We start from the raw sequence: 56,050 nt of genomic DNA, 5'->3' as shown, positions 1-56,050 counted from the left end.
GGATAAATGACAACAACAACGTTTCTAGAATTTCATACCTGCCAACTTTTACGCATTTGGCGTAAAATTTTATTTCTATATTTAAAGTGGTAGTAAAATGTATGCTTTTTAAATATCCCTTGCTTTTATAGACTTAATTTGTTATCGTTTTGACCACCGCTATTTTTTAAATAATTAAGCATGTATATTAATATGTAATATTGACGCTGTAGTTCGCATAAGCTTTCTCAAAATACAGCATTTATTTCTGCCTAAAATTGTAATACAAATTCAATTTTACTACCACTGGGGAAAATCATGCTCGAAAAGATTAAAAGTTGGCAGGTATGGAATTTCCACTTGATTACAGCACACCGCAAAAAAGCATTTGATTACCTATTTAGAAATTGGGTGCTTTTCATCAGAGACGATCTTAAAACTCACTCTCCTTAACAATTTGCAAATGCACTGAGAAAAAAAGTAGTGTCAAAACTACCAGAATATGGTAAGATTTACTGTGTTTCTGGCTTTATGGGAACACCCAAAATCTCGGTAATTTTTACCGAAGCTCTTTGATGATAAAATTAACTATAAAATATAGTTTTATAATATATGATTAAACTTGGTAAATGTGGCAATATTTAGTAATTTTTATCATGATACCTTAGAGACTGGAATTAAAACCATTCAGTCGGTAAAATTTACTTCTCAGTTTTGTATTTTCTACTAAATGTGTGGTAATAAGAACTATAATTTTGAAAACCGTAATTTCGGGAAAACCTTTACCATATGAATAGAAAAAGTTAAAAATAAAATGCCGTATATTTCGGTCTCATTAACCAAAATTATGAGGATTTTTTTTTTTTACCAGAACTAACATCACATTGCAATGCGGTAATTTTGCCAGAATTTTTTTCTCCGTATAGGATTAACCATTTTATTGTCTCAATTCTTTCAGTTAAAGTAACGTTGATTACAGCACAAATCTGTTATGCGTACCATAATTAAAACAATTAATTCCTCAAAAAACTGATCTAAATCAATACTCAGATTTATTTAAAATTTAAAGGGACTGTAGATCTTAAAAACGAAATTTTTTTGTATACCCAATATATGTAAAAAAGCACTTTCATTTGCCTTCTTGTATCTTATGTATCTAGTTTTAAAATAAATACAGATTATAAATGAGGATATTAGTTAAAACTATTTTTAAAAACACGTAGTTAAAATTTACCCTATGATTATTTCTTTAAAAATTTCAATTTTTTGAATCTTGATTATATTTTGAATTTTAGAGCATAATTTGTATGAAATATATATTTTTAAAAATATACATTTTCCAACGAAAAAAATCTTGACAATGTCAATACAACTCTAAATGTAAATATTTTTTTTGCACATAGCTTAATTACAGCAGGAAAAATTCAAAATATCCAACAACTGGGAAATATTAATAAAAATTTGTGTAGGGTAAACTAACCAGTGAAGGAACACTTAAGCTTCGCTTGCCTTTTAAAAAATCATATCAATTTCAAAATTCGTAATTTTAGTTAAATGACAGTGTCAACATATTTGTTACTAATTGCAAATTATATAAAAAAATTGTAGAGAATTTTGGAGATTCAAATAACAAGTAGTAAGAAGACCCAGTGAAGGAACAGCTCTTACCAGTGAATGAACACCCAGTGAAGGAACACTTAATTTTGTTTATTTTTAATGCTCTTTATGAGTTTATAAGCCATACAAATATTTAAAAACAAGCCTATTCTTGAAATTATAACATATAAATACTTGGAAAATGTTAACTTTTTTTTTGTAAGCATGAATTGAAAATTAAAGTGTCAACATATTAATACATACTGTTCATTCATTGGGAAATCTATGTCCAATAAAGGAAAATGCCTGTTCCCTCGCTGGTAAGTAGTTGTTTTTCGTATTTTTAACATACTTTTGATGCGGAACACCACTAAGGGTACAAGAAAATTAAAGTTTATCTTTTATTTTCATTAACTTAGGAAAAAAAACAGTAAAGGAACACTTGTTCCTTAACTGGTTTTTCATCGTTTGGTGATCCAGTGAATAAACACCCCCTTATCTCAGTACTTTATTACGCTATGATGCTTTAAAAAAAATAAAACGTAACTTCAATAACTATATTTTGAATTCTCCTTTTCACAGTGAGACAAATAAAACTATTACATGCAATTAATTCCACTTCAAACATATACATACAAACACTCACCTTATAATTTTTTCGAAGAAACAAGGTGTTGCAGAGATAATAACAAATTCAAAATTTTTTCCAGAGAAGTCTATTTGACCAGGTAATCCAAAACATTGCTATATGACTTCTTATTGTTTAGCAGTAAGCTGTTGTTACCAATCAATCTAAAGAAAAACTTTCAAATTCTTATTTTTAATCAATATATATGAAATGTTCCTTCACTGGGTAGTGTTCCTTCACTGGTTGGTTTACCCTATTTAAGATTAAATATTTCTTTTTTTATATTCCAAGAGAAGTTTTTAAAAAAAATTAGTTTTTAATGTAACTTTTTAAGTAGCAAATAATTTTTAAACGTTAGTTTTAAATTATTTCTCAGAAAAAAACATAAATTTGTCAAACAATTTATATAAGTCTTATATTGTTTCCATTTGTTTCATTCCGCAACGCATTTTTTTACTTGTTAAAAAAATATGAAAATTTAAATTTTAATGAAGCGATTTATTAAAATACAAATATTAATTATACTTTTGGCAAGAAGAAATTTATTTTCAATAGATTCACACATTTTCCTTCATAAATCACATTCATTTAGCGAGAAATCGACTAGAGACATTATAGATGTAGAAATAATTATAGGCTAATACTGTTCCAGAAAATTTCGATTTTATGATTAAGACAAAGGAGAAAAGGACATACTATTGATTTTTATTTGAAATTGATTATTCTTAATAATTAGCACACAAATCAATGAAGTCTGTTAAAAATCTTCAAGCAGAAAAGTTAGAAATATGATAACATTCAGCATTATTTTAATTCATTAAAAACGTTTTATTTCAATAGATTCATCAGCTTTATTTTATTAATTAAAGACGCTAAATTTATGAATTAAAGGCGTTTTATTAATAAACAAGCTCTTATTGACACCCGTTCATTCAACTGAATCAGTTCCAAATAAATACCGTAATGCGAACATTTATAAAAAAATGCGCAAATCGCTCAAAAAAAATGCGCAACTGACGCTCAAATAAAGAGATCATTTTATATGAATCAACTAGTGTTAAAATTATTCTTTTTAAATATAAGGCTTTTTCCATGTATCAAATAAATAAAAGAGGGTTGGTTAGAAAATTTAAAAACTGATGACCTTTATTTTAAAATCCAAAAAAAAATTTTATTTTGAAATTTTTAAAGGTTTTCATAGTACAAAATGCGATGAGGGAAAAAATTCCCGTATTGCTACCCGCTCACACCAACCACATTGCTAAAGAAAAATATCCCCCTTGGAAGATCGTGGCTAACCGTAAGAATTTTCATAGTTTTTTTTAGTTTTTTTATGCAACACCAATTCTGTTTAGAGTTTAGGTTAATTCAGGAAGTCCTGCACGAAGGCGAGTTTGTCCAAACATTTGTTCTAGGAGTTACCCTGTGTTCTCAGAATTATGAGGCTCAGGAATTGAGCACTGAGAGAGCCACAAATAAGATATGGTTCAGCTGTTTAACGATAGTGATTAAAAAGGATGATTAGCTACAGTTTTAAAAAAAAATATTGAAAATGTTTTCAAAAATCAGAATTTTTCTTTTAAAAAAATTAAAATCTTAAAATTTTTAGAGGTGTTTTCAAATATAGAAAATTAAAATTTTTAAAAAATTCGCAAATTTGCATAAATGTTGCAAGCTTACATTAATGTCGCAATTTAAAATAAATGTTACAAGAAAAAGTTGGCTTTAATAAAAGCTTCAATAAGTTTTATAAGAACCTCTAACTAAATATTTGGAAAATGTCCATAAAATTATTAATTTTAAAAGAAATCAAATTTCGGAAGATAGGCCGGGATAGCCTGGTTGGTAGGGTACTGGGCCCATGTCCAAGAGTTCGTGGGTTCGATCCTCACCGGACGAAGACTCCCTGTGTAGTAAATGGGGTGATGCACGTTAAAGAAAAATGTTATGACGAGCACCAAATACGAACCATGAAGAATTTAATGGCGACATATTTTGAACTGGTCAAGAATCAATTACGTAAGAAAAGCTTATTAAACGGCTCGATAAAGAGAGTGTACTTCAAAATGTTAAAAATAAAGTGTTCGTGCAAATTAAATGAAAATATGTAAAACAAATTTTAAAATTCAATTGCAATCTCTCGTACAAGTCTGCTTTTTTTTACATGCAACCTTAGCCGGTTTTTGCAAATGGTGATAAAAACAAACTAGTCTGAAAAAAGGATAGTACGAAGAAATCATGAAGGATAACGACAATGCAACGAAATCTTGTCACCGGCGTACGAAAAAACAATAATTGCGTTTAAAGAAATGTCAAATTAGTAACTGATGAAAAATAATAATTGTGAACTGAATTTGTTGCATGAATTTATTTTGAATCAGTAAACTTAACTATCTGAAGATAATTCTGTTATTCGCTTATTGTTTGTTTCTTGTTCTTCTTCTACATATTATGAGAATTTGCGCTGCTTCTCCATTTTCTCTTTGACAGAAAAATTTTGATGAGTTTAATTTTTCTAATAAACCATTTCAAAAATTCGAATTAAATTAAATTAAATTAAATTAAATTAAATTAAATTAAATTAAATTAAATTAAATTAAATTAAATTAAATTAAATTAAATTAAATTAAATTAAATTAAATTAAATTAAATTAAATTAATAAATAAATAAAACTAAACTGTAGATGTTGGCACAGAAAAGAACTTGCAAAAAACAATTCTTTTTTGAACTTAATCTGTTGCATATGATTTCTCCTTGACTACATTTGCAAATAGCTGGTAGATGGAAATATTTACATGTTTAAATCTAGATTCAAACCTAGGACCATTCTCACCCCAAAAACACATTACTCCCTCTGATATTATTTTCTCTCTCCAAATCTTCTGATTTAAACTCACAAAACAACCTATTAAATACATTTTTTTTCAAAAATTGCCGGCATTTGTTCAATATGTAACGTTCCATTTTAATCTCTAGACCTGCTTTTAATTTTTCTATTATCAACTAGTTGTAGGGTATGTAGAGAAAGCTATAGGTTATAAGTTACCCAATTTAGGCAATATAGGTTAATATTTAAGTCTAATTCAGGCTTAAATATGCAAATAAATTTCAACTTAACTGAAATGATGAAAGAACACATTTTTTAAGAAATATCTTTAAGAAAAATCTATTTGTTTATAATATATATATTTGCAGTACATTGCTGTAAGAGAATGATGCATCATCGACGAAACAAATTTTAAAATAGTGCTGTTGTAATATTTTTTGTTATAAAAATTGAATTTATAAATTGATTTTCTGAATTTTTTATTTTGATGTTCTAAAATATAAAAAAAAATGTTTAAGTTTACTGTTTATTTTCTGAAAAACAGTTTTTTTTAATTTTAATTCAATAGCGGGGAAAAATGAGAGAATGACATGTGGTATATTTTAATTTCATAAAATAAATAAAAATTGAAAAATAATTATTTTTTATTATTTTGCTGAAATGAATTAAAATAATAATCTTTTATTATTCTGCTAAAATGAATTCACATTCAATCTCAAAATGCGCATAAATCATAAAACAAGCTCTAAGTACACTAGGAAAATTAAAATCCCCATTTTTGTGAGATTAACTTATATATTTACATATTTCATACTATATTGAGACCGTGAAAGAGATTATTTTTCTAAGAGTGAGGAGATAAAAAATAATATTTTTTGAAATCAAGATTTTTATAACATTTTAAACATTTTAAAAAACAAAATTTTTTTGGATGGTTGATATAAGAAACATTGATGTAAAATTATATAAATTCGATATAAAAAAAACAGTGCAATCTAATAAACTTTTCTTGATTACGTAATAATACCGTTAACGTTGGGAGCGTTGCAGAACATGTCGCCTTTAAAACCAGTTCAAAATATGTCACCATTAAATACTTCATGGTTCGTATCTGGGGCGAGTCATAACATTTTTTTTTCATTATTGGAAATATTCTGTAGCACGTTATACTAGCCCTTCGAGATACTTTTTTTGCACCAGGCTTAGCTTATAGTTCTATCCATTCAGCGTGTAAAATATAAAGAAAAGAATTCATAAGTGAGAAATAAATGATTTTGCATTGAATATGAAAAATCTGAAGAAACTGAAGCGGAAAGATATACTTATTGCTAAGAAAATTTTATTTGTTTTGAAAACTATTAAGAAGCTAATAAGTCAACACGCTTCGAGTGTTCAAAAATAGGCACTCATTCGCAAGACCTGCCAGACGTGAATCAGGAAAACAAAAGAGATTTGGAACAGTAAAAGAAAAATTACGTATGAAAAAGTGGCAAAGAAGGTTGGAAAACAAAACTAGAAAAACCACGATGACCGAGAGTCAAGCATAAGAATAAATATAGAGGAAAAAATAAAACTAGAAAAACAGCTTTAGCAGAGAGAGAAATATCAGGGCAAAATGTATTTCCACGTGCTATAAAGAGTAAGCGAAGAGCTCATGTCGTTAATTGGGAAATCGACATTCATATGAATGAAACAAGATTCCAGGGCAATAAGATAAGCTGGTGTGATAAGGGTGAAAAAAAATTTTTCATTATCGGAATTGAAATTATGCCCAAGATTCCAACAGTGCGCGGCAATGTAGTCTGAGGTAGGGAAGAAGACATTAGCAAGGTATTTGGTAAATGCCCAAGAGATTTTCAATACTGATAAAATCTATAAGTAACTTAAATTTAATTTTAAGAATTTAATTTTGTGATGGCTGGTTCACAAGAATTCCGCACGTAGCTCGCACCGATGACAGTGCTGGCGTAAAATATCCTCAGTAGTGGAGGGATCACAGATTAGAGTCCTCTTCCCGTCGGTCTAACCGTGGGAGGTGTTCTCGGTTTTCCTCTCCATGCAACGCAAATGCGGGTTAGTTCCACCAATTTTAAAAGTAGATTTTGAGACAGGTTGTTATTCTTACTTTATCAAAAAAAGAGACAAGATGCAGAGATGGTGGGAATTTGGCGATAAGAAAGGTTTGAGTTCGGGAGTGCCAATTCATTTCTTTTTATTTTTCAATTTGTCACTAGGCAAACAATTACATTATTATATTATGCAAAATTGATTCATTTTATTTTTATGTTTTTATTCATGTGGTATTCTTTATTTGCACAATACTTGACATAGAGCCGCGATGGCTCGGGATAGAGTGTTAGCCTTCCAATGAGGTGAACCGTGTTCAAATCCCAGCGATGGCTGGTCGATACGAATTCCGCATACGGCTTGCACCGATCACAGTGCTGACGTGAAATATTCTCAGTGGTAGATGCATCTTGGGTTAGAGTTCCTTTTCCATCAAGCTAACCGTGGGAGGTTCTCGTGGTCTTCCCCTCAATGTAACGTAAATGCGGGTTAGTTCAATCAAAAAAGTCCTCCACGAAGGAGAATTTCTTTCGATACTTAATCCATGAGTTCTCTTGTCATTTGGATTGGATTCAAAATTAAAATTCATAATCATAGTAAATGGTGGCTGGTGCACGTTAAATCTGTCGGTTCACAAAGTCCTCCATGTTCCTATAACAAATTATACCTCGGAGGGTACGGGATTTCAGATTGATCGTCTCTGATTCAGGTCAAAACTACAGTTTGTGGATGAATGAATGGATGTATGAATGGGCCCGCCCTATAAACGGGTTGTGACCAATTTTTGACCATAGATTGCACTACTGTAAAAAAACAAGAAGAAGCGCATCCCCTTTGCCTTAATGGCATACGACAACAATAACAATAAATGCCTAGAAATATTAATAAAAATAATTAAGAAAAGCCTTAAACTGTTCAAAATCAGATAAAAATGGTGAATCTAAAATCACCAGTAAAAATATTATGTATTGAAACAGGGGGGAAATAAAATTGAGCCCTGTTCTGTCTTTTTGCATTTCCTAAGGTTCGTTTAATTTAGTTCGTTAATGTTCGGTGGACACTTTATGCGTTACGAGAATCGTTTGAAAGTTGTATCATAATAAAAATAATAGGGAGACGCATTCATCGGGAATGACCGTATGTGTCAAAAAATATGTGTATATATATATATATATATATATTTTTTTTAAATTTTTATTTTTCCAAAATGAGAAAATTAAACTTAAGATGGAAAATATAAAGAGGTGGAATAATTCTGAGATTGATTTTTTGATGAATTATAATTTTAAATTTATGTTTCTTATAATCATAATTTTTATAATTCTTAGCTCAGCAAGATTCATTTAAAACTGATCTTATAAGAGATAATGTGTGTCATATTTTCCAAATATCTCCCATATGTCAAGAAATATTCATATAATACATTCAATAACAATTGACTCCGTGAAAAACACTTAAACTCGAAAATGTTTCGGAAGATATCTAATGGCAAACATATTTTATTTATTTTGTCTATTTTATTTATTTTATTTACTTTATTTTATTTATTTTATTTTATTTTATTTTATTTATGTTATTTTATTTTATTTTATTTATTTTATTTATTTTATTTATTTTATTTTATTTATTTTATTTATTTTATTTATTTTATTTATTTTATTTATTTTATTTATTTTATTTTATTTATTGTTTTTGCACAATTTGCAAATTTGAAACTGATTAAATATCAAAGAATAGATGTCATATGCTTCAAAATGCCTTTATGTATTAAGAAATTTTAATTGAACATTTTTTAGAGAATTTAATTTTGTGCAAAACACCCAAAATTTAAAAACGTAGAATGTGTAGCCAATTATAAAATTATATGATGTTGAGATGGTAATATGCCTTATTATTTTAGAAATGTCCCAGATACGAATCTTGGGTTTTTCATGGAATTTTTTAAACTTCTAATTAATTCGGAAAAATTCTTTTATATGCCTTCATAACAAGTTTTCATATCATTTTGTAAACGACAATATTATTATAAACTATAACAAAATTCTTTTGAAATTTCGAGGCTTCTTAAATTTTGCTTGTTTTTTAAACAAATTTTTTTTTAAGTTAAAGGATCCGTCAATTGCACGGTTATCCTCCAAACCGGTTAAAATTTAAATTTTAACAACTAACTGGAGCTAACCATAAATTTTTACACATGCGCACCTCTAACTCTTCATTAGTTTATTAGCGGTAACCTAAATCCAACAAAAAAATCAAGTGCACCGCAACGAGTAACGTTGAAACATAATTGATTAAAATATGTTAGTTATTATTTTTTTAAATCAAACTGTCTTTGCTCAACACTACTAAAAACTTAAGTCTACCCCAGAAACAACTTAGATTATTTTAAAATAAAATTAAAAAGTAAAAAAATAAGAAAAATTTAGCAACAAAATTACTCTTTATGAGTTTTTCTTATTTTCTTGTTACTCAATACATTCAGATTACGCGGAATTTTTAAAATGGGCTTGTTAAAAGTCAAAATAAAACTGAAAAAATACATAAAAAATACCACTCGGGGTACATATCTATATTCAGTTTGTTGGGTTAAGAAAAAGTTTAGAGAAAAAATATAAATCTCATTTAAAATTAAATAAAAATATAAAAATCAACAACTTTAAAAAATTGCTGTGAGCAATATTTCAGAAAAACACAACTTCAAAACTCGCATTTCTGATATTGTGTCCGCTTTGTTAAGCATTTTTGTAACGAAAAAAATAAAAGAAATTTCTGAAAAAGTAACAACACATTGCAGATATTTAGAATTTGAAATACAGATTTTAGTAATTAATACTTCAGTTACTAGTTAACAAGCAAAAAATATCTTATGGGGAGAGGCAATATAATATTTTCAATATAATATGCAATATAAGATGCAATATAATATTAAAAAATAAAAAGACGCTATTAACTCGCTCCTAAGACGTCCGTCAGGTTTTTTAAATTTCCAGACAATTTTCTCTTACTTTGACTAAACCTATTATTTAGAATAAAATGCGAAATATTACGCGTCAAGGAGAAAAATATCCTATGATGAATGGTGTCTGAATTTTTTATAATTTGTGAAGCATAATATTCGTACCGTCATTCGGGGCTACTTTGTGCAGGATTTCGCAGTTTTTGAACTTTGACATGTGAAAAAACTATGTTAATTCAAACTTTAGTAAAATTTATCTATATTATATTCATAACTGGACTCAGACGAGTGAATTTGATCAATATTGGCATTATTTGTATGTAATATTTACGAATAATAAGTCAAAACATACCTTGCACAAAGTAGCCCCCAAATGGGGCTACTTTGTGCGGCGATAGGAATTCAGTTTAATATTCATGTTTTTAGTAAAATATTGATATAAAATTGTTAAAAAAGTTAATTGTTGACATTTTTAAAGACAAAAACATCAAGATATGTAAAGATATTAGTTTGAAAATAATTTTCAGCGTTTAAAAACCATTTTTTTGAAGAATTTTTTTCTTAAAAGGAATGTTTATTTCAAAACATTTGAGTTCAAACAAAAGAAAACCATATACATTTTTAAACATTGAAATGGATGAAATTTTAAAAATAATAATTATTACATATTCATTAACATTTATAATATTGTTAAATTTGAACATAACATCCTTGAATGAACATGACAGAACTTGCTCTTCAGTTTCTGTCAAAATTACCCGATGTCCTATAAAATATATTTTTATGTGTTAAATCGTTTGATTAAGTCATTAGAAAAATCTTTGTAGAAGAAAAATAATAGTTTACCAGGAAGTTTCACGTGTTTCTTGTGAATTTTATTAGAGATAGTATTTCTGTGGATTTTGTACTTTCGAGAAGCTTCTGCAATCGACATACCACCAACAACTGCTTGCAAACATTGTTGCAGCTTTTCTAAAGTGTAATCACGGTAGTTTCTCGTTCCAGGTATTTTTTTATAGCGTCTGACCATTTTTCTGTCGAAAAAAAAATGAATGAAACTTTGCACAACGTAGCCCCAAAATGCATTTTTTTTCATTTTCCATTTATTTGTTATTAATTTTCAAATTTTTTTAACGCTAACATGATATAATTGTTTATTAATATATAAATAAAAAAATTTGCACTTACGACAATTGTTTTATCAACGTCTTTGCATTTCACAGCTAAAGTTTCCACGCACACTTTTCGACATCCGACGTCCTCGGAAAGTTGTTGGCATTGGATGAACGAAACACACTCTGAGATTGTTTTAAAATTCGAAAAAATGTTTGTAGTAATGGAAGAGACTTCTATCTTCAAATTCCACACATTTTTAACGCGAAATAAACATAATACTGAATAGCAGCACTTGAAAAATGCCAAATTCGAATTTGCACAAAGTAGCCCCCGCTGCACAAAGTAGCCCCGAATGACGGTACTCTATTTAAATAGAACAATGATCGTCATCTTTCCCAAATATTTCCTTATATTCAAAAGTATTTAAGGATTAATTTTTAAATAATTTATGTTTGTCAAAGCAGATATTAATCAGAAAATGCCACATGTCGGAGGACTCTGTATGAATTTTTTAAACAACTTTTTGAACCACGTTATTTATTGGAAATTAAATATGGCGTTATATTTGCCAAAAATATGTATATGTACCAAAAAATTGTTCATAGAGTATTTTTTTAAAAAAATCTACTTTGTCCGATACATGATATTTAAGACACTAATTTAAAGTGTCGTATAAAACTGGCTTTGAAATTGAGAGCATATCGAATAATGGCTTTCTCTTTTTCTGTTAAAATACCTTTATAAGTTTAATACTGTTTTGATAATATATTTTTTACTAATTCATTATTGAGTATAATATGCTATCCATAATAGACAGATGGTGGAAAATTACATTGGACAAACATATTTAGAATTTGAAATGGAGTTTTTATTAAAAAATCATATAGTTTCTATCTAAATAGTAAAAATTTCTCCTGAAGTGATCCAATATAATGTTTCAAAATAAAAAATAAAAAAAACTTAAAAATAACGACTGTTTATTCGAACCTGTGAGCGTTCTGTATTCATTCAGATTTCATAGCACCCTTATTTCTTCCTCAGATAAGTGAAATAAGCGTATTAGTCTAAAAACATAAAAAATCGAGTATAATGAAAAAATGTCATTATACATAATAAAATTAATTAGTTAATTATATTATTAGTAATTAATTTTATTAGTAATTTATTTTTTACACCTCGAAATTCATTTCAACTGGTTTAATGTAATACAATAAGTGACATATTTTGTAAAAAGAGTTATAACCAAAAACTATTTGAAAAATATTTTTAAATAGTTTCATCTTTGTTCAAAACAAACTGTATAAAGCCCTAGGGGAAAATGACATATGACGGGCATTTTATGGAATTTGTTTACTATTTTTTGAACTACAAGATTCATACAAAACTGGTCTCATATGAGACAATGGCTGTCATATTTTCTAAAAATTACTTATAAGGGACAAATTATCTATAATTATCATAATAAATTATAATTTTTTTATGATTATTTAATATTAAATAATTTATATAATCATTTTTTTTTAATAAAAATAATATTTTTATCCAAAACATGCAAAGAAAGCATCAGGTGGAAAATGTTGTATGGATGACACTGCATAATTTTCTTTTTAATTTTCTGCAATGGGCATTTATTTAAATCTGGTTTAATATTAAAGAACAGAAATCCTATTTTCATTATTTTTTTTTTTTTTTTTTTTTTTTTTTATTTTTCCAAAGCACGCAAATTTAAAACCATAGTTTGCTCTAAAATCGCAAATTTTAAAAGTAGATTCTGATAAAAGTTGTTATTCTTGCTTCATCCAAAAAAAAAGGAGACAAGATGCAGAGTTGGTGAGAATTTTGCGACTGGAAAGTTTCGAGTAACCAATACGTTTTTTCTAATTTTTAATTTGGCACTTGGCAAACAATTACGTTATCACATGCAAAATTGATTCATTTTATGTTTATGTTTTTATTCATGTGGTATTCTTTATTTGTACAATACTTGACACAGAGCCGCAATGACTCAGGTGATAGAGCATTCGCCTCCCAATGAGGTGAACCGAGTTCGAATCCCAGCGATGGCTAGTCGATACGAATTCCACATCCGGCTTGTTACATTGTACATTAACATTATGCTTGAACATTGGTAGTCGTATACCCAAAATAGGGAAGAATGAAATAAAATGCTTGACATGAAAAGTCGAAATATAAGTACCTAGCAAAATTTCGAGCAGGTCAAAATAATATAATACCTGGTTCCAGCAAAAAATAGCATTTTCCAGCAGGGGGTAACGTTTGATTTTTTTAATAATTAAAATTAGCCTTTTATTTTAAATGTAAGATCAACATAGAGCAAGCTCCGTTATAAACTAAGTTTGAGGAGCGAGAAAAAAACGAAAATTTTATTTTTATACCAAATCGACAAAAATCTGAAGATAAAGATTTAAAAATAAACTACAAAATAACTTTTTCTTTAAAGGCAAGCTTTTTTCAGCTGCTGAAGAGTTAAGTTTAGTCAGTACTTGGACGAAGTCAGATGCAAAATAATTAAAGATAAATAATTAAAATAAATAATTAAAAATAAAAAAAGAGGAAAACGAAAGAAAATGTCCTTATGGGGTCATGTGACCCTTGCATCCCTACTTTGTTAGAGGCCAACACAGTCCAAAAGAGAAAATATAGACTTCCGTAAAAAAATTAACTAAAATTATTAAATAAAAAGCTTATTTTTAGGAAATATTTTTAGAAAAATGATTTTCATTTAAAAGTAATATGTAATCTTCTACTACTCAATGGAACACATTCTCTTTTTTTTTTTTTTTTTTTTTTTTTTTTTTTGCTATTAATGTAATCTTTACAGTAACATTTATAGTGAAGAAAGTAAGAAAATAAACGTCTAGAAGAAAACATGTGGAGGAAAAATATATCACGTGGTGTTCTAAAATAATTTTTTCCACAATACTAAAAATTAAATATTTAATTTTATAAAAATTGCTTTTAATGAAAAAAACGCAAGGTTAGAACGGCTCTTTGTCATGCATTCTAAAGTTTGCACTGAAAAGTTATTTTGAGAAAAGAGAAGAATAATTTTTACACCTCTGCATTACTCTTTAAATAGCCCAGTAATTGGATGTCAAAACTCTATTAATTAACTATGATTAAAGTAAGCAAAAAGTTACATCCTGTATTTCATCAAATTTTAATTCTAGATCATTAGATTGAGGTCAATTTACTTGATTTTTACTCTGCACGATCTGAACGAAAAACAATTTTCGTTAAAGTTCATTTCATAACAAACCTATCCGACATTGTGTGATATAAAATCGAGGCCCAATAAAAAAAAAAGTCTAGGCCCTAGGCGGAATACAAAATTTGCCCTCACCACTTTTCTTTGAATTGAAAATCCGTTTCTAAGAAAAATATAAACCAAAGAAATATATAAATAATATATTAAAGATGAGAAATTGTCTGTTGTTGGACTATTTAATGAATTATTAAGAATTAATAGCAATTATTTAGTAAAATGCGTGTTGTTTTAATTTTGATAAAAGTTATCTACGTCATATTTGCGAAAATTTTAATATTAGTAAAGATCTTAAATTATTTGTTTAGATAAAAAAATATACGAAATTTTTTTGTTAGAAAATTTAGTGGATTGTTAAGAATTAATAGCAATTACTATTTAGTAAAATTTTTACTGCTTTAATTTTGATAAAAGTTATCTACGTCATATTTGTGAAAATTTTAATATTAGTAAAGATCTTAAATTATTTGTTTGTTGTTAGACAATTTAATGGATGGTTAGTAATTAATCGAATTAAATTAGTGAAACTTAAATTATTTTCCTTTTGATGAAAGTTATTGACGTCATATTAGTTCAGGTCTTAACATTAGTAAAATTCTTAATACCCAGGCTTGTGTGCTCATTACAAAGCTTGGCTTATATGCCCTTTTAAAGAGATAGCACGAAATAGCAAAAGACATCACAAACATTTATCCTGGGACATGGCGGGATTTGAAACTGCTACCTCCTCGTTACAATAGATGCATCTTGTAATGGCTTCATTTCTATGTGTTCTTCATTTTGACAAGGGTTTATAATAAATTGTACTTTGTAATGAGCACACAAGCCTGTAAATGCATGAGTAACAATAAATAAATACTTTTAATAATAATATTTTTTATTGTTTTTTACATCAGTCTCTTCTTTTCGCCAAACGGTATATAAAATAGAAGTAGCAGATTTTATTTAAAGCGTAACCATAGATGTGTAACAGTAAATAAATAAATTTGGTTTTGATATGTATACAAAATCATGTGCTCAATGGCTCGTCTAATGGCTCGTCTCAGAATGGCTCGTCTCATGTCAAATTACGGAACAAGTAGCGCAAAAATAATAAAAACAACACAAAGATATTGAATCCGCAACCTCCACGCTTCTGAGCAATTGGCCGATTGGCACTAAGTGTATATTCTTGCTATCTTTCGCAAAATTGTGCCATCCGTTTTACAAGCTAAAAAGTTTTAAGCCGTCATTTGTACTTACAAAAAAAACACATATGTAAGTAAATAAATAAAGCCCATTGCCCTCATAAAAGATCGAGTCATCTAACTCCTATCAACCACTTAAATAAGCCGCCTTTTTAAATAAACCATTAGAAAGGAATTATTACCAATCTATTTGGTAAGAGGCAGAAAAACAAAAACAACTACCAAATAAACGGTAAAATCAGTCAGTTCTGATGAACATTTTGGAAATTTATCGTAATGCTTTAAAGCATGGCAAAAAAAAAGCATTTTTTTGGTTAAATTTAATTTTCAGATTTGCTTTTTTACTAAATGTGTAGTAATGAGAACTATAATTTTGAAAACCAAAATTTCCGGTAAATTGTTACAGCAAACGGTAAAATTACTGAATGAATAGTTTAAATGCCTTGCATTTTGGTTTAGTTAAAAACGCCTCCAAAGTTTTAAAATAATTTTTTTTAATATTTAAGAAATTTGAATAAATGCCAAAAAACTGAAATTGTCTTTTCCATTGTTGTAAGATAGTATTTACAATGGTAATTTTGCGAGAAGCAGGAATTTCTTTTTTATATTTATTTGTTTGAACGAAAAGTATATTTATAAGATGAATATGAAATGTGTTCTTTAAATCTCAATATTGTAGCATGATTTAGGTTATTTTTTTCTATTTAGGTCCAACTCTCTATGCACTTTTCCTACAAAACCTGATGTATTTTCTATGTTTATACTTCTGGAAAAAAAACATAAAACCCTTAAGAAACTGCAAAAAATCTTAATATCATAAGAAATAGCCAGAGTGCCTTTTATTTCCGATACACAAATCTCTTCTTCCCAATTGTATACAATGTAGAAAATGCAGACTAAAAACGAAACGATCGTTAATCATTTCGCAACGACCTAAAATTTATTAACCTTATTGCACAAAATTATAACCTTTGTGGAAATAGGAAGTGAAAAAAAAGTATAAACCATATAGTGTTTGTAACCTTGAAATATAATCTATCTCATCTTAAAATAACTGAAACAAAAAATCAAAATGAGTTGAACAAAATAATACCGAACCGGTTCCTTCATACTTGTTAGTCGAAGTTCCAAGCAACAATTTCGATACAGAACAACTTTAAACATCGTCTAAGACGTCTACCATAAAGGTAAGTCATAATTAATAATTTATAGCATGTTTTCATAAAATATTTTTTACAAAATTAAATAAGATTGCTAACTTGAAATAATAAAGCTATTCGTTTTAGTTGTGTAACTATTAAATGTCTCCTGCCTATAGTTTAACATTTCACTTACAATTTAAGTTAAATGCTTGCTATAAAAGCCTGCATGTAAACAACTTAACCATTAAGTTCTTTGAACTCTCAATATTATATTGGTATAAAGCAATAATGAAGAAAAACACGAATTATTTTATGTAAAGTCTATTTAATGCTATATTTTCAGGTTACCTTTTCACTTGTTAGTGAATTACTATTATTATTTAAAATTTCTTCTTACAAAACCAGCTTATTAATAAAATGTCCCGAATTTTGTAAATATTTTATAAATATTTTGCGTAATGAAGTTTCTTAAAAATACACAAAATTAAGTTAACTTATCAATAAAATTGTTCACATTGATATTTTATACCAAATCTAGATTGTGATCAAATTAAAAGTAAAAATCTTTAAAATTAAAAATAAAAACCTTTAAAATTAAAAAAAAATTATTAAATTAAACTATCAAAAATTAATAAATAAAACTATAAAAGTTAAATAAAACTAGTATTTTTTTCTTAAATATTTTCCCTTACATTTTCGTGTTTCTCTCTCTATTTACATTAAAATTAATCGTGCAATACAATGCAAAAAAAATCTACGAATTTATTGTTATAAGCTAAGAAACATTCGATAGGTAAGATAAGATTCATTAGATCGATAGCACGAAACATACAGTTCTCAACAAAACTATAACCTCATCCGAAGTTTCTTTAATTAGTACAGTACTTATATTGATGTTTTCTTCTTAAGAATCTGATATTATACAGTTCTGAAGAATATTTCTTTTTCAAGGCAGAATAATTTATGACAAAACTAATGAAAATATAAAAAACGTCAAAAAATTGCAATCTTGAAATTATAACCTAACAGTCGATAAATTTATTTTAATTTTAAAAAAAAACTTTATAAGGAAAATCGTATCACTCTGGTTCTTACTCGAGAAACCAAAACATCCAAAACAATTTTTATTGGGACCATCTTTCCATTTTCCCAAATTGTGGCAACCCTCTACAATTTAGGGGGCAGAAATCCGAATCCGTAGAAAGAAAAAGTATGTTCATTCAGTAATATCGTCTGCACTAATTATTTAGCATATTTAAGGTCAACCCCTTGAACCATTAAAATTTAATCCTAGAACGTGATGATCCAACTAGATAAAAATTATTCAGAATGGACCATTTTCTCCCGCATTGTACATCCTCTTTAGTCTTAATCTCTTCTTGTAATTTAAGCTAATATGGGTCATAACAGCCATAATAATTAAAATGCCACTTCTTTCCATCACTGCAAATACAATAAATAATGCAGAGTGATTTTTAAAAAAATATCACTACAATAATAAAAAATTATTGTTGTGGAGGGCAAATATCGAATTTTCAGGCATATTTTTTACTATCTCGATTAAAATAATATTCAATAAAATTTGCATCCAGACGCTAATTCTTTCTCAATATCATCTCACTCTTCCCAATACTTATTCGTAGTGTAAGCCACGACACATCTGCTTACATGATTTCAATAACTTGCTGCCCCTATAATCAACTAAGCATTGAACGCTATTAAAAAAGCTTTAGTTTACATTCTAAATTTTAAATTTCTTTTATTCTTCATGACTTCTTAAATTACAATTAAGCTATCGTTTATAATAATTTTATCAAATTGTTCATAACAATTTTGATCCAGCAATAAGTTTTTTCTCAGTATTGTGCTGCCTATCTAGTGGAAGAAATAAAAACTTAAACAGTACTAAGAAGCAATATGATGTTTAAAAAAACAATAAAAAACAATATCACGGAACTGTGGAAACGATATCAACAGTGAGGAAACAATACCAAGGAACAGTTTGATCGAAAAAAATTTCTCATTCGAAAAAAATATGGTTGATTATTATATTGTCTCGAGCACTTCGGTTCTAAACTGTATGGGACGCAACGAACACAGAACGATCTTTTTTTCAATATAATTTAAGAAGAAAAAACTCAAATGAGTTTTTACTTTCAGCCAACTATTATTCTTGAAATAACAGTATATTTAAATAACATAATACAATAAATTTCTTCAACTTCGCTTGTTGGCAAAAACAATTTTAATTTCTTCTGAAAACTTATTTGCATCAGTTTGCATAAACAGAACTTTCAATTTGGTTATATATATGTATGTTTGGAGTTGCGTTAAAGAGTAATAAAATTATCAGAAGAAGGCAGAATCTCTAATAAAATTTCACCTTTATTATCATTTCAAAAGTCGAGTATAAATGACCTAGTTACTAATAATCGAAATGGATGTGATTAAAAATATATGCCTAAAAGTGGTTTACCTAGAAAAACAACGGAGATAGGAGACTGTATAATAAATTACAAATTAACGTAGAACATCAGGAAAACTGCAACTCAAATCAACACCTCCTACAAGAGATAAAACCTCTTCACAGATCAATTTAGTAGGTCAATGCAACGAACATAACCTGCGCAGTAGGGTTAATTACGAAAAATGTCGCACATTAATTACTATCTTTTCGTGTTCAAAAGTATCCATCCAAATTATTATTTTAATAAAATTCAAATAATTTTTAGCAAATATAACTTGAAAATTAATAATTCTATAAGAAACAATCAGTTTGCAACAAAACGAGACCAACGAGAAGAAATAATGTTTTAATATACAAAGTGTGTTTCGTCATTAAAAAATATGTAAATAAAAAAGCATCAAATTCCTACTGACATACATGATAGAGGCAATGTTATGGTTTGGGGTGCCTTTCAAATAGAGGACCCAAGCTATCAGTATTTTTGATGACATTGAGAATCGCTTTGTGATTGTGTATTAATCTTCTAGCGTATGCAACCCTAAGGCCATAAACTGGGTATTTCAGCAAGTGTTTCAACGATCCAAGACACTTCAAAGCTTGTAGGTAACAATATTGACGATTTACAGAGGTCAATCTCCAGACCTGAATACCATATTTCATTTGTGGAAATATCTAAACGACTTTTAAGAAGACATCAATATTTAAATAAAACCTATTATTCCAAGGTTTACAACCAGAATGAGATCAAATACAAGCTGCATATATCGATAACATTATTCATATTGATTACTGCGACTTTGTGCTGTTGTGATTGCTGCAAAAAACAAGCATTGGAAGCTGTATTACAACATTATTCAGCTTACTCATAAGAAGCAAATGGTTCAAATGTGAAACTTATGTCTTAATATAAAATCATGTTAGCTAACATTACTGTCTATTAGGCTAATTACCCCTAATTTCACCAATAATTACAAATATCGAAATTTAACCTTTTTAGTTTTTCTTTTTATCACAAAAACATGTGCATAATTTTAGCTTTCTAACTTCAGAAGAAGAGAAAAAATTTGTGATAAGTGAGTGAATGAATGAGAGTTTTGCCTTTCATATAAAGTAAAACTTCGTTTATTTCACTTTAAAGCTGAATATTTGTTTGTGTGAAACTATTTTAACCTTTCATTAATTTATTTTATGAAAAAGTTTATTATTATTATTATTATTATTATTATTATTATTATTATTATTATTATTATTATTATTACTATTATTATTATTATTATTATAAGGAATTTTCGGGCTGTTTTTGGCGAAATAATGAACTTAAAAAAAATTTCATCATTCTTATAAGAATAGATATATCAAAAAACCCTGAAGTTACTTCTGAAGTTATTCACATGTGTAGTTGAAAGGTATTTAATTTCTCACCCTTGCTTAAAAATAGCAAGTTATTACAAGTTACCTCATACTCTTTAAATAAAAGATTCCTCGAAGAAAAGTTACACAGCCATCAATTTGTTTTGGATCGCTTTTAAAAAAATTAATCTCCACAAATCACAAAATGTATAAAGGAGATTTTTCTGAAATTTGATTCATTTATTTGTAGAGCTAAAAATTTTTTTAAATAAGCTTTTCTTTTATTGCCGCTAGAGTTTACACCCCTTAGAAAAGACGAACTCCGAACAGGTTACCATAAGCGAGAAATCCTACTCCTCAGAAGTCCGAAAGTAGTGACATCTTTCATTAAACACCCTCACTGCAGTTTAGTAACCCGAATTTAGTGGCACATTTCGTATTCTCACCCCACTGCGCTGTTTATGTTCGTTACATCGGACTACTACATTGATACGTGCAGATGCCTTCTCTCTTCAAGGAGGATATTTCCAGAGTGCTCTAACCCATTAATAGATAGTTTCTCCTTTTCGCTATAGCTTATTAAATTTTAAAATTTCATGACAAGATCTAACCTAGTTTGGCAATGTATTTTTAATGTATGCATTATTTTATCACATTTTCTATTAATATTTAATAGCACATAAAAATATTGTAAAAGCCCCTAACATTCAGTTGTTACTTTATTCAATTTTGTTATCAGTAGCTTATAAAATTCCACCCCGCACACCTCATTTAGTAAAAATAATAATTTAAAATAACTTTTAGTTTATAAACAAGCTACAATACACGCTATAAAACCGATTTAAATAGAAACTTACTTAATTTTACATATGAATAACAGACTTCTTTCGGGAACACTTTTTTAAAACAATTTTTTCTGGTGCTTCTAAAAAGGAAAAAAAAACAATAATTTTTCTTCATTTATATTTTTTTTTATTAATTTTCTTAACTTTTCTATTAACTTATTTATTTTATTACGTGTCAATTATTTACATTATTCTTACGAATGAGTCAGAAAATTAAAAGCTGATGCTAATTTTGTCAAAACAAATGATAAATTTTCTAATTTCGAAACCTGAAACTTTGTTTATTAAATATAATGCCCATAATGAGATGAATCGGTAGTGGTGAATATCGTAAAACATGTTCGTACTTTGAATCAACTGAATTCGAAAACAGATTTCCATAACAAAGACCAAGTGACGTCAAATGACTTCTTAAAGCATTGAAGCCACAAGAAAACCTTGATTTTGAAACTGTTTCATATGGTTTTTCCATCTAAAATAATTATTTTATAAACATATTTCTCGTATATTTTCCTCTTATTTCATCGCCTTCAGCTATATTTCAAGCAGATATTTTTTTTCTATATTTATTCGCTAATTCTAAATAATGATGTTTACACTTAACGAATATTAAATTGTTCCCATTTCAATGATTTTAACCAAATTTTAATGTTTTTATTAAAACCCTTGTTGTTTTGTATCGATATGTACAGTTGTGACGACAAGGTTTCCTCGTACTCCTTTCGACGATGAAATTAATTTAAATTTACATATCTTTTTTTTCCTATTTTTTAGCGAATAATATACAAAAAGGAAACACATAAACCTGCTAGTTTTTCTCGGTGGAAGGGATTTCGTTCCCTGACATTTTAATTATCGTTTCACAACATTAAAATTGATCAGAAACTCGAAGTTAATAAAGACTTTATTATTCTCAGAAGTTTAGGAATAATCTGCTTTCCGGAAACATTGTTATCTGGAAAATTGTGAGATAGAAAAAAATGAGATTTTCGGAACGAGTTACGTTTCAGTCAGACTTAATTGTTTTATAAAATTAATTTGTAGGTGACAATTTAAGGTGAAAACAGTTTCTTGGCTGAAAATCGGACAACGCCCTTATAAAATTCAAAAACTGCTATTGATAATCAAATTTTGAAGAGCTTGGAGCAATATAGTGATATGCTAATTTTATTCCAAAGATAAAATTTTACATCGGTTAGCATAGTTTTCAAACATAGTTACTTTTTTACGTAAATAATCGTTCATGTAATTCGTAACACCTGTTGAAATGAAATTTCACTCAGACAGAATGAAAATTGTTCATGAAACAATGAAAATTGTTACAAATAAAGAAATAAACAGTCGAAGATTCTAGTTGCGTAGGGAAACAATAAAATAGTTTTGGGAAAAAAAAAAAAAAACACTATGCAAAGGTTGCTTTATAAAGAAATATGAGGTTTACAGCATAAGAAGCAGATTTACATCGCTATGCACTATGCACGCCCTTTGACGCAGAAGGGACACCGGTGTCCTTTATATGTAAATATATATTTTTGCTGTCGCACTAATTACAAGCAAAAATATATTTTGGTATTTTTTAATTATAAAAAACAGACTAATAGTTACTAAAAAAGTCTGTTAGATTATCGAAATTATATTTGTGCTAAAATTTAAAATAAAATAAATAAAAATAATTTTACATTTATATTTGAAAGTATATCAATAATTGATTTTGTACATTAAAGAAATTTCAATAATGAAAGCTGTTTCTCCTAAATCTAAATAACTGCAAATGAGCAGAAATTCGAAAAATTGCTGTCTGGAAAAAAAACTGTGTTTAGAAGATTTTACCTTATTCCGATTAACGGGTAGATAGATTAACCGGTATTTCATAACCATAAATTAGCAAAATACAAAATATAATAATTTACACTTATTTTAAACTAAATTAATACAAAATAACGAAAAAAGTACGAAAAATATGTTCAATAAATATTCTGCGTCAAAGGGTTAAGCTACAAAATCAAACACAAAATCATGATTTCTTTGAATTAAACACACCTACACTCTCAAATCAACGGGAACCTCAATCGCAAAAACCACGGTAATCATTTGTAACACATTGGACAAACAATAAGATTTATCTGCAGATCCTATTATATAATTGTATATTTACTATTTTTCTTTCGTTTTTTTTTATTTATTATTGTTATTATTAATATGCATAAAACTGAGGTGTCCGCTGCCTTGCCACACTAATTCTGCTTACCAGCCCTGGAACCATATAACCGAGTAAATTTGCTGCAACCTGATAATTTGTTAAATGGAACTATGGTTCTGTTCAAATTAAACAATAGTATTGCGTAATGAAGTTTAGGAAGTGCGACCAAAAGGTTGCAACAAATTTAAATCATGGGAAAACCGGGTTCCTAAGCTTTTTTTCTTTCTTTTTTTTTTTTAACGAGAATAAAATTGCTTGCATTTTTAACTGAACGGTTTAAACGCCCTTTCCAAAAATAAAAATCATTTGTGGTAAAAAGAAAAAAACTATATTTCATATAAACATTTTGCTAGTATACTAAAACCCAGTTTTGGTTTGTTTTAACATAGTTCCTGGTTGCATAACACCGGGTATTCATAGGAATGATGAAAAGCGCTCTTTTCCAACTGAAATATTTATTAACGACTTTGATAATAAGAAAATATGATTCGATTCTACGTGTTACAGTATGCATAGTCTATCTTTGTATTTTAATAAAGAATTTGTTAATACATACCGAGTTGTTTTCATATTTTTCATAAACTAAAAATTTTGCTATAGAAGGGTTTGTTTTTCAAGCACTACCTTGATAAATTAGTGAAAATTATAAAACGATTTTTTAAAGCGTTATTTACAGAATCGCTTGTTATTAAAAATGTTTGGTTTTTCTTTCCCTTACTTTAAATAATTCTTTTCATTCATTTTTTCCTTTCTCTGAATAATTATTTTTATTTATTTTTTAGATTATCGGATATTTTTTGTTTTTATCTGAACTTAAGCTTTTAAATTTTTTCAATATTTCGCTCAGGCCTATAAAAGTGTTAATCACGTTATTTCGGTATAGTTTTTTGGACTAAGAAATTTTTAAAATACTTAAGATGCCCAGAAAGTAATGTTTTATTAAAAGCTGTTTAATGGTGTGCCTTACGTTATTATTTTTTGTTCGCTTTTCATGACATCCGACGCAATTTTTGTAACGTCTAAATGATCTACCTTTGTTTTCATTCTCAGTAAACTATCGTGAGATCAATTAAAAAATATGTGCAGCATGGTGTAACTTGTGCCTAATTTTTTAACCATATACTCGCCTCTGCGAGGAATTTTTTTTTTTTTTTTTTAGGTATTGCGATTTTGTGTCCTAAGATTTTGGTGATCTGCCTTTATTGGAATTAGACATTTTGAGATATCCAGAAACTAATAACGATCAAATCAATTGTGTACAAATAGTGTCACTTGTATCCAAATTTATAAAGTTCTTTTTTTTTTCAGTACTTTTGTGCATTTCGTCCCATTTTTCATTACGTGAATAGCAACCAAGCAATTCTTAAAACAAACACAAAAGTTCGAGTGCTTCATGAATTCATATATTACAATGCTGGCCCTTTATCAACATTTTTAATTTACACAACAGGTTTTCAACAAGTCTGAAAGAAACTTTTCAAGTCGAAAAAACCAGTTACCCGATTATGAACGACTAAAATCTATAAATGTGGTAAATAATTTATAATCTTAATGGAACGGTTGTTGTTGTAGTTCATTTACGTCGCACTAGAGCTACACAATGGGCTATTGGCGACGGTCTGGGAAACATCCCTGAGGATGATCCGAAGACATGCCATCACAATTTTGATCCACTGCAGAGGGGATGGCACCCCCGCTTCGGTAGCCCAACGACCTGCGCGCGAAGTCGAGCACTTTACGGTAGCACAGTTTAACGAGGACCAATACCGCACACCCTCGGTCCCTACGCAGACTGATCCAAGTGGGTCACCCACCCGCACACTGACCGCAGCCAGTGATGCTTGACTTCGATGATCTGCTGGAAACCGTGTCTTAATGATCAGTCCACTGCGGGACCTTAATAGAACGGAAAGCCTAGTTTTTGAAGGCAATAATTTAAAAGTTGCGAAATCAGATGAAAAAAATGTATTTTATCTAGATAAACATACCTTGTTTCCCAACCAATAGCGTAATCAGACAGGTCAAAAAAGTCTTGTCCACTACCGAAATAAAAAAAATTAAACAAATAGTAGTAGTACATTATTTACTTTGCACTAGTTCTGCACAAAAGGCAAGACCTGCCATCACAATATTGATTCTTTGCAGAGAGGATGGCTGCGTTTTCGTAGCCCAACGACCTACGCGAGAAGTCTAGCCCTTTACAGAAGAGCAGTTTAACGAGGACTAATACCGCGCACCCGAAGTGCCTTTGCGGACTGATTAAAGAGGTCACCCACCCGCTCACTGACTGCTGCTTGACTTCAGTGTTCTACTGGGAACAATGTCTGCTGTGAGATGAAAAAAGAAATAAATTGCATCAAAAAAGACATTTTTAAAGTTTTTATTAGTAAAAGTCAACTCAAAAATAGACATTCAATTTCATATAAAAAAATTTTAACTTTTTTTAAAAAAATTGCTGTGACTTGTTAAATTGATATAATACCACACGAAAGCAATTTTAAAATATTAGGAACTTTTAACGAATTAAAAAATGTCAATTGTAGTGTTACTAATGTGCTAAGTATGAATAAATAAAAGGCCACATTTTAAAAAATAAAATTTATTTTGAAAATTTTAAACATTTAGGGTCTTTAGACACTTTGCTTAGAGCAAATTTCAACTGGAACAGCCTGCATCCCTGCCTGAGACCATTCTTACTTACTTTTTAATGATTTCCATAACATCCTTCGGTTTCCTCACAGCAACTATAAAAAAAAATACATTAACATATTCAGTTAAAAATAATCACAAATGTTTTCATAGCAATCTCGAACAATTTAAAATTTATACATTTTAATGAGTCAAAATAATGTTTCAATATTAAAATGTTTAATAATACGGGCATTCATTGAAACCAGTGATGGATAGGAAAAAAAGAACAAAAATGACATTGTCTTTTTTTTTTTTTAACAGAATTAGCAATATGGTTACTTTTTGGCACCAATTGCCATAAAACCATTTCTGCCAATGATGTTTAAATGTTACAATGAGCTTTTGGTTTGCAAGCTTTGCTTCCACAGCATATCAATGAAAAACCATCCCTTCTTAATGGAAGTATTTAGTTTACCAGTCTTCCAGTTGAGTTTTCAGGTGTGCTAGAAAGTTATTTTTATATTGTACTAAGCTACATCTTTCAGACCATCAAGCTGAACCCATTCATGCTTAACATCCTTCCATTCTTTTTTACAAAAAAAAATTAAAAATGGTAGGATGTGTTTTATTATTACGATTTATTTTGCTGAAATTAGATAATTCTATCTACGATAGTATAATTATAATATGAATAAATATATTTAGATCTGACAACATATTCCTAGCTTTTCAAAAAATAAAGTGATATCCAACAAAAAGAAATGTCCTCTTAGAAGAAAAAGAAAGTAGTGCCACTGTTTACATCTTGGTGTTTTTCATATATATATATATATATATATATATATATATATATATATATATATATATATATATATATATATATATATATATATATATATATATATATATATATATATATATACATGTATATATATATATATATATATATATATATATATATATATATATATATATATATATATATATATATATATTTGTGTGGCTGGGCATTACCGAGTTCAAACCTTCTTTGAAAATGGATTGGCGGTAGTGGAAGAAATCTAAAAAAAATAATAAGTTCCAATAGAAATAATTTTAATATGTAACAGATCAATGCATTGTTGACAATATAGACATAAAAATAGAAAACTCTCAGGTAGAAGAAATACGATTTTTCTTTTTTTCAATTTCAAATTGGAAAATTTAAAAAATAAATGTAATTTAAAATAAAACTATTTGAACAATTAGAATGGAAGTAAGGCTAAAATTTTCCAATTATCAGTAATATTTAATCATAACCAGCAAAACTTACTAGGAAACTGTTAAATACATAATTTTGGCTCCAATTAAGAAGACTTTGCATCCCCAGCACAAGTTCTGAATTATCAGATTATCTCGCATCAATTTGTGTGTGCTATTACACATTTTTCACTAACTGCAACCCTAAAACTGTATCACTGAACAATATTCTTCAAGTATAATCTTATTAATTAGTTTATTAACTCATATTTTTAATTATCAAATAAATAGGAATATTTAAGAAAGACAAGGTTTAGTAAAAAGAGCAATTATCTTGATATTTTTCTTCTTTATTTTATGTGTAAAATTTTAATACGAATAAAATTCTATAAAATTATGAAAAACAGCATTGTAGTGTTACTGTTAATCTAAACATTCAGTAACTTTATATCTACATATCAAATACTTAGGCGCACCTTGCTTTGTCAATAATACTTCAAAAGACAGTCCTTTGATATTTGTTTTTCTCCTTCATCTTGTTCAATACGATACAGTCCACTAATATCATATTAACGTTTACAAAAACTAATTATAAAATTGTTTGTGGTTAAATATCACTAATGACCGGAGTATCAAAATGGAACACATTTTATATTAGAGAACGTTTTCTTCTAAAAAAAATAAAAAATCGGAAAAAATAAAACCAGAAATAAAGAATTCGTGAAAAAATAAGTGCATTGGAACATTGCTTCTAAAATTCTTTGTTCAGTACAAATTTGCAAAGCAGGACTCATAGGCAATAATTGATTTCCAATCTAATTTTCACCTATTTAGGAAAATAATACTTTTCTCTAAAAAACTTTAAAAGATCCTAATTCTTAATGAAACCTAAAGACAATTACACCAGATCAATAGAAGAAACCATTACTACATTTTCGAACCCACCTTTTCTATTCCCTCCATCCTAATTGATTCTAGAAATGAATGAATTTGTCAGGGGTTAAAACAATATTTTCCTGGCAACCTAAATTAGATCTTGACCTTCACACCATTCAAGATATTTAACCTATAAAAAAAATACAAATTTAAAAGTGAAATTATATTAAATTATAAATAAAAAAAAAACAATATTCAGGTAATATTTCCATCATTATATACAGTGAAACCTCACCTTACGGATATTATTATTAAAAAGATGCCTCTCATTTTAGACAAATTTTTAATTCCCTATTAATCATTTAAGAATAAACTATTATGTACCATCTCCACAAAGCAGACACTCCCATAAACGGATGCGGACAGTCATTTATGCTCCAAAAATTATATTTTCTATCTCTTCAAACCGGACACTAATTTTTCATAATTTGAAGGGGAAAAAATTTTTTTGCTCTGATTTCCAACAAAAAAAAAATATACAAGTCTCCACAATTTTTAAAGAATGTAAATTTTTTTGCCCTATCTAAAAATATTAATCTGTTTGACTACTAAAGATTAAATCTTTCTCCTTTCATCTTTCTTTATCTTTCAAAGAAAGAGAACATGATACTATGCACCTGAAATATTTTGGTTAATGGTATCAGGACAACACAAGTTTTAAGAGATTCCACAAGCTGAAATGATGCATTAAATGCTTTAAATTCCCCCTCCTCACTGAAAATCCCTTTCTCTCAAATCCACTCCTGCATTTAAATCCACTCCTGGGTTTTAAAAATAAAAATCTACTCATTATGTTCATATAAATCATAGTATTATAGTATTTCATAGTATTATTGGTTAAAAAAGAAACATTTTGAAGAACTTTTAGAATTGTCATCTGAGGTAATTAATAAATTATGATTCGGCTTATGAAGTAGGAATTACAATGATTTGTAAGAACAATAAAGAAATTTCATTGAATTACATTTACACAAACAGAACAAAAGTGTAAATTCAGGTACAGCCATGGAACTTAAATGTTTTGATTAAAAGTTATAATTATAGCTGCAGATTTCAAAGATAAACTGAAATATTTGCGAGAGTCATATAAAACTAAAACAGAATGCATATCATACATTTTCTAGACAATCATCCAGATTTAGCTATATGTGAGTCTATAAATAAATGAAATTGCAATAGATGGAAAAATTTAAAAATGTATTTTAAAACCATATTTATGCTTGTGATGCTGAATTTGTGTTAGAGAGACAATCAACTTGGAAGCTGATTAAACTATTCAACTAATGAAGAACTAGTGAAAAAGCTTTTTTATTTCATAGAAACATTTGATGTCATTAGTTTAGTATGTATCAATAGCCAATTTAATGTGAAGAAATATTGTGAATTAATTATATTCAACTATGATTGTAATAGTATTCTCAATTTTGGTGGAGAAAGGACACCAAGGGAATTCAATTATTAAAAATAAAAAATATAATACTAAAGATAAACATTGGAAATAAGACAAACAATCGGCAAGTGTGTAACAAGCAAGCATGTACTTCGAGAAAAGAATGAAAGAAAATTATCTAACTTGAAATTTAAAGACATACTTTTGTAGAATATTAAATATTTTATTTACTTTAAAAAAGCTGTATGGAAGCTTCAAGTTTTGATTGTTGTATCATACAATAAGAGACATGTTGAATTTATTAATGGATTTTGCTCTGGAGAAATGATGAAAATTTCACTGGATGTTTATCATTAAGATGAGGGATTCTGCAATAAAGAATATACCAATAATTATTTGATAAGAATGAAATTCATCATATCAAATTTATAGACTATGACCAAAATCTATAAAACAAATGCCATTGCGGGGAAGGGGTACATTTTCAACTTTTTTTTAAAATAACCTCATAGAACAAAACACTTTTTTTCAATTGTTTATCCAGCAAAGGTGTTTTAACAAAGTATAAAAAGAAATATTTTAAAACATCCCAAATCACATAACATAAATCCAATTTTTTGCCTATTTAGGTGAATTCCAGTAAAAGTATTATATTTACAGAAAAACTTTAGTTGGCTTTCTTAAAGAATAGATTTTAAGGATGAAAACAGCTTAAAGTTTATAACTTTAGTATTATTAGTGATAAAGATATGAAGGATAAAAAATGGCTGTCACAATGGGTGTTTAAAAGGGGTGGGGAGGAAGCATATGGGAAAGGAGCAGAGACTTACTGTACTTATAAGTTCAAGCAACTGATAAAAATTGAGCTTGCCCCTAATTTGTTTCAACATATGTTCATTTTTTGCTTCTGTTTTTTTTTACTTACCCAAATAATATTCAGCAAGTTTCTTACAGCTCAAAAAAAAAGAAACCAAACATAATTATGTGGAAAAATTTATAACTAAAGATACAATGACATTTCATCTACCTCTCAACATAAAAACCACCGGAATTGTAACATTTGTATAGTATGGGATAAGTTTTTGCTGTCTAGTTTTAAAGAAGTCTGCTTCCTAGGAATAGAGCCAGGGTGTTACAACTTTCTTCACATTGATGAGAAATGGGTATCTCACTTCAGGCCTAGAATCCTAGCAACAGTCAATGTAATGGAATAACAGACTAAATTTAGGTAGACTCTATCCCCATGGAATTTAACAAGCATGGTCTTTTGGAAAAGGAAAGAAATTCTGCTCATTAACTTCTTGCAGCACTAATTGTTACTACATCACAATAGAGAACTTGTGATAAACCAATTAGAATACGAAAAATGGAATGCTCAGTGCTGGTATTATGTTGTTCCATAGGCGACTTGCAAAAGGAAAATTTCACAAAAAATCTGTAGTGGAAAAGTCAGTGGAAAGTGTTTGACCCTGCACTTCAGAATCTTGATCTTGCTCTACCTGATTTTTTGCCAGAAGAAATTCCTTTCTTGGCATCAAGCCTCCACAGACAAAAACATTCAGCACACTGACTTCCTATCAAGCGTGCAGACTTCTATAATAATAGACCAACAATATGACCAAGGTTAGAATTTTGATGGTTTTTATGTTAAGAAAAAGCTAATATATCTTTTGCAATAAATTCTTTTTGATAATTTTTTCTTTTCCTTTTTATCGGTTATAGAAAATTAACTTTCCTGTTACACTTTGTATATTTTTTATTGTAGACAATGTAGACTGTGTCTATCTACAAAGTTAATTTTTTTCCCTCATATAAAATCTATACATTGCATTATAATCAACTCATTTCAATATCATGACATTGGAACTAGTTCAGGACGTGGGAAAATAATTCCATAGCTCTCTGGAAATAGAGTTCTCAGTGTTCTCTTATTAACTAAGATTGACTTTATATGTACCTTCATTGTTTGATAAAATTAAAAATTTGCAATGAGTAAAATTACACGTTTTCAGCCCTTTCACTTCGAATAAAATAAAAAATAGTTAAGCCTTCTTAGTTTTAAAGTTATACTTAAAACAAATTCGAATTAAGTAAAGAAAAAAACGAAATTAAAACACATAATACATGTTTTTTAAACAGTTTATTGCTATCTAACAAAGTTCACAGGCTTCCAAGTTGAATCATATTATCACTGGGCTACCCAGACTGATAAACCGCAGTGTGTGAGTGTAATTCATTTAACTTATATGAAACGCGCCAAAAAACATTTGAAATAGTTAAAAATTATAGCCTATTTAACAAAGTTATAATCAGAATTGATCACAGGATTAAATAAACAAAAATTGCTTGCCACTTACATATTTAGTATAAAAATTTAACTGTTTTTTCCTTTAAATTTGGAGAAATCCTTTTGAAGTTGATACCCACTTAAAAAATTGTTTTAGGATTAATAGGAATCTTATTATAAAAACAAAGGCTATGGCGAGAACTAAGGTGCTACAAGAAACAAAGCTACTGCAGTCACAACTTTTTTTTAGTTTATAGATTAATGCTCTACTTTTTTAAAGTTTAGTTTGTGGCGATTCCCTTATTTTAGAAACAAAACAAGATTTAATATCAACTAATTTTTCAAATCTGGTATAGCTTTTTTGTGAGTCTATCAGTAGATGTAATGAGAATTACCCTGATGAACTTCACTTAGTTTTTTTCAGTTAAGTTTTAAAGCACTTAACAAAGTCACAAATATTTAATTTCATAGCATGTCTTCAAATTTAATATTCTCTATCAAGAAAGCTATAAGAAGTTGGGGGAAAAATTGTAAAAAATAAATTTTTTATTCTAAACAAAGTTTTTAATTCAATAACCAACTTTTTTTAATTTTAAACATGATTACAAATTACATCCTCCAACAAAATTCATGTCTTAAATGTAGTTAAGTAGTTACTACATTTTGCAGTTTTTAATCATTGCATTTAATAAAAATGACTGTAATTAACTACTTTTGTAAAGTAGTTGCAGGTAATGACAAAAAAATAAAGTTTTTTAATCTAAAACTCTATTTTTATTTAAAGTTGCATTATGAATCCTTATAATTAATAGTTTACCTTATATTAAAGAAAAGAAAAAAAAGCAATACTGCAGATTAATATTGTGGCTTTTTTTTTAGACAAAGATAAAAATGTCAAATTCAACAATTATAAATATTTTAATTGAAAATATCTAATGTTTCTTGGGGGAAAAACAGTTCAAGTTATCTTTTTTTTTAAATTGTTGGTTTTTTTTAGTGAAAGTATTTCTCAGAATTTTTCCAAATTATCATAAAAAATTTAAAAACTTTCACATTTCTCTAAAAATTAAACAAAAAAATATCGTAAAATATTAATTGGTTACTTAAATAAGAAAATTTTGTTAAAATAATTCTCTGTCGGTTAGAAGAAAGTAGAATTTCTCTTCTGTCTGACGAAGATCTTTAAAACTCATCTTCTGTTTTGTTTTTTTTCAATCAAATAACTTTACTACTATATTTCTTTTATTAAAAAAAACAGAAAAGTTATTGACTATCGGTCGCTACCTGATAATAAAAAAAACATAATTATACTTACAAAAAAATATATTTTTTTAATCATATCAATTTATAATAAAATACATTTATTTTTGTAAATATTCTACTGTAAAATTAATAAAGTTCATTTATCTTTCCTTTCAGGTTTCCAAAATGAAAAGTTTCGTAATATATGTAGCATTGAGTTTAGCAATAGCAACTGCTAATGGAAGAGTAAAATATTCTAGAGAGGAAGATGATTTACAAGAGATTGTACAAGCTGGAAATGAACTTGGTTTTAAAATTATCAAAACTTTATCTCAAGAACAAGGAAATACATTTTTTTCACCTATTAGTATATCTATGTTAATGGGATTAGTTTATTCTGGCTCAAAAAATGCTACAGCTACTGAAATTCAGAGAGCCCTAAACTATCCACCTGAAGTGGCAGAACGCTTCAAAATCTTATTGGATATAATTCAAATTTCAAAAGAAAAACCAGTAAAAACATTTCAACCTTATCAACTGGAAATGGCAAACGCCATGCTTGTAGATAAATCATTCAATATTTTATCTTCATACAAAGAACAAAGTAGAACATATTTTGATGCTGCTGTTGAAAGTGTAAGTTTTTCATTACATCCTGAAGCAGCAGTTGAATCTGTAAATGGTTGGGTCGCTTGGAAAACCAGGAATAAGATTCCAAAATTATTGGACAAACCCCTGGAACCTTTAACTAAATTATTTCTTATGAATGTTGTGTATTTTAAAGGAACATGGAAATTAAAATTCGATCAGAGATTAACAACCCCAGATACATTTTACAATGATGGCCGTATTCCAAAAACTGTTGCTATGATGAGGCAAAAAAGAAAGTTACGTTATGGATTCAATAGCAAAATACAAGGAGAAGCTTTGGAGTTGCCTTATTCTGGAGATCGTATATATATGCTCCTACTTTTGCCAGAGAAAAGAGATGGCTTAGCAGATATGGAAAAATTACTTTCAGAAGAAGTTATAACAAATATTTCTTCTAATCTTCGAAGCTTACCAATTCAAGTGACTCTTCCTAGGTTTAGTTACACAGCAGAATATAATCTTATACCGATTCTAAAAAATCTTGGTATTCAAACACTTTTTAATGCTTCATCTGTTGACCTTGGAGGCATAAGCTCAACAGAATCTCTTTATGTTTCCAAAGTACTTCATAAATGTGCAATTCAAGTGGATGAAGAAGGTGGTGAAGCAACTGTGGTTACCGGTGTATCAGCAGGAGTTCGAACTGGAGGCCCACTAGTGCCTCTTTTTACAGCAGATCATCCATTTTTATTTTTTATACGAGATCGCTTCCTAAATTTGACACTTTTTATAGGTAGAGTAACACATTTATAGAACTATAATTCATATAAACGCTCCATTAGTCTACATATCATTTCATTAAACTGATAATATAAAATACCTGGAAAGCATATTAAATGGGCCTTTAAAGTAAAGGAGTAAATAAAAAATGAGTATCTCAGAACTGTTTAAAGTTTATGATGAAATGTAAAGTCTAAATATCCAGCACTTCAATTTCTAAATGTTGAATCTTAGGTAATTTAGAAAATATAAATAAGCAAAGAAAAATAAACAATTGAAATCTTGTGATATAAAAAAAATGAGACATCAGAATGGAATTTATTGCAGAACGAATTTAGAGTAGCTTGATTGATGTAGTATTGATTAAAAAAAAACATCATTAATTATTAAAATATAACAAAATTATAGACAATTTTGACTGAAAATCAGGGTTATCAACTTTCATAGTGGAAAAAACACAGAAAAAACAGCTCTGGAAGAAATAGGTTTCTTCCAACCTAAATTATATATGTGGAAAAAAACTGCAATAATAAATAAAATTTTAAACAGTTTTTAAATGCAATCCAGTTTAAATAATATTATTTCAAGGCATTTAATTAATTATTTTTAAGTAAGTGAAAATAATAAAGCAAAAATTGAAAAGAAAATAAATTTAATTAATTTATTAAGAAATTAAAACAACTGTAATTTCCTCCATTGTTTTACATAAAAGTATAATATTTAAAAATTACATAAAGAACTTTTAAAATGTTGTCATCAAATTATGTATTATTGTATTAGACTATAAATCGCACACTGTATTCATAATTATTAACAGCATACTAAGTATAATAACTAAATGCTGGTAAGTATGAATATGTAAAATAATTGTTACATAGTATGCTAAAGGAAAGGTATTTATAATTAAATATTTTTAATAAAATTGTATTTTTTATGCCTCGTCATAAAATTATAAATCAATCATGATATATAACAGAAACTTAAGAATTTGTAACTTAATTTTTGTTCACAAATTTCTGAATTTTTCTAGTCAAATCAAGAATTTTTAAACTTTAAGAAATTTGATTAAGAGGTAAGCAACTTTATATTTTTTGTATTATTTGAGCTAAAATGATGTCCACAAATTTGCTTTAAAGATAATAATTTATCTAAAAATTATTTATTTCAAACAGTAAAAACTTGCAAGTTTTAAAACATAAATGTTGTAGCTAAGGTTTTTTTCACATTTTAATAGCTTTAAAGTATTTTCTTCAGATTTACTAAGATTACTAATTTAGGAAGAAAACTAGTTTGCATTTTACTTTTAAATAAATTAGGGTTTTTTTTAAAGAAAATTTATTGGAAACAAAATTAATATTTAAAATTAATTAAAAAAATACATATACCTTAAAAATTTGCAATAAAAACTTAACAAATTAAATAAACTTTAACAAAGTAATAATTTTTTAATGAATATTTTACAAAATAATATTTTTTCTTAAATACTTCCGATCTTTAAATAAAATATTCAATAAACTGAAAATTATATAAGTACTCATTATTAATCTAGATACAAGTGTATATATTTATTTAGATATACGTGAATACATTTATTTAGGAAAATATAGGAATTATTTAGGAACATATTTATTTAGATAATATAAATCAAAATTCACAATAAATTAATGTAACAAGTTATATAAATTTTAAAATTAAATAAAAAATTTTAAAAAAAGCATGAAAATAGTTATTTTTTTAAAAAAATTAAATTTATTTTTTTTGTACAATATTAAATTTAATTTTTCTTAAATTTGTACAGTTTTTTTTAATAGCAATCATTACAGAATTGTATTGGTCAATTTTAGTTTATGCCATTTCCTCTAGTTTCTTCCATTTCTACAAATTTCTTCACTCTCTTCCACTGCTCTGGAAGAAATAGATTTCTTCGAGAAAAAATGTCAACCCCGCTGAAAATATTGAAATATGCAGCGAAATGTTAAAACCTTTTATGATAAAATTTTAGGCTTCTTTTCTTCCTTAAAACAGTGTGAATCGTCTATTAAATATGACAATCAGCTCTATTTTTTAGTCATATGAAAGGCAGAAGTTTATGCTATAGAGATTTTGCGAGAAAGAAGATATTTACATTAAAACATAGTCATTGTCATGCTGAGAGCTTTAGTAAAAATAAATATTACTTTTTGCCATACATACATAATTTTTTTAATAAAATTTTAGTGATAACTTGCAACTACGCAGAGAAATATTTAAGAAATTTGGTTGTACATATAACCTAACTTATCACTTAACATTTTTATGGTATTAGTTGAGAATAGCTCTGCAAATATAAGAAACAAATACCATGTGAGTCACTCTGATATTTTGGACTGATTAATTTAAAACACAAAGAGTAATCAACAAAAAAAAACATTTCCTCTCTCTTATTCCCTATTTTTAGCTTATATGTAAACAAATATATGAAAATAATAGAAGAAAATCTTTAATGTAGATAAAATAATAATAAGAAAAAAAGATATCTGAGGCTAAAATTTACAATGTTTTTGTAATTCCCTACAGTATAAATTTTACATTTCAAAACAAAGTTTGAAGTTAAAAAATATTTTTACAAATCAGTTAGCAACAAACAATGCAAAGTATATTAAGTATATATTTTGTCTAAGACTAACATGCATAGCTTTTATTACATGTCAGAAAATCATATGAAAATTCTGAAAGCTGTAAAAAATTCTTTAAACTTTCATTGCAAACTTTTCTCTTCCCTAACAAACTTTTCTTAATATTAAAAAAAAAAGAAATTTGAATTTTTGAAGTTATTGAGTATTTTTTCCCTTAACAATTACATTTTGTGGAATGGCAATATCGTTATTACAGAGTTAAGTTTAAGTATTTTACATAGATATCAGTGCTAACAATTTAACATCTCTTAATTATACTCTTGCTTCTAAATTCCTTCAAATGATCAATTATCTTATATGATTAGATTATTTTCATGCAGAAAATATGATGTTATGTTGCCATGACTGCAATTGAAGAGAATAAATTAAGACTTCATTAACTTAACGATCTGTTTAAAATAAGCATAACAATTTTTATAAAAATTCATACCTCATCACTATTAAATGTCCAATCTAGTTCTGAAATATAGGATTGAATTTTAACTGAGTTTCCCTCAAAAATATATGCAAGTAAAAATTGTATAAATAATAATTTATATATCTCTGTAAATAAATCAGTTTTATTAATAAAAATATTTATTTAATCACCTAGCACTTTAAATGAAAGAAAGTTGAGGTAAACATTTTATTTCTTCTAATAAAAGTAAATAAGTAGAAAAAACATACAGTGAAACAATTTTTAAAAATAAATTGTATCGCATTAATATTTAACATAATCCGTAAAGGAGTAAAAAATTATCTCCCCAGCGACACCCAATTGGAAGTATGGAGTCTGCGCTGTATGTTTTTAAGAAGGAATAAAACTGCTCTTTGAACAACATGAGACATTTATAATCGTTCATCAAATTTCAGATAGATATTACCATTTTATATCTCTATCTTTAGACATTTCACATAGATTTCATTAACCAAATATCAACACTAAACACATAATAAATAAATGTAGATCTCACAACCACATTTTCAAAAACCATCGACCAATTCCTCTTCTTTACCACTTCTAATGAATTCTTCCAAGCATTGACCCAGTGGCAAACCATCTTTAAACACTTTCCTTACATTGAAACCAATGGTGAGAAATCAGGGACTTCATACTCCCAGAAAACGTATCCAAAGATACAGGATCAAAAAATGTCTATCACCAACCCTTAATAGCGACACTCTAATTGCTAACAGAAAATTCCCAGACTAAAAAACAGAAAATTCTCAGAAAATTCCCCACCTAAAATAATGACTAAGTTTAAAAAAATTAAAATTGACAGTGACCATATCACTACGATACCATTAGGCTCATTTATCAGACTCATATCTATCAGAATCACATATAGACTCATCCAAAAGTTCCATTTTCTCAAAACTCCACAACTTGAAGCAATTTGTGCTTAAGACGATTATTTTTTTATGCCATATATTTATAATCCAATCTTCACAAATTTAAGATTTTTTGCCTTATCTCTGTTGACTTACTTTTCAATAAAAACTTATAAGAACTTTAGAAAATAAAAAAAAACTATAAAAACTTTATAAATTTAGAAATTGTAATGGATGTTTCTGTTGCATTTTTACTTACAGTAGGGTGTATTAACTTTTTGAGTGAAGGACCACATGCACAGCAGATTGATCAATAAAAGGGCACATGCCCGAATATTTAGACAGATATGTTGACAAGGGCGCCGGCAGGGGGGTGCACTTACACCCCCTGGCATTTTTTTAAACAATTTAAAAGATACAGAAAAACAATTTCGTTACAAAAAATTTTTATTAAAAATATTTTTATTCAAAAACAAATAATTAAGTAATTATTGATACATAACAATTAAAAAATAGTTTAATCAAACAAGAATTGTAATCTTCTTGCTTGCTGTCCTAATCTGTTTATAACTTTTTTAATTAATTCTGAGTCATCTTTGACTCTTTTCTTATGCACACTAAGCATGCATAAACTACTTAATCTCATGTGAGACATTGTAGACCGATTCCATGCTTTGATGTGTCGCATTGTACTAAAAGTGCGTTCAACAGTGCACATAGTAGCTGGAAGAGTTAGGTCAATTTTGATTGCCTCCGCTACAGCTGGATAAAATGGTGTGGCCTCAATAACTAAATCGACGTATTTGAGGGATTCATAAGAATTTTCTCTATTCCACCACATTTCGTACCACGCTGTAGCTTCAGTGATGAAATTCGGTAAGAGCAGATCTTTATACATAGCATATATATATCTTCTAAAACTCAACAAATATCAACGCAACAAATATCAATCTTAAGCTTGCACAAACACGTTAGTATACGAAATTACTGTTTGTAGTTATTTGTGTTTCAAAGTCAGTAGCTATGCCAGCGCCATCAATACAGTTTCGTGTGGCAAAATTTGCAAGTACAGTAGGGAACCGATTATCCGGAACGATCGGGACCATCGCTATTCCGGATAACTGATTTTTCCGGTTTTCTGAATCACTACAAAAAGCAGTTTTTTTTATTGTTAAACACAACTAAAAAAAAAAAAAATTATGGAAATAATCTTAAAAAGAGGAAAAAACGATGAAGTAATACACTAATGATTATTTCCAAAGTGATGGTAAGGTAAACATCCTTCAAAAAAGAAAGAAAAATCCTAAAATCTTATGAGGAAAAAAAATATCTTTCAAAAAAAATGGCGGGAAAATTTCTCGAATTTCGTTCCGGTTTTTTGGTTTTCCGGTTTTCTGATTTCCGGATAACGGGTTCTGTACTGTACAAGAAATTCTTACTTTTTTTTAAATATCTTGTTAACAATGAAGAAATGCATATTGAAAAAAAATTAACAGATGAAAGTATATGTAGTAGCAAAACAAAATATAATAACAGAATATTTGTAATTTCTTTTTTTGGGAGGGGAGTAGTTTATTAGAGGGTTGCACCCACTTTTACATTATTCTGTCGGTGCCCTTGTATGTTGACAGCAATTATAGGTAGTAATTGTTATATGAATATCATTACTAAATTCTTTTTATCAGTTAACTTAGTAATATGTTTACATAAAATTAAATACTTTTAAATGTTTAACATTAACGACTGCAAAACTGATTGCTTTGAAAAAAAAATTTTACATTTTTGAAAAAAACATTCCTTTATCACAACACAAAATTCAGATAAATTGAAACAAATAAAAACATTGGGAAAGTAATGGGTTTTTTATCACATTACAGAATACAAAAATCAATTTTAACATGAATTCTAACATAAAAAAATTTTATATTCATAGAATCAAATTTTAAAATAAATAAATATTCTAGAGAGTAAAATAAATGCAAGTTAAATAATTTAATTTAAAGAAAGTCTATAGGGTTTAGAATAATTGAAATTGAAACAAAACCCTTACAGTGCAAATTGAGATTTCAACATTTAGTCGGAAATATACTTCAACTAAAACATTTATTTTAAATAAATTATAAGAGGTTTTACAAAGCTTAAATATTTTTTTTAAAAATATTTTTTAAGCTACAATTTTTTTTTTTTTTTAACAGAATCAAATTTTGTGAGTTGTAATATTGTGTTAAAATATCAGAATATTCAAAATCACAAGGAAAAAAGTAGCAATAGCTGTCGAAAAATGGATCAAAAGTAAGTTACGCAAATAAAGCATATCAAAATGAGTTTATTTAAATGAACATACTAAAAAAAATTGCAATTTTAGAAACTATGCGGAAATGCGTTGCAATCACTTTTTAAAAAAAACAATCAAAAAGTCATTGACTTTATAATTAAATTGACAAACATGAAGTGTGTCAAAAGTGGGAATTGAAATTTTAAATTCACGTATCATAATAATATTGCATTAAAAAGATTGGGATTTTTAAAACTATGTGTACATTTGTAATATTAACCATAAAAAAAATTATTGAAAAACTACATTGGTATAGAGTGGATGTGTCAACTTAAATGCGCAATTTCAAATTTCCGAATTTTTCAAAAAAGAAAAATTATTATTTTTTATTTTGTTCGGATGCTACAGGGGGCCGCACATCTAAAGTAAGAGAACCACAGGTTTATCACCCCAACTTACAGGATTTTATTTCATTAGTATGTAAAAAGCTTTTTACCACTCGCTATAATTGTACAGTTTAGAAAATAATGTATTTTGCACTGAGCACTTTAAATGTATTTAAAGTGCTGAGCACTTTATTTGCTATTGTAGTATTGCAATTTTCATCCAAAACACTACTAGACTGAAAATCGAATATGAGTATTTATTGACAATTATTTAAATAGAATTATTCTTCCTTGTAGTTAGAAAGGTAAAATACAACCAAAATAAAATAGACTAAGCCTTCTCCAACAAAATTGCCATTCAAATAGGTCATCCAAATGTTAATATACTTATAATCAATCTTATTAAAAACAATCTAGTTTATTTACTTATATACATAAACAACAAAGATAAGTATAAACTGCATAAAATAAATCTTGCTTACTTCTTAGTCAGAGTTGCAGTTTGTTTACCCCCGTATTGCTAGAATAAAAGTACATTAGTTTTATCAACTATAAAATGCCTTTATTAAAAAATTTTAAGAAAGCATTCTATACTCATAAAAAGAGTAAACAAATAATTATAAATAACAGAAAGAAAAACCCTTTTTAACAAAGGAGAAATAACTAATACAGTGCCTGCCGTTTATTAAAATCGCTTTCGTTTTATGCTCTTTTGATTTTATTAAGCAGCTGATTTTATTAAGAGGCGATTCAACATTTGAAGAAAAAAAATCAAATATTTACGATATATTCTAAATGCACACACTTTAAAAGCTGAAATAATGACAACATTAATGCTTTATTTTAACTAATTTAATCATTTTAATAAAGTAAAATCCTACATAAGATTAAATTTACAAAATTTTTGCAAAAAACCAATCAATGGTCGCTTGAGTTGCAGTATTTAAAATTAACTTTTCAACATCATTTGAGAGTTTATAGAAGTTTTTATAGTTTTCGATATTTCCTCCTCTTTATTCTAAAGCTTGCTGCAATACATTAAGTACTTTTCTGACTTCCATTGAAGATGGCACTGATGAGTTTATTTCATCTTCTGAGTCTGATTCCTCCATTTCTTGATTGGAAATAACTTTGCAATTTTTGATGTCTGAATGTTTGTCTGATGTTTGAATTTTTGAACAATTTCAGAATCAGATTTTTCTCCTGCAGGTTATCGTTAATAGCTACGTAACGTGAAAAATTCTTGTCCATTTCATTTTCTTCATTGCTGAGCATTTCTTCAAAACAGTTATCAGCACTATCGCCAGTGCTTAATCCACACTTTTTAAAGCAATTTGATATTGTTTGGGTTGAAACAATGTCCCATGAGTTACAAATCAAATGCATTGATTCCAAAATAGTAAGGGATTTCGATAGTTTGTTTGCAGTTAAGAGTTCCGAAGAGCTGTCACAGTCTATGTCACTAATGATTTTTTGAACAACCATTTTTCTGTAATGAAACTTGAATGATCTTACGATTCCCTGATCAAGGGGTTGAATAATAGCTGTAGTGTTGGGTGGCAAAAACACTAATTTAATGTTTTTCAAACGCAAGACCTCATCAGCAGAATGCGCAGAACAATTATCTAAAAGTAAGACGACCTTTTCATTTTTTGGCTCCTTGTCCCATTTGAGAAGAAATTTTTTTAAAGATGCTGGATGTCATCCATGTGTTATAGCTGTTGGCATAACTGGTGGGCAGGTGTTTTACTCCTTTAAAACATCGAGGTTTTAAACTCTTTCCTATCACTAAAGGTTTTTTTTCACAGTTCCTGTCATGTTGCATGTAAGCAGCACGGTTAGTCTTTCCTTTATTTTTTTACATCCACCAGTCGATTCATTTTTAAACAGCAGTGGGTGTTCAGGAAGTGCTCGGAAAAATAATCCTGTTTCATCTCTGTTGACAATTTGCTCTGGTTTATATTCTTTGATGAGTGTTGGCCACAAGTCATTTACCCAATCGGCGGCAGGGCTAAAATCAACAGCTTGCTTTTCACCATGCAATTTACAATAGACAATGTTGTTGCGGTCTTTCCATCGGGTTAGTCACCCATCTGTAGCTTTAAAATCAGAATAACCAAATAAGTTAGCAAAGTTCAGCGCTTTGTGAAATAAAATTCCACGGGAAATTGGAATTCTTCGTTCGCGTGCATTTTTGAACCATTCTAACAGAGCCATTTCAATTTCCTCCGACTTTCCCTCACGTTTACGCTTTCTTGACAGATTTCCATTCTTTTTAATTTCCTCGGAAATATTTATCCTTTGTTTCAGAATGAAAAAAGCAGTTTGGGAAATCCCTAATTTAATTGAAGCTTCATGTTGACTACATTTAGGAAGCTTATCATAGTTTTGCAACACTTCGAATTCATCTTTAACACTCAAATCCTTCCTTTTCGGCATGCTGATAAAATTTAATATCAAACAAACTTAATGATATGGGCTCTAACTATAATTTACTCAAACGGCTTAAATAATATGGAACATGAGCACAGACAGTTTTCGGAAATCTATTCATGTTCTCTGTTAAGATGGATAACAAAAGAAACTTCTCTCCCTTCTATGGTTCATTCAAAAAAAGTAAGATAAGAATTCGACCCCTTGTTGAGTGAGATAGGTTTCTCCAAACTTCATTCAAGTCAAGAAATAGACATCGATAAATTGATTTCTATGAACTCGCTGCTTACCACCCACATTTTCCCTTAACTCTGACACTATGTATATCGCAGGAAAGTACTAACCACACCTGTTTCACAGGTTTGTGAGTAACTGTTGCTTCTTCTAAAAAAATCTTTAAGCTTCGAAAAAATAAAATTTTATAAATAAGAACAAAAAAAGCTGAAATATTACACTTTTGATTTATTATGTAGTCAAAATTTTTATTTTAAAAAGCGGCGGCATTTATTAAAAGATGTTTCTAACTTGTATTAATATTATAACGATTCGGTTCTTGACAATTTTATAAAGCGGCTGATTTTATTATCCGGTGATTTTATTAGCGGCGGGCACTGTACCCTTAATACTTTTTTACAAAACATCTGCATGTTAGGTAAAATTATTGTCTTTAATCATTTTGTTTCAGCACAGATTATAAATAAAAATATTTGACCACAGTGTATTGAAAATTAAAATGCAAAAGTTACCTACCAATAATATTTTAAATGCATGTGTTTTAAACTCAATAAATGCGTGTAGAATGCTTGAACTCTGAGAATAATTTTGAAACAAATGAAAAAAGAACAGTTGAACAATTTTGAAATTAAATGATACTTCAAACAAATATTTTACAAATAATTATCTCAAATTGAATAATAATTGAAAAGGGTGTAGAAATAAGTAACTATCATTGATCTATATGATATATTAGTCTTAGAACTACATTTAATCAGGAAGCAAACAAACAAAGAAAAAGTTATATTTAATAAAAACACTAATTACAGTTAGTAAATTAAAATGACAGTGAATATTAGTTTCAAAATTCAATACATTACAAAACAAAGAATTAAATATTAACATATTGTAAGAAGTTATTTCAAAAAAAAAGGGGGGGGAAGAGAAGGAAAAAAGATATTTAATAAATAAAATTTCAAAACAATTTTATAAAAAGAAATCAGTTAACTATAAAATATATACAATGATGAGAATAAGAGCAATCAATAATTGAATTTTTTAAGTTTTATCAAATTAGAAGTGATACATTTTAACACAAAAAAGGAAAGATGAATCAAAAAAGGAAAAGATGAAATGAGCAAGATAAATGTAGAATTTGTAGTGAAATTTTTAAGAAGAGCTGAATTAGAAGGATTATTATTTAGAAGGATTTTTAGAATTAGAAATTACAGGGAAATTATTCATGTAGAGCTGATGTTTTTTAGGGGGATTCTTAGTATTGTATAAGATAGTAGTGAATTACTTAAACAAGGTTCCCACTGCTTGGAAAATTTTCTAAATTACAGTGGAAAGTCACGTATCCGGAATTGGCGGAACTTCCCGAAGTCCGTATATTTGATTTTTCCGTATAATTGACCTCCAAGGTAAACAAAGCTTAAAATGATCTGAATCTAAGAAGCAGAAAATAAATAAACATTATTTTTCGGGCAATAATGTTTTAGCATTAGAATGATATCTAATCAATCATAAACAAAATATTAGAAAAAAAAATAATTATTGCTATTTTAAAAATAAATATAGAAAACGAAAAAATTCACAGTTATGAAAATATTAATTGCACTACTTTTTCAATTATTGCTATACTTTGGCCAAATACTATTTGAGGCCAAATAGCAGCATTTTTTAGCAACATAGCAACACTGAAACCAAAATAATTAAAATTTATCTTAATTCTTGAAAGAAAATTTTAAAGCTGAACATCTCAGTTTTCTAATTACCATATATTCAAGAAAAAGTTAAGGAATAAGAATTAACTCGAACAGAAATTATCTTAAAAATTGATGCAGAATAATAAAAACGTCTATAAAAAGAGATTTTTTTTAAAAAAATCAAACGAAAAAGCTAGATAGAAACAAAAACAAGAAACGTTTTTTATTTTTTTAAATGAAAATCTAATGCTGAAAATCTCAATTTAACTTTTTCACATTGACATATTTTTAAAAGAAAAAAAATTGCTATAAAATAAAGTTTGCTAGAAATATTAATTAAAAAAATGCTTCATCATTATTAAAATGCCTATAAAAACAAAAGTTAATTAAGAAAAACAAAAGAAAAACGAACAAAAAATTATTCTTAGTTCCTAAAACAAAACTTGACACTGAAAATCACAGTTTACCATGTTACCGGTTATCTATATTACCGTACAGGGAAAAAGTGACAATAAATTAATAGTATGAGATGTTCCATTAAAATGCTGCTTTATAAAAGAAACAGCAAAAATGAAAATAAAATACTTCTCAGTTCTTAGAGCTAAAAGTACGGAAAAAATGACGAAATTGACTTGTCTGAATACACATGTTTTTTTAAAAAAAAGTAGAAATACAAAAACTTGTGGTTCAGTATAAAGTAATCTAGTTTCAATTCTTCAAAGTTCGTTTTTCCATTTGTCTTCCAGAATGTAAATTTGCCAGTCAAGTTCCAAAACATGGATTTTAAAATTTGACAAATTTGTGGATTAACTATTCCTTATAATAAACAATACTATAATATAGTTAAAAATACGACTCATAAATAGTTAAAAATACAACTCATAGTTAAACATACGACTCATAAAAATACGAAAATAATAAATTACTAAATAAAAAAATCTAATAATCAATAAAAAGAAATAATAAAATACAATACCAAATAAATATTGAATTTCACTTTGAACTAAAACAGTTTCGTTCTTATTTTAGGCTTTTGTTTAAACCTTATAAATTTTCTTCAAGTAAAATATTCAATTTGAATTTATATTAGTTAATATGTATTAAATTTCTTCCTACGTTTATTGTGTGAGCATTGTAGTTTTTTTTCATTAGAATTTATTTTAAAATGAACTTTTGTACTACGTAATATAAAAATAAAAAAAATTTCTCCAACATTTATTTATTTATTTATTTTGATGAATCTATTTTTAATGTGATAAAAGTGGAATTATTTTTTAAAAAAATTATTAGTTTTCTCATTTTTTAATGAATTCTAATATTTAAACGGCTTTAATTTTTTACAAATGTATTGCTAAGTTTATTGACAAAAAGAACACTATGTTTAAATAAATATGATAAAAGAACACTAATGTTTAAATAAATATTACTATATTTGCCATCAACATGTCTAAACACATATGTGGTCCTTTGTTAGTCAACCTGCTGTGCAAGTGGCCCTTTACTCCAAAAGGTTATGCATCCCTATTTCAAGCTATCACAATAAATATTTAATTTAAAAGAAATATATATGGATGCAAAAGATAACTCTGGAATAATTTCATTATTAACAAGTGAAAGATAAATTTAAAAATTTTTCAGTAGTCTTGAATAATCACAACTACCACTCATTTACTTTTTTTTTTTTTGAGATCATGGGAACCCTGTTAAACGTGGGGGAAAGATTAATTTATAGGGAAAAATGATAAATAAAAGAAATTGCTATGGGTAAAGATTTTTGTTCAAGTGGTAAAATGAATAAGGGAAACTTAAGGAATATGAGATAAAAAATGGAAGAATTACCTATTAAAGGAAAGTGATAAAAGCTTGTTATTTTAGATAGATTATTTATTTATAATGTTATTGAGAATTTAATATACACATTGATGACAATATTTTTTTAAGATAAGAAACATGCGGTTTAATGTATTTATTAAGAAAATTCAATGTAATGTTTAATTAGTGCTTATTTGAAATTTTTTAAGCTTACAAACAGCATATGTTTCAAAAACAAGTCTATTTATACACAAGGTCTCCTGTAATTACCATTCTTCATATGAATTTTTTGAATACTTGACAAAAATCTTAATTTATTATTCAAGTGAGGAAAAAGAAACACTTCATTAACATTTATCAAATAATTGAAGGAAAAAGATAATTTAATTACCAAGGAAAATTAAGAAAAGTCTTTATTAATAACACCTTCAAGTTTCGTCAAACAATCAAATAAATTTAGAAGTTTTTAATCTCTGCATCTTCAATGATTCATCAGATTACAATAGTGTTTAGTTTTCTTTTACTTTTACATAAGTTTGCAACTTATGTTTGTTGCTATTAATTATTTACAAGGGTTCTATGAATAAATAGTAAGCACATTAATAACAGAACAATCTGTATAGCTACAAATGCCTCTGTACAACAAATAAATTCTTAAGACATTGTAAAGTAGGGTTTTTTTTTTAAATATCACTATAATTTAATCTACTTAATTTACATTTTTGAGAAAAAATTATTTTTTTAAAAAAACTTAAGACCTTTTTGCATTCTTAATATTTTAAGTATGAAACACAATCAAGAAGTGCTAGTTTGTAATTTCTCTAATGATTCTGAAAATGATGAAACATGATTCCTCCTCCTCCACGTCAATTAGCAGCTATTTTTAAACCAGCAATTTTTCTACAGAATGTCATGCAAGAATAATAAATGATATATCCTTTGTAATATAGGGTGGAAATATTTTAACGGAATACTAAAAAAACACTTACTTAAAGGACTGATCAGTCTCCTTCAATACACATTTGAAGACTTCAAATAATATGCCTCAAATTTTGCAACTCAAAATCTACTATTTCTTCAAAATCATAGAATTCTGCTAGCTCTAATTGTCCATAAGCCTTAGAACACAAAACATGGAAAGAAGGCATTAAGTATCCAAATATTAAAATCCTGAAAATTCAAAAGATTTCAAATTCCATTAAGGTACAGTATTATTTGCTAACAAACATCTCTTAACTAATAATGAAAATTAATACTTAATAAATGTTGTAATGATCCCATAAATTACTCAATTAGAATACGCTTGTCCAACATGGGAAAAACTGTATACAGCTTTAGAATTGCATTTTATTCCGGAAACAATATAGTATGTGTTTAGTGGCCTAGTGCCTTCAACGAAGAAAAAAGGTGAACAAGGAAGAACTTTGTTGAACTTTTACTGCTCAAGTCACTATACTTTTTTTCAGAGAATAAAACCAATTCTTTCAGACTCGCACAGATTAAAAAATAGTAATTATACCCCTCAATGAAAAGGAAATCTGCCGGTTCAAACTCAAAAAGCATATTTTGAAGGTAAGTGCAAAATTTGCGGTTGTAAAAAATGCACATAAATGCTTATAAAAGGAGACATTTTTAGGGAATCAGAAGAAATATAAAATGCTAGACCAGTTAAATAGCATTAACATCATTGGTGAGGCATATGTCTCCTTAATAATTTAAAAATCATTTAAAGTACCAAACACACCCTCCAAATTATTGAAAACATTCAAAATTTACATAAGTTATCACCAATTTAAATTCAACTAAATTAAAAGAAGAAATTTAGTAGAAAATAGTAGTTGAAAAGTAGAATTCCCTACATTAAATAAAATTATCATTTGCAAATATTTAGCATTTGAAACATTTTTTTTTTTTTTAACATAAGAAGTTTGGAAAGCTATTGCATCTGTGTCCATTAATTTCGCCCCACCTCCCAAGAAAATAAACATCTGCAACATTACAAACAATGACACTTAACAGAACATCAGAAATTAAAACTTCTCAGTGATCAAATGGTTCAACTTTCAGATCCAAGTCTCCAGAAGGAAACAACTCAAATAGTTCCTATCTCAACCATATTTTCCTCAAAATGTTGTGTTTATAATTTAAACAGTACTTAATTATAGGAGAATGGTACAAATTAAATTCTTAAGGAAAATATTGAAAAGAAGTTGAACAAAACCATATAAAATCTATAACTTATACTTCAAATATTTGATAGCTCTTTGTAGAATATTATAATTACCATGCATCATCAAGGGAATCATAGCCAAAGCTATTTCCCGTATAACATTTCAATCAAATCAAACTAGTAGTTTCTAAAAACTAAAAGTTATTTTAAATTAATGCTTCAACAAAAACACTGTGCAGAATAATTTTTAAATGCTAATAACAATAATTTCAAAAATATAATATTTGAGAAATAGTTTTTGTAAAAGTCAAATCTATGGTGCAAACCATCAAATTGCCAATTCTAAACTATTTATGAAATCATACTATTTCATAATTCAGGATTAGCAACCAGACAACTGGACTAGACTATTATTGCTAATATTAAAAATGAAAAAAAAAATGCTTATTAATAGGTAATAAACATTTCTTCATAATTTATAATTAAAATTTTCGTTTAACTCATCTCTAATTTATATAAACTAATTTTGGAAAACAGATTTAATAATTAATAAGTTTTATTGGGATCAAAAGCAATATTTACAATATCAATAAAAAAATTGCATCTTTACCATCAACCTGTGTTAGCTTTACCTGTGTTGGCCATAAGAAATAAAACAATTACTTTAGATTTTTAGAAATCAGTCTATAAAAAATCCAACAAAATAAATATATATGTTAACTTTTGTCTAGCATAAACAATGTTCGTATAGAAAGAAGTCAGTAAAAAAAGAAAATATAGCTTAAAATAACACTAGTAATGTTAGAGGACAATTGTAAATTAATATAAAGAAACAACAGTAATGAAAAAAACTTCATTTGTGAAAAAAAAAAATTCAACTCAAGAACAAAATTCTATTCTTGATATTATAAATTATTAATATGAGAAACCTCCAATTTAAAACTCATCTGCGTCACTGATGAAAATAATTTTTCAAACTTTGCAATATGTTAACGAAAAGGTTCTATTTATTCTAAATAAATCTCTGATATCCAGTTTAGAAAAAAATTGTATTAAGAAACATGAAATCTTAAAAGTTATCAATTTTTTGATAAAATACTTTTGACTAAAATATAAAGAAAATTTTTATATGCCATTTAATATTGACATTTTTATGAGTAAAATAGTTTTTAAAGATATTATAATTCTTTTATTGGTAATTTTATGTCAACTAGCTCAAGATATTTTATCAAATATTTTTTTTTCACTCCTATGTCTCAAAATTTCATTAATGATAATGAAAGTTTGATATAAATTTTCAGAAATTACCTAAAAGACTGCTAAAAATTGTCAGAGCCCTTTTAATCTTCTCTTTCTGCGGGGTCCCAAGTTCACCAATATATTTTTATCCACATTATTAAAATAAAAACTATGCATTGCCAATTATCAAAAAAAATTTCTTAATATAACTGGTGCGGGGCCCTTTAGAGGCCTGGTAATTCATGGGTTCAGACGGCTTTGGGGATTAGTCAAAATTTTGTGAAAAAATTGTTACAAAAGTAATTTGTGTTTTCGAACACTAATAAAATTAAGCAAAGACTGATTATTGTGCCAATTTATAGTTCTTTTATGTAGATAAAATGGGAAGATTTTATGTTGTTGCTTGAGACGTAAGGAATAAAGTTTGTACTTCTGCATCGTTACATATTTTTAAACAACTTTGTAAGATATATCTAGAATTTCTTTAAAATGTCATAAACTTCAAAATAAAGCCTAACAATCGATTAAAATTACACAAAAAAGTCATCTTAGTTCAGAAATATTCTAAAATTTTAACTTAAGAGTTCCAAGCTTTCAACCAGAAATTATATATATTTTTTTTAAATAAGAAAATTTAAAAATTTTACTGACAGTTTATTTGTTTATGTGGATGAAAGTACAGATAAAGTTTCAGATAAAATAATAATAGTTTTTTGTTACCTATTTCTGTTCAGTACTGGTTGCAGTTTTTTCATTTTTTTTTTTTCCTTTTCCTTTTTTTTTTTTTTAGATTGTGAAAAAATTACAAGCACCGGATTGGTGAAAAATATTTATCCGCGAAGAACTCCCCAGTCAAGTTCCAGTTTGTTTGCGATTTTTTTCACAAGCGGCGAAAGTCCATTTAGTGTGAACGGCACTTTTACTTGCAGTCTTGAAGCTCCTTTTAGGGCCGTTCTCGCTGTACGTAATTGACAATTTCCATACGATATCGTGAGGGAAGAAGAACCTGCTGCTCATATATGTTTCACCAATAAGGTTCTCATTCAGAAGCATTCGCACTGCATGTGGTTGAACTGGATGCGAGTGTAAATGTTTTGTAACTACATGAGTAAGATGAAATGGGAGCGCATCACGAATTGCATTGACATGCGATCGCGTATCGCATGTGTTGAAGAGAATGCTCCTTCGAAAGGGATCTGAATTGAAGGACCATTCTCACTAAATGCGATTCACGCAAACTTGAATTGCCGTTCAGAGAAATTCTAAACCTGATTACTGAGTTTTTCCGAGGAAGAATATATTTCGACTATCAAATTTTGATTCTACTTTGATAATGATCAAGGGTGATGATGATCGAATGGCATGCATGTGGTGAGAAAAGCCTTTCACAGCATGCAATTCGCGATTGACGATCGAAATGGGCTACAGGTGGCGTAGAGCAGAACTATCTACTTATGGCAATACTTCACATGCTTTACCATTAGCATGTGTAGAGTCATAAAAGAAGGAATTACGCTAGTTTCTGTCTTGATTTTCAAATAAGTTAAAATCTTTTAAGTTAATAAACTATACGGAACTTAAAACTACATTAATCATAGTTCTAAAACAGAGCGTCATGAAAATTTTAAAAAATATTTTGAACAATTAAATATGAAAAATAGTATTGAGAAATGGAAAAATTTCGTAGTACATTCCTATACAACTGAAAAGAGGAGGAGAGGGAAGGGCTAAAGGCATGGAATCAGTCTTCTCCCCAGATGGCATATTCGAGCGTTGCGATTGTCTATAGTGATCACACACATTTGTGATTCATGCGAATGTGAAGTCTCCTGTGTTGTTTCTAAATATTTCTACGTGCGTATAGGATGCAGTGTAAATCATGTTTTGTTTCAACTAAGAACTTTGAACTGTTAGAAATATTTTTTGTGTAATGCAAATTAATTGTTATATCAATTGTTCTTCGGAAGTTATATGTCATAAAGTAGATCAGTCTGGTAGAAAGACGAAAGCAATTCGCGATAGCAACGTTCAAATACGCCATCTGTTGAGATCACCGATATGAGATCTAGATTTAGACAGAACTCGCTTTTTTTCCAGTCCTGATTTGGCTCTTTTTACTTATTTATTTCCGTTTGTTCTTGTTGCAAGCCATGCACCATCATACTTTAATATTAGCATATCGTTCCAGCAGTGAGATTCAGTTCATTTTATAAATAATCATTTAGATTTAAATTTCGAAGTTGTCATATTGTTCACATGGTAAGAGACGTTTTATAACGATTATTTTTTTCAAGTGACGATTCTTATGTCTTGAAATGACAGGTATTCAAATGATGATTCTTATAACGATCCTTTTATTTGAGAGCCAAATGGTTTCAAAATACACAGGAAACAATAACCCGGAAGTATAGGCTATGTGGGGAGAGGAGTATTAGACCATGTCAACCGTCATCTATGAAAAGGTACCCCGACATAGAGTCGAGTTAACATGTCTTATATACTAGTGAATTGTAGTTGTAATTTTGTAGTGGTAGATACGCTACAGTACTCCCCCACCAGAATTATATCTGTGATAGAATTCGATGAACGAATACCACTAGTTGATTCATTGCTGTTTTGTGAGAAGCCGGGAGATCTGTATTAAGATCACCGTATTTTTTGAGTGCTGAATGTGAGAAGTGTATTAACTTCACGGTCGTAGTCGCTCCTGTGTTGCCGTTAGCAGTCGAGTAATCACAAGTATGCAAGCCGACGTTGTGCGTGATTGAGATGAGACTGAGTAGCAACAGTGCGAGGAGGTGGATAATGTCGCAGTCACAAGCTGCAAGTCAACTTTTCAATGTGGATCATCCATCGAAGTAGGCGTTACTGTCTAGGTAGGCGTGTTCATATCGAAGTGGGAGTTACTGCCAAGGTAGGCGTGTTCACATCACGTCCGAAGGTCACCAAAGTGGGGAGAGGAGTATTAGACCATGTCAACCGTCATCTATGAAAAGGTACCCTGACATAGAGTCGAGTTAACATGTTTTATATACTAGTGAATTGTAGTTGTAATTTTGTAGTGGTAGATACGCTACAGCTTTCAAAAGCTTGCAGTGCGCTCTAGTGCAGAAAATACCATCCATTATTGTTTGACTTAAAATAACAGTTTGGAGTCTGTATAATAAGCAGACAACCACGCGAGTACCATGAACTATTACAAGTATTGTACTGATTGGAAAAGGAGAATTTTACAGTGAAAAACATAGAATGATGAGAACATTTGCTGAGTTTAAACAAACCCCATAAGCTTTGAAGTGTTATTCACATTGAATGTTGTTCTAGCACTTCCGATCGCAGGCGCGTAATTCGCATACAGTGAGAATTGCATTTAATTGCTGTGAAACTGCTTACTCATCGTAAAAATTAAACATGAGATCACATACGTAAATCGGATGCTGTGAAAATAACCCCTTAGTAAGTGTTGCTGTTGTTGTTGTTCATTTACGTTGCACTAGAGCTGCACAATGGGCTATTGGCGACGGTCTGGGAAACATCCCTGAGGATGATCCGAAGACATGCCATCACAATTTTGATCCTCTGCGGAGGGGATGGCACCCCCGCTTCGGTAGCCCGACGACCTGCACGCGAAGTCGAGCACTTTACGGTAGAACAGTTTAACGAGGACCCATACCGCACACCCTCGGTCCCTACGCAGACTGATCCAAGTGGTCACCCACCCGCACACTAACCGCAGCCAATGATGCTTGATTTCGGTGATCTGCTGGGAACCGTGTCTTAACGATCAGTCTACAGTGGGACCTATAAGCGTTGCATGTGTGCGACATGTACTTACTTCATTGGCATTATGTCTTATGAGATAAAAATTCACGTTTATATCCACTCATATTTTTTATTTCAAAGGAAAATTTCAAGATCAAATTAGTTTATATAAATGATCGGCTGCACACATAATACTTTCCCATTTCTAAAAATGCAATTATATTTTAAGGAAAAAAATGATTAAATATTTCTGTAATCAGAAAAAAAATTATATACTGCATCCAGCTCCAGATACGGAGCATGGCGGGATGCTAAAGAAAATTAAATAAAAACGAAAGCATAAATCTACTGAAAACACGGAAAATAAATAATTTTTTTGTTTAATTATGTAGTTTTAAGTATTAAAGTTTGAACTTCATAATGACTAATTCCTTAAGACCGAATTTGTTGGACAGTACGGGTAAAATATTTACAATGAGTAAAAAGCTGGTATTATATTTACTTTAACCCATGCTTAAACCAAGCTACCTTTTTTGTCTCTTAGTAGTTATTTTAAGTTTAAAATGAAATCACAGTTGCTTTATTATAAATATAAATATAGGCTGAATTTGATACTTTCCATTTAGCGACATGGTTTAGCATTTAAGCATGCACTATTGCATTTGTAATGCTAAAATATATGTGCATGCTCACCTTTGGTAACAAAATTGCCAGAAGTTACAACACGGGAGCCATAAATTACAAAACGAAAACTACGTACACCAGTGCTCAAGAGATCCTTACTAATATGGCTACTGTAGTAAAACAGTAAGATGTTGGTCTTGGTCCATCTACCCTGTTGTGTCTTGCGTCCCCCCATTTAAACGAATAGATATGAAGATACTGGCGATCTTTAAAAATTTATAACAGGAAAACGGTTAAGGGGGAAAAAAATTCTTACACCAAATTTATGTGACATGCTATAATTCTTTTTCTCCTAGAGTTATAGAAAAATGGACTCTACTCAAATGGGCTCTTCTCAAATGGCATTATTAGATATTTTAAGGTTATTTTCAGATTAGACTTTGCACCGGATTTTCGAATCCCCCTTTTTTTATGATACTGATTTGAAATGGGCCGGGATAGCCTGGTCGGTAGGGAGCTGGGCCCATATCCAAGAGGTTGTGGGTTCGATCCTCGCCGGCCGAAGACTCCCCGTGTAGTAAATGGTGACTGATGCACGTTAAATCTGTCGAGTCTCAAAGTCCTCCATGTTCTCGCAACAAATCAATACCTCTGGGGGTACTGATCCGGGAGTTTCCTTGTCTTCTGGATTGGTTCAA

General features: G+C 28.4%; 1 protein-coding gene and 1 long non-coding RNA gene across 2 annotated transcripts; one reads left to right on the top strand and one right to left on the bottom strand.

The window, feature by feature from the left end:
- Positions 1–16,725: 16,725 nt before the first annotated feature.
- Positions 16,726–35,394, top strand: LOC107437117 (intracellular coagulation inhibitor 1). The gene is made up of 2 exons (XM_016049018.5): positions 16,726–16,830; positions 33,550–35,394. Exon 2 carries the CDS (start codon positions 33,559–33,561, stop codon positions 34,774–34,776), a length of 1,218 nt encoding a protein of 405 aa, XP_015904504.1. The 5' UTR covers positions 16,726–16,830; positions 33,550–33,558; the 3' UTR covers positions 34,777–35,394.
- LOC139426970 (uncharacterized) lies at positions 26,231–51,644 on the bottom strand. Its single transcript, XR_015430531.1, has 6 exons — positions 51,036–51,644; positions 48,547–48,727; positions 41,873–41,910; positions 30,075–30,211; positions 28,463–28,583; positions 26,231–26,391 (listed from the first exon to the last, which is right to left on the bottom strand). It is a non-coding gene; the product is annotated as an uncharacterized LOC139426970 (long non-coding RNA).
- Between the last annotated feature and the right edge of the window lie 4,406 nt (positions 51,645–56,050).

This window comes from Parasteatoda tepidariorum, chromosome 11 (assembly GCF_982258835.1).
Source record: "Parasteatoda tepidariorum strain Cologne lab strain chromosome 11, Ptep-v5.0, whole genome shotgun sequence".
NCBI classification, from domain to species: Eukaryota; Metazoa; Arthropoda; class Arachnida; order Araneae; family Theridiidae; genus Parasteatoda; species Parasteatoda tepidariorum.
Note: the sequence above shows the minus strand (reverse complement) of the source record. Positions and strands in the feature narration are given on the sequence as shown.

Bases quoted from the DNA above. Each gene is read 5' to 3' on its own strand.
- LOC107437117 (XM_016049018.5), top strand. From the start codon at position 33,559: ATGAAAAGTTTCGTAATATATGTAGCATTGAGTTTAGCAATAGCAACT.